Source organism: Eulemur rufifrons, chromosome 25 (genome assembly GCF_041146395.1).
Source record: "Eulemur rufifrons isolate Redbay chromosome 25, OSU_ERuf_1, whole genome shotgun sequence".
NCBI lineage: Eukaryota > Metazoa > Chordata > Mammalia > Primates > Lemuridae > Eulemur > Eulemur rufifrons.
This window is the reverse complement of record NC_091007.1, coordinates 17872628-17944716: the sequence shown is the minus strand read 5'-3', so window position 1 is coordinate 17944716 and position 72089 is coordinate 17872628. Positions and strand designations below refer to the sequence as shown.

General features: G+C 36.9%; 1 protein-coding gene across 1 annotated transcript; it reads right to left on the bottom strand.

Moving 5' to 3' along the window:
• Window positions 1-20154: 20154 nt before the first annotated feature.
• On the bottom strand, window positions 20155-57235 carry MYO3A (myosin IIIA). Its single transcript, XM_069458735.1, has 6 exons — window positions 57068-57235; window positions 53879-54013; window positions 32742-32846; window positions 32101-32200; window positions 23461-23537; window positions 20155-20310 (listed from the first exon to the last, which is right to left on the bottom strand). The coding sequence occupies exons 1-6, from the start codon at window positions 57233-57235 to the stop codon at window positions 20155-20157; spliced, it is 741 nt and encodes a 246-aa protein (XP_069314836.1).
• Between the last annotated feature and the right edge of the window lie 14854 nt (window positions 57236-72089).

Below are 72089 nucleotides of genomic sequence, written 5' to 3'. Positions count from 1 at the left end.
GGCTCGGCCCCACCCTTCTCTCTGCCCAGAGAGCCACAGGCTAAAGTACCTGCCTAGGTTGTAAGGTCTGAGTTGACCACCATTTTCAGCATTGTAATTCCACTTCCCTTCCCCTTCCCCTCCCCTGCCAACTCCCAGGACTCCCAATCCTCCTTATCTTGCTCTACTTTTCTTTAGCAAGCATCACCATCTAATACACTATATCACTTCCTAATTTATTTTATGTATTGTTTGAATCTTCCCATAGATATGTAAGCTCCATGAAAATAGATACTGTTTTTTTTCACTGACTGATATACCCCATACTCTTAGATCAGATTCTTACAAACAGTGGGTGCTCAAAATAAACTTGATGGGTAAAGGAGTGAATATTTTGCTTTTACTAAATACTCATCTACTGTTTGACCAAAGAAAATTTATTTTTACTCTGGTTATGAACAACTGAAATGTTCAAAGAAAAAGTGCATATGTTTCAGGATGAGTTTACTCTCTTAATATTTTCCTTTTGCCTTCATTTTATAGAATTGGTTTCCATTCTTGTTACTTTATTAAATGTTTACTTTCTGTAAGACTTGGAGAAATCAAAGTCAAAATCCTTCTATAAGATCCTTGTCCTTGTGAAAAGTACAGCTTGTTAATCAGATTATGTTTCTCATTTACTCTGTAATACTGGAGAGACATAGTTTTAGACTACAAATATTTTCTTTCTGTGTTGTCAAAGGTTACAAATACCCTTAGGGGTGGTTATGATAGCTTCACTTGTATTTCAGTTCTACACACTAAAGAAAAAAAAAAAACCAATGTTGCTGCCTGATGTTAAATTTTTATCCTTACTATTAATATTTAGTTGTACTGTTGTAATAGAACAGCTTTATTTGCTTTTACATTGGTTAAAAATACTCTTGTAAATATCATGCTCTATCACCTAAGGCGATTCAGGAGCCACCGGGGTAGAATAGCAATCCTTTGTTAAACAATGTAATCAATGGTTTTGTATTACTTTCTTTATCCACCTTTAATTCCAGTAACAAAGACAACTGGGAGTACCAAAGGGGGTACAGACTCTCACTGCCCTGGAAGATTAGTTTTTATTTATCTGCAGTTTGACCCCTATGGCCAAGTGTGTAGTTCTGAAATGACAGTGGGGAAGGAAGCACAGCCCAGCCTGCTGAGTCGTTGCACCAAATCAACAATGGCACGAACTGGAGTGACAGGTGTCATCGTCACCCGGCCCCCAAGAACTTTTAATTGCCCTCTTTATTCCTAGGCCTTTCCTCTCTCACACATGCTTCTTCATAAAGATGTGCTTTAATCTGCTTTGTACAGATAAATACATATTTATAAAACTTGTAGCAGTGCCGGAAGCAAGGATGAAGTTAGAAAAGCGATATATGGAAATAGACGAAGAATCTGTTAACTATGTCAGCTATGTGCCTATGTCACCAAAACATATGAAATAAACGAAATCTATGTGATTTTATATGTAATTTGCATGTTCCTATGTGATTCTCTGTCTGTAATGTTGTCATGGCCACATTTAAAATCAGTCCTTGGTTTTTCTTTTTTCTAATGCTTCTTGCCCATTTATTACCATAACCAAGATTCCATACTCTGGGGCACGTTTCCTGTAAAGGGCCAGATAAAAAATATTTTCAGGTTTGTAGCCCATACGACCTGTGTTACAACTACTCAACCCTGTTACTGTGGTATGGAAACAACCACAGATAATATGTAAATGAATAAGCATAGCTGTGTTCTAATAAAACTTCATTTATAAAAATAGGTGGCAAGCCAGATTTGGCTGGGAGCCAGTTCACTAACCCTGTGAGGGGCAAAACATCTGGAGAAACATCTGGAGAAGAGTCTGGAGGGGAGGGATGGCAAACATTATCAATGATCTGTGGTTCACAAGATACACGGCCCTTTTTTTAAAATACATGTATTAAAGATCAATGCATGCTTTATAACTGGGAGAATGAAACTATTTTTTAAAATTATACCATGAAATGTCTAGTATTACATTAAAAATTTACAAGCTAGTAGCAGACTAGGTTAGCATTTTTCTATATGGTCACCCACTTACATGCCTCATTTAATGCATTTGATGTGTTGGCAGAAGAGGTATCGGAATTGAGTTCTTTTCTCCACTTATACTTTTATACTTTTAGTTATCTCAGAAAAATATTGACCTTTAATATTCAGTGGTTTCCAACATTATAAGCTTCTCTGACCACCATCCTTGATGTTTTTGATATAGTTATAAAGAATATTAAATGATGTTTAAGGGCCTTGTTAAGTTTTTCATTAACACTCCAGTTATTTGCTTGTATATAAATAGATTCTCTCTAGAAATATATACAAGAAATTGGGTACACTGGCTGCCCCTGGGGAGAGACATTGGGGGGAAGATGACTTTTTCACTGAAACACTTTTGAACTATTTCAATATGCATGGATTTCCTACTCAAACAACAAAAGATATATCATACTCTGGTATAAATTTTAATTTACAACTAAGAAGCAACTTGCATGAAGAAGCAATACATGATTCTTTATTTATGACTTGGACAATAGGCACGATCTCACCTATTAAGAGGAATAACTTTATAAAGTCTATTAACAAATTTTAAGCAACATCTACCACACAGAAATCCCTTTTGGGTGGTTCTGGGCTAGGGAAAGTGCATCTATGTTCTCTTGAAAAGGAATCAGATGTCTGGAGGCTGAAGAAAAGAATTGTGCGCTGGGAAATTTTGTGTGCTTATGCTGTAAATATGACTTCTCTGTGCTGTATATCATTCTAGATAGAGTGACCTGTTTTTTAGATGTTGAAATAAATGCGACATCTGTGTTTGCAGGAATATTTGATGGTTATTCTCCATCTGCCAAGAATTCCTAACATCTTTCTTCTCTCCAATCTTAGCTTAAAGACAAGTAAAAGAGCAGAGAAGAGACATAGTTTCTGCAAGTAGAATTTTGTTGCAAAGAGGGAGCAGCAAGTTTCCTTCCATACGCAGAGCTGCGTTACCGGCACGGCTGCAAGCTTCTGCAGGACAAACGCCATTACAGAAAAATAGTCTGGTTAGTGGCTGGGGATTTTGTGTAGTGCACCTTTTCCAGGAATCATTATATGTCATCCTGGGTCCCTGGAGTATGTGCAATTGTTTGTATTACATTATTTTTTCCCGAGTATAAAAAGAATACACATTATTGGTAAAACAAAAAACTGAAAAATGCCAAGAGGTATAAGAAGAAAAAAAAATCACTTACAACTCCATCACCCAGAGCTAACCACTATTAACATTTTAATTTTTTCCTTTTATCCTTGTTTTCATGCCTGCATATTTTTTAAAATTTTTGATTCTTTAGAAATTTGGTGTCATATTGATGGCACAGCTTCGCAGATCGTGTTTTTACTTAACATGTCGAGTCCTAGCCATGTCATTAAGCATTCTTCAAAAATTTCATTTGAATGTCTACATGGTTTTCTCTTTAAAGGAGAGTCCATGACTCATGTAAGCATCTTTCTGTTGTTTGTTATACACTTCTCTTTATTTGCTATTATGAATAACTCCATAATAAATATATTTGTACAAAAATTTTTGTTCTCTTCCTTGAGACAAAGTTCTAGAAGGAGAAATGTCAGGTCAAAGAATATAAATTTTTATAATCTTTTCTCTGATTACAGAAGTATGCATGGTCATTGTGGAAAACCGAGAAAATACAGTAAAGAGACAGTCCTCCTACACTCCTCTGTAGGAATGTCACAGAACTCTCAGCTGATGACCATAACTTATACATCCTTGAGTAATTATAAACAAGTAGAAAGAATTTCATTTCTGCATCAACTTATTCTCTCTGCCTCCTTTCTGGTTCCAATGCAGAAACTGTCCCTGCCTTGAGCAAAGGCTAATGCTTCCATCTGTGCACGTGCTTCGTCCAAGATTCACTACGGTAATGACACCCTCTCACAGGCATCACCTCCACTTCCTTCCATCATTGTGCAGCGCTGCTCTCGTACCCCCGCCTTTGAACAGCTCTCTTCTGATCCTCGATCCTTCCCTGCTATCGCCCCATCTCTCATCCCCTTATAGCTGAGCTTCTTAAAAGAGTAGTTCATATTCCCTGTCTCTTCTTCCTCACCTCCCCTCTCTCTTCTATCTCAGCCCACTCAGCTGAGATCACTCTTGTCAAGGTCATTAAATAACTCTGTGTGGTCAAATTCTATTTTTCTTGAATTTTCAGCACTATTTGGCAGAATTCACTATTCTCTCCTTGAAATACTAGTTCACGTGGTTTGCAGTAGACCACATTCCCTGCTCTTCCTTCCTCCGGGGCTACATTCCCTCAATCTCCCATTCTGGCTCTTCTGATAGTTCGTAAATATTGCTCTCTCCCAGAGCTCTGCCCTGGGCCCCCTTCATTTCTCCTTCTCAACGCCCTGTTCAGTGACCTCACCCAATGCCATGACATTGAATACTTCTATAAGCAAAGGACTCAAAACACTACGTCCAACTTGGGCTTCTCCCCTGAGGTCCAGACTACAATATCCAATGACCTACTTGATAACCCTATTTTGGTATTTAAATTGGCATATCAAATTTAGCATTGTCCCCCATAGAATGCATGACCACCCTTAACCCTATTACCCTATTTGAAAAACTACAGGAGAACTACACTATCCTCCATGGACAGGGAACAACACCCAGATTTTAGTCTGGGCTGACCAGGTGAAGTCAGGCTTTTAATTAATATATATACACACATATAGAAACATGCATATATATCATACACATATATACATCTACCATATATATAATTTTTTGAAGGGAACTCAATCTATATAAGTTAACCATGAAATAATAATATTCAATTTCAATTTCTATTCCCAAGACTAGAATTGTCATGGTTAGATATTTACTTATTTCCCTGTTTTTCTCTCTCTGTCTCTCTCTCTTTTTTTTTAAAGATGGGGTCTTGCCCTGTAGCCCAGGCTAGAGTGCAGTCATGAGATCATAGCTCACTGCAGCTTTGAACTCCCGGGCTCAAGTGATCCTCCCACCTCAGCCTCCTGAGTAAGTAGGAGTACAGACATGTACCACCACCCCGGCTAATTTTTTTAAACTTTTTTTTATAGAGTTGGGGTCTCACTATACTGCCCAGGATGGTCTCTAACTCCTGGTCTCAAGCAATCCTTCTCCCTCAGCCTCCCAATGTGCTGGGATTACAGGCACACGCCATCGCTTCCAGCCTTTTTCTCTCTTTTTGATAAAACATTGGGAATTTTGACTTCAGATTTTTTACTTTACAAAAGCTCACCTGTATTTGCAGAAATGTATAACTAACTTCAAAGTGAATCAGAATCTTCCAAAACTAAAAATTCTGTTAAATACAGCACTTTTCTTTCCTTTTTTTTTTTTTTTTGCAGATACTGAAAAAATAAATGGGGAAGCAAACAAGATTAGGGCATCTGAGCAGCCAGAGATAAAGCTTTACGTGCCTGGCAGTAAGGAATGAGGCGGGCATGTCATTTTGAATTCTATTCAAAGACTGGAATATTCTGCTGTAAACTTTGACTACTATCCTTAAAAAATATTTCTCTCCCCTTCCCTTTCAAAAAAATGGCTAAAAGTTTTCTCTACTTTAAAGCACAGTTTTTTCCAGTAAATTACTATAAATAGATTTATGACTAAGGCCTTTGACATGATGACAAAAATCTATTTAGAGGATTAAAAATGTGAAAGGACTAGGGGAAAACATGCCATTCAACCCATGCATCTCGTTTTCACTGCAAAAAAGAAAAAAAAATTATCATCTATACTCAGTGTCCTGCCTCCTGTGGGGCACTACAGAATTCAATAGTAAATATAATTCTATGCAAATGTGTCTTTTCTTAGGGTAACAATAGCAAAAATGGATTCAGTCAAATCCTAGGCATTGCTAAATTGCAAGAAGAGAAACACAAAAGCAATGTTGCAATATTTATTGGCACTTTTATAAGGTAGGTTAAGGCTCCTAATAATCCCTTAGGTTGTTTACATGGGGTTCTTTTCTCTCTACAGCAATTTTTTTTAAAAGGGCAAAAGACGGATATCCAGAATTTTTTGGAATATTTTGTTCCTTTTAGTAAAATGTGTTTTATTTCTCTATTTAAGTACAGATATTTTTGGACTCATGTTATTTTTATTTCATGAAATCAAATGCAATAGTTTTCAGAAACCTCTTTAAATAGTTATATAACTACAAGAAAATGTACACATATTTTAAAAACAAGTAAAGAATTGAGTCAATTTAATGTAGCTAAAAATGGTAATGCCATCAGTAAAGTAATTAACAATTTCTAGAACATCATTGGAAACATTAACATTACAGGATTTGGGGAATCTGATCCAAACTTTCATAATTTGTAAAGTCATCTTTATAGCTGATAACATTTAAATTTCCCTCTTTGTATTTAGTGTATTTTAATACTAACTACTAATAAAAAACAATCTTCCATTGAATGATTCTGAAGATACCAAAGAAATAACTAATAAATTAGTGCACATGAACTTTAGAGAAGCATGACAGGATTTCACCCTTGTGTAGATTTGCTGAATGCACTTTATGTGAATTCAATCTAAGGTGAAGTACTTAGGAGGACAAAAGTTTTCAGGCCAAACTAGGACCCAGATCACAAACCATAAACCAGGAAGAGCATTTTACTCTATCCAGTTCTCTAGTTGTGCTGAAATCGCGTGTACATGGCAAATATCACAGATGGTAATCTATTCTGGGTTGTAAAGCTAAGGTATTCAGAATTTTCCCAGGCTCCTGATCCACACGTCCACATTGCACAACTCCAGGGGACAACCATTTACTGCTCTATTTATGTGCTCTGGGGTAAGGGCATTGACGTGGAATGTGATATGGGTGGCGCTTCCTGGAGTTGCACAACATGGGCCACCTGTGCTGAAAACACAAACTGATTTTCCTCTGCTGTCACACCACAATCAACACAGCATTTTTCCGAGACCAGACGTGTGGGGCTTTCGCCACACATCAAGCAAGCAGTCGATTCAGCAGTGGACACCAGTTAGGCGTCCTCCAACCTAGCTCAATTCTGACACTGCCTACCTGGAGATACTGTCAGATCCCACAGGTTAAAGGCTCAGTCCCACAAGACTGCTTCCCACTTCCGATGCCAATCGCAAGCCCCAGGTAATTTTACCTGTGCTTCTGACCAAGCAGCTATAAATGAGGGTTCCCACACCCTCCTCCTTGAGTCTGATTAATTTGCCAGAGCAGTTCGCAGAACTCAGAAAGACACTTGAGTTTGCTGTTTTATCAAAAAGGATATCACAAAGGATACGGATGAAGAGATGCATGGGGCAAGGCATGTGGGAAGGCGCATGGAGGCTTCATGACCTCTGGGGAGCATGGTTCACCTCCCTCTAAGCCTCCACGCATCCTCTTGGCCCTTTCATGGAGACGTCATTGGACAGGCATGACTGAAGCATGGACAACTGTGTAGAGATCTGATTAGACAAAAAAGGTCTAATCTAATACTAACAGACTGCTGAAAACCCAGCAAGGCCTGTCTGTCTGTTCAGATCCTTCTTGGCCTCTCTGTGCAGCATCCCCCTTCCTCCCGGGTGTGGGGCAGGTAGGTCAGAGAATTTTGTTTTGGCCAGCTCCAAGATAGAAAGGTGGGGGAAGATGATATTTTTAGTTTCTATGGCCTATCTTGGATAGAAAAAGGAGCAGGTGGAAAGTTTAGAGAGAGAGATGCTGTTTCCTGCTCCTGAGGCCTAGAGTATCCCAACATTACAGGGAAAGACTTTCACCTTTGTCACATTGAAGCTGTTCCAAAGCTGTTTCAGGAACCAAGGACAAAAGATCAACTACTTTAACAAAAGATATGCTTATTGTTCCAGTCACTTCGGAAATACAAGGGCTAAGGGAGTTATGAGCCAGGAACCATAGATGAAAAGTAATATATTTATCACACTATCACACCACCCCTATTACTATGGGTACTACTTCTGTCTCTCCGAGACATTTCCAACATGGTCTCTCCCTTAAATGGCAAAAATATCCACGAGAAAGTACAAAGTTTTAATAAAGAAAATACAAGCCAATAGAAAGAGATGAAACTAAGCTGGTTGAATTCAGAAAAGAAATGAATAAACATACGAAATAATAAAATCATGACAGAAAATCAACAAGACGTAGGATAAGCACAGCTAAATTTACAGACGGAGTAAGTACCTGCTTAAACACACAAAATGAAAGAGACGAGAACGAAGATTCAGCTGGTTTCTCATGGGTTGGTGGGAGCCACTCCCGCGCACCGCAGGGATAGCATTTTTAAAATCTCATATGTTAAGGAAAAGGATTAAATGTTCCAAAGGATGAATAATTCTCACCACGACATAGTCACAGCCATTAGAGCAAAATTATCTCACCTGGAAGTGGAAAGTAAAATGGAGTCATGCATTGTGTCACACGAAAGAGCCCTATTATTCCTTCCTATTGATTTTTCTGCTTCCTCTGTTTATCGTTCTGTTTTGTAAAATCAAAATCCTACTTGAGCGAATTTACATTGCATTAAGTCCCACACCTAATAAAGAACTGACAGCTTGAGCCAGGCACTTTTAACACTGAACGGCTGATCAATTTTTTAGTTTGCCTTTCATTTGTTAATCCATTGAGAGATGTCTCAAAGGTGCCTTAAATTCTGGCCTGAAACTCACTTTTATATGCTGGGACAATAGGACTGATTGCAACAGCGCCACAAATACAGCCTGCACTTTTGGTCTAAGAAACAACAGTGCTTGAATTACTCAGTCCTTTCTGCTCCTATGAGATTATATGCAAAATATAATAATTTATAAATATTAGAATTAATCACCACCAACATATTGAGGGTATCCAGTTAAATCTTAAAGTTATTTCTACCTAGACATACTTTCTTAGGAAAAAAAAGAAAAAAAAAGTTATTTCACTTTGCATATAAAATACAAAAGAAATTTAAAACAATAACATGTTAATAATATAACTACCACAAAAAGAGGTTTTCATTTGGAATAGATTATCATTTAAGCAGATGCTGGGCTAGATTTTTCGTTTATTTACAAGGAATGCAAATCATAGCGTTTAAGACAATATTTTTAGGCACATGTTCAAGATATATAAAAGGAAGAATTTTAGGAACCTGTTTAAATGTTCCATATAACAGGTAACCACCCATTGCTTCAGCAGCTCAAAAATACCCTTCCGATGTGGGGAGAAATTCCAAAACGGTTGGGAGTGGGACTCTGCCTCTCACGTAGATGCTGGAAGTGAGATGGGACCCAGGGTCTCTCATCACCCACTTTCACCCAGAGCACAGGCCTGTCATCTGTGCATGGGGGATCAGATGGTCCATCATGGAACTCAGAGGTTCAGGTGAGTGACACAAAGCTCAGAGTCAGTTTACAAATGGAGGTGGTTGTGGCATTCAAGAAACCAGCCTTGCTGCAGGAAATAGTCAGGCAGGTGAGTGAGTTTCAGTGGCAGCCTCATAGCAGGCAGTTCCTGAGAAAGGTGCTTGAAGCCCCTGCTTCCTTCATTCATGCCTAAGCTGGGCTGTCTGCCTTCCTCTCTTCTCCAGCCAGTATTGCTCACTAAACTGCTTTTCTTTTTGAGTTGATTTGCATTGTTTTGCTTCAAGAATGCTGACTAGCACATTTCAACAACAAATGACTTTTATCTATTCCCCTTAAATCAGATAGTTGGATATTTTAAAATACTGAAGCAACAGTAAAATTTTCTTTTAAAATATTTTATACTTCAAGTTTCTCCTGATCCAGTCTGTATTCTAACATTGAGCAGTGTATCACAAAAATGTAAACTAAAATGAAACCCTAAGCTGCCCCTCTCCCCCTCCCCACACTGAATGGAACTCCTCTTGGCCAAGGGGACCCCAGAGAAACCTTAAAACTGAGCTCCTGGCCATTACAGGATGGGCGGTCAGACACGCCTTGTTATACCCCCTCCCTTGCTGACAGCCAACAGGCTTTTACTCCCTAAGGGCTAAACAGAAACCAAACTCATGATCCCCCCTATCTGCGGGTTCAGACCAGCATTCTTTCCTGATAAGAGACCACCAACCACTGAGTGGTTGCAGCCAGCCTGCAGAGCACACACAGAGGCAGTTTTTCATGGCCTCTGCCTCACCTGTGACATTAGAGGGCAGCTGTTTTCTAAACATGGACCCCATAAAGGGGCATCAAGCTTGATTGCGCATGTGCATGTTTCTCCTTTCATACATATTCATGACTCCTCTTACAGCTTGTTAAATGTGTATATTTGGCCACCCCGCTCAGCATAAATTCCTGTTCCCATCCTCCCTCCCTCAAAGCACGTGTTTCTGGCTTCTGGCCAGAGGCTCTGCTTCCCAGCCTGTTGGAGTGGCCGCCGACAGGAGGCAACCCTTTACGAGAACTAAAGCTCTCCTTTCCAAACTTATGAAGCTCGTCATTTGCTTCAGTTAGCAGAAGCAGTGGTTGTATACACATAAAAGTCTTCATTCCTCAGAATAGTTGAATAAGTTATAAGAGTGATTGGTTATATTCAGGCCTTGACTTATAATAGAAAGTTCTTGTGTCCATTCCACAGTATCTCCCAACAACATCCTGCTCCCACAACCCTCAAATAAAGAATTTCAAAGTATTCAGTTTGCATTCAATTTATATTAGGACAGTTTTCTTTAAAGCTGAATATTTAATTTTTTTTTTTTTGTTGTTGAGACAGAGTCTCACTTTGTTGCCCAGGCTAGGGTGAGTGCCGTGGCGTCAGCTTAGCTCACAGCAACCTCAGACTCCTCGGCTTAAGCGATCCTACTGCCTCAGCCTCCCGAGTGGCTGGGACTACAGGCATGCGCCACTATGCCCGGCTAATTTTTTCTATATAGATTTTTAGTTGTTCATATAATGTCTTTCTATTTTTAGTAGAGACGGGGTCTCGCTCTTGCTCAGGCTGGTCTCGAACTCCTGACCTCGAGCGATCCACCCGCCTCGGCCTCCCAGAGTGCTAGGATTACAGGCGTGAGCCACCGCGCCCGCCCTAATTTTTTAAAAATTATCCTGCCAAGAACATACCTCAATTCAATTCCAAAGGATAATATCATGTACAAAAACTGACAGCTTCGAGTCAGCTATGTTGACATTTTGGATCAATTTTACCAATCTCAGGAACTGTGACAAACCAAACCATTTTTCATGATCTTCAAGAAGATTACTTTTGCCCAATGTGTTGCCAGTGGCACACCTAAGCCTCTTCTCTTTTGCCTAAATACGTCTCACACTTTGGAACTAGTATATGAATGTTGAAAGCAGGAAAATCTTTCATTCTTCTTTGACTGTTGACTAAGATCTGCGGTCAAAATGGTATTGTGCGGAATGATTCACATTCCATTCCCACACCCTCCACATATACACTGTAAAAAATAAAATACTTTTTTAAAGTGTTTAAATAAAATTTAAAAGACAAATACATTCTCTAAATCAGACGTAACGGATTAGATAAACTTCGGGTAAGAGGGCAGAAACGACAGGCTGACTCAAAGTCCAGCACCAGAAATAGGCAGAGGGGTCCTGGAGGGTAAAGGAGCCAAAACACCCAACTCACAGTGAAGGCCCTGACCTAGGCTTGAATGTGGGGGCGGGCCCCTTGTCTGGAAGAGAAAATTGAAAAAAATCTGAACCTTCTTCTTTTATATGGAGCCAGTTGCTCAAGATTGCAGGGCAAAACAGAGACAAGAGGTCTACTTCCTACTGGCTCAGTGACTAGATCCACAATACCCTTCAAATCATGATAGGCAAAAAGGCTTTGGACTGGGGAATCTGGAAGCCAGATTACAGCAGAGGCAAAGCCTCCAACATAGAAGAGAATGCAGAAAGAAAGGAAAGGCAAAACAAAAGACCTCCCACTCACAATGGAAGAGCAAACTAAAATTCGAAACCATAGATGGAAACCAAATATTAAACAAATGAACTCCATAATCAGGACAATTCACTCATGTTGAAAAGAAAAATGGAAAGTTACTATTAAAAAGTATATTTAAGGTCAAAGAGAAAAAAAAACAGAATTAAATGCACAAAAAAAAAAGAAAAAGAAATTATTCCGATATGAACAGCCAAATACGACTAGCCAGATATAAAAGGTCAGATATGAATAAACAATAAAATGGTTAAAAAACATTTTACAAAACAGTGAGAAATTCTAGAAATATAGATGTTGACATGGACATCGGCATAAAAAAAATCAATATATAGGATAACTTTTAGACTAGACCCAGTTGTAAGAGAGAATTAGTGAATTGAAAAACAATTCTGAAAAATTCATCCAGAATGTAGCAGAGATTGATAAATGTGTAACAAACATGAAAGAGAAATTATAAGACATGTAAGATAAATTAGGAAGTTCTGACATTTGTCTCTCAGGAATAAAAAATAAAAAGAAAGAATATTTAAAAGAATAATAACTGAAAAATTTCCATAATTGAGGCATGAATTCCTATATTGAAAGCATATTCTGAATTCTTAACAGAATAAACAAGAATACAGATTATGACCCAGAATCAGAAGTATTGCGCCTAGCACAGTGTCCAATATATAGTAGTTTTCAACAATTTTTTAAAACTGAAACTTAGAGTACCAGGTTAGAATGTAAATATTGTGTTGTTCCACCAATCTTATGATGTTTGAATGTTGGAAGACAATTCTCCATGGGTCTCCCACATTTCTGCATGTCTTTTATTAGCTTTTGTTCCAGACTATATTTTTAATGATGTTTGTATAGCAAATAGCCTTGTAAGTTAAAAATACTGTCCCCTCTAGGACAGACGGAAGTGTTATGTAGTGTCCAGGATGGTGAAGATAATTTCTCTTCCAAGGCAAAATTTAAGCACGTATGCTAGCAGCCTTTTTAAAAGATTGGTGTTTCCCAAGATCAGGGTTTCCCAGCTATGAGCAAGCACCCTGTGCATATAGTATCTACCTAGGCCAATCCACATCTTCCCTAGGACTCAGTGGGCAGAGACAGCCATTGGGAACATAAAACTCATGCTGCCAGCCCAGCTGTGCACAATAAAGTCTTTTGTCTCAGATCCAGGAGTCTTGTGTCTTCTGCCAGCATTCATGAAAACTGGGGTAGGCCAACTTGGTAGCTTACAAGTAGGGTAAAATCTCAGATCCTTCATAGTTCTTGTCATTGAACACCCTACACAATGTCGGTACTCCTCAATTCCTGTTTATTTTGTTGGGTTGGTTGGTTGGTGAAGGACGGGGTTGTGGCAGACTAGGGAGCTGCATTCACACGAAGATCAAAAGATGGGCACGGATTAACTCATGACCTCCTCCACGCTATAAACCGCACACCTGTGTCCTTCCTTTTGTCACTTAATTCCACTCACAACTTTAAGTTTTCCTCATTAAAGGTATATTAGTTCTGTCTCTGCAGCAAGGTTGCAAACTCACTTAGGCAAGGATTTTTATCTCCTGAGATCATCTACAATCATTAGGCCTCTTGCTCCTGTGAATAAAGCTTGGGCTTTGGGACCAGGATTTGAATCTCTGCTAAGTCGCTCATGACCTGTGCAGCCTTGTACAAGTTCATTAACCTCTGTAACCTTCAGTACTTCTCAGCTATGAAAATGCTGCAAAATGTTTTCCTCAGAGTTGTCGTAAAGTCACATGAGATTACGTAAAGTCCTAACACAGTGTGGCATTAAACAAACAGGAGTTATGTAAACTAGCAACAGGAGTTCAAATAAGTCATGTTCTATTTTCTATCCACTTCTCCCAACTCCCTAAATAGTAATATGCTCCTGAGATGAAACTAATAGGATTCTCAAGAATAAATTTAAATTACAAAAGACTACATTTGGACTTAGTACCATCTATAGGAATTCACCCTAAGGAAAGGATAAGAGATTTGTGTACAACTCTGTTCATTACAGTGTTACTTGTTAGAGTAAAAACAATTTGTAACTACTGAAATATCTAATAATAGAGAATTATTTAAATCAATGATTGAATAGCCAGACAGTCCAGCCATTAAAAAATTTATGGTAGAAGGATATTTAAAGACATGGATATTTACTATTTAGTGAAAGAAGACAGGCTTCAGAACACATATAAGTATTATTCCAATTTTGTTTTAAAAATGTATTAATATAATTATAGAAAGGTTATAAATTAAAATGTTATACTTGATTAATTTTATTTTGTGCACCTGTCTGTATCTTCTAAATTTCCTAAAATAAACATACATAATTAAAAACCCAAATAGGAAGCATGATGAGAGATATTAAAAATGATTTTAAAATATAATTTAACCAAGGAAAATGATACTAACAGTGATAGTGTCAAAAAGTCTTTCAAGTTTTATGTTTCTTTTGAAATCCAAAATCTAAGATATATTACTTTATAGAAGAGCAGAATATACAAGAAAATATATACCAATACTAAGGATCCAATACGAAGGATCTATTGAGGTTTATATTCTTTGTTCTGATGAAGTTGTTTAAAAAATGCCACCAATAATTTTACCAATATCAGATGCAACTCAACATGTGACACTCACTTTTCATGCGAGTACCCCCTTGCCTCCCAATCACAACCAGAGAAATTAAATGAGTTTGTTTTTCACCTTAACAACTATCACACTGTAAAACTGTTCAGAGTCTTTAGATAATGTTTGGACTTTTGAAGTCAAGATATCGTTTGATTACCTGGCCTTTTCTGTGCCTCCTGTGCACTGATGGATCTCAATGAATTCCATTAGTTGTTTTTGCAACATCACGTCTTTGCCCTCAATTTGAGTAATGAATTTATGCTGTAGAAGATCTGACACTGTTGGACGCTTTTCATAATCTTTAGTCAAGCACCTGCACTGGCAAAAAAGAACATGCAATTATTAGATAAGTGAGTTTTGAAAGTTTTATTCATATTCCTAAAGAATGACTCTCCTAAGAGAGCAATGCTCCACATAAATGTTCAGCCCAAGCACATCTCAAAAAATATTAAACTGCAATATGATGAGATGAATGTTTGCACAAGCGCACACATCTGTGAGTGATTATGCTGTAGTGATACCAACTTTCAACTGAATACCTCTTCCCTCGTCCCCCAGCAAGCACTATCACATCACGATAATTAAACAGTTTCCAGGGCAAGGTATCCTGTACCAGTCAGTAGCTAAAGATAAATGACAATGAAGTCATTACAGTTTTAATGCTTATTTAAAATTACAACAAACTTTTTGGGCTCCCTTATGGAATGCTGCCTCGCAACTGATCTATTTTTGTGATAAAACGGCTAACCCATTTGAGAAGGCTAATCCTCTGAGGATGTTTAAATTCCATGTTAGTAGGTATTTTCTGAAGACATATAGTAGATGTACTAATGCATATCATGCCTCTCAATAGATTCGACTGAACCATATTCATGAGAAAGGATAAGGCTGGTGCCAGCACCTGGAACAACATCACAGGGGTATTTGAACAAACGTAAGATGTTTAATCAGCTGTGACGGCTATCTTCAAATATTTGGAAGAGGAATTTGCCTAGTTTTCAGTGGTCACAAGGGGGAAAAAAAATCCTAGGATTGGTCGGTGGAATCAAGAGAGAAACAGATTTTAGGTGAGTGTAAAGAACTTGTCATAAGCGAGGCTTACCAAGGTAGAATGGGCCGCAGAATGGGAAGGATGGTTATTTTGGGTAGCGATGCTTATGCACCAATTGGACGGTGGCTCAGTGCACATGTTTGAGAAGGATTTAAGCTCTGGATGGAAGTTTGGGCTGTACAACTGTCCAAGACCCTTCCAACCCTCAGATTTAGAGGATCGATGATTGTGAGAAAACTGGGCTGTCATCTGGGGTTATTAAAACAAGAAAAAAAGCAGCAGCAGAAGAAATTCATGCCTTGGCTTGAGCGGTGCCATTTCTAATCAGTATTGCTGATCCTTGTGGGAGGATAATTTGGCAATTTATCTCATTGGCCTTACCCCTCAAAAAAAAAAAAACCTTCCCAGGGATGCTAAAATATACTAAAGAATAAAGATGACAATGTCTAAAAATAAGAACCAGTGCTCTTAGATTTCATTCGGTTTAATGGAATATATCAATTTCTGATATTTGTAGTACTTGTATCTATGTATTCAGAAGAGTCACACATGAAATTGTTTTATACAAGTAAAACTTTATCAGATAGCTAATGCATACCAGGCACCCTGCTAGACTGGAGTTACAGAGACAAGTGGGACGCATTCAGTTAGAGAGAAAGACATCAAAATCGGTGAGCTAAATAAAATTGGCGATGTTACTAGACGAAGAGGAGCAAAATACAGTACACACAGGACAGAATACTAACAGCTTGTGAAAACGAGGAAATGTTTCTCACAGGGGAAACTGTGACGAATATGTCAATGACACTAAGTTCCACTGATCTGCCAGCCCTGGGGTAGACACTGTGAATCACGAAGAGTCCCTTCAAAGTTACCCAGTGATTCTCCTAAGAGATTTGAGAAATGTGATTATAGTTTATTACATATGATGTACTACACTGCACAGGTTTAGTAATGCCTGGTCAAGTGAAAACGTTAAAAAAAATTTATCAATCTTTCTCAGATTTTCACACATTCTTCAATCTAAGCCTCTTATCTTTAGATAATAAGGAGATATTCTTGGTAGGGAAACCAGTGCTAGTGTGTATGATATGGCTGGTTACTCTACTTTCTTTGCCCTTTCTGCATTTTCTGAGTACAGTTTGGCACACCAAATCTGAATGAACCCTCCCTCCCATTTACAACCAGGGGTAATCCCTTATCTTATATTTGTTTAAGGTGAAGGCAAAATAAAAATTGTGATAAAGGATTTGTGGGACAGATTTGTAGAAACTGCTGACTCCTAGCTTCTAGTCAATTGTCTGGAAGCGCTACACTTCTGCTAAATATTTGCCAAAATAAAAATGATTACTGAATTTCAAAGGCATAAACATTTTATAGCTATAATTATCTGAGTCACTGACTGCAATGAAGATTCTCTGATTGTAATGAGAGTCAGTGATGCAGATAAATGAAGGGATCAACAACTAGCTCAGTAAACCCTGGGTGAGCAGGTGGGAGATGTTGAAGATGGCTGCAAAATCAGGTGAATAGGAGAAATTGTCCATGCATGACAAAGTGTCCGCAAAAGCATAACTGTCAATAAGTGAATAAACATGAGTCTAAGATCATCATTTGAGTAACGATGAATTCACTGAACATTTAAAAGACATTACAGATGCTACTTTTGAATAAAATAACAGAAAAGAAGAAATAGGAGGAGATTCAATTATATCGGGATAGTATCTCTTTGGTTTTTCTTAAAGACTCTATAGTTATTCAATCAAATATTAATCCAGGTGTTGCTTTGAAGGTATTTTATAGATATGGTTAACCTCTACCACCAGTTTATTTTAAGCAGAGGAGATTACTCTCAATAAATTGAATGGCCTTTGGGAAAAAAAAAAAAAGACTCTATTGTTACTCACTTGCTAATGAAGTCATTGAATTCTGCTGACCACAGCTCAGGCTGCCTTAGTTTGGGGGGTGGATTCCTAGAAAAATAAGAGTCAGTGTTGGATTGTGTCGGTACAAAACGAGAGGCAGCGCCAGATGGACTAACACACTCCTGCAATCACAGGGTCTGCCAGTCATCATCAAGGATTGCCATCACTTTCCAATTTCAAGCCAGATAATTAGTTATCAATCATTCTTGATATAAAATGACAGGTTCCTTGTTTCTCTGAAAGCATCTAACATACGACCCCATTTTTCCAACTGTTAACTTTTTTCTTTTAAAGAATCTTCTTGTTTTTACTTGAAAGCCCTAAGAGAAAGCATTGATAGTTAGCAGAATAGAATCAATGAATACTGGGGGATAGATTTCTTCCTATGAGTCCCGCAGGAGTCTCTGAGGAATATCCATGGAGGACAGAGGTGACCTATTTGGAATAGGGGGGATACAGCCAAGAGAGGGTCACAGGAGAACGCCTGCATGAGTTGTTCTTTTGTTACTGGATACGTGGCAGGAAACAAGTATTATGAAGTGTAACAAAAGTAAGGAACTGAAAAATATTATTAGCCATAAAGCTCTGAACGCCACTTAAAATTTTGTTATTAATTCCTTTCATTTTAAGCTGAACAAATCTTTTCTCTTTTGGCACATTCGTTGAATACAAAGGAACATCACTTGAAAATGAGGCTGATCTAACTCTGTAATCAAGCAACATTGATCAACCATGATAGTCGAATTTGCTGAAGTGCTGCTTTATGTTAATTCTAACAGCTCTTTGTTTTCATTAGCGGAATGGAAATACTTTGTCTTCAGTTCTGCATTACTCCTTAAATAGCTTATAATGAAATTAATGTACAGTTTGTACAGGCTCATTAAAGGAAAGTGCAGCTACTCATCTACCCCAGATCACGCCTAAGCATATTTCACAGTCCTGAGGACTACTTGAAGACTGCTGATTTGCACATTTCATGAAGTAATTCTTGTCTCCAAAAATCTCGTTTTGTTTCTTGTCCTCCTGACAATGCCCTTTTATGAGATTTACTGGCGTGCTTTGAGTATAATAAAGTTTTGATGATTTCAGGACAGTCAGAACTGGGTAGCTTTATAGATCTCCTTTTTGTACCTATTTCTATGGTCAGTATTCTCAGAATTCCATTTTTAGAGATATACTGGTGGTAGAAATAATTAGAAATAACTAAGATGACACAGTTTCCAGATTAACTTTGCACGCTGCATGTTACCCAGTTACAATACATATCTAAGGTATCATCCTTCCTTCATGTGGCATCATCACCAAGAGTAGTAACATCAGGCTAATAAATATGGTGGTTTAAACCACAATTAAAATGGTTCAGAAAGTGTAGCACTTCATCTTACATACTGAATGGCAATAACAGTTTAAAAATACAGATCGTTTCTGTTTTCCTTAAATTCAATGAAATGTCTTGGGGTTGGTATAGAGGAGATTTTCCTTTCTTTTCTGTAACCCTATTTCCCCACTTATCAAATAAGCAGTATGTAAAGGACGGTATATATGTAACGTATTACAATTTGGAACATATAGATAGGATAGGACATTCAAAGGTAAAATTAAAAGCAAATTCAAATGCTTTGGTCTTATGATAATTTAATTAGATGCCAAATATTCCAAATGAATCCATCTGGAAATGAATAGACCACGTTGGCATTATGTTTTTAGGACTAGCACATTCTCTCCAGGGCTTTGTATGATTCTGTACTTTATAAGTATTGGAACCACAAAATTTGTCTAATGGACAGTATGGTAACAAACTGTAACATACCACCCTACCACTATGCCCTGAATCCCTGTCACCCCAGGGTCTGTGTGTGGATTCCATTAGAATTCAGGTACCAGGCAAAATCCTTAAGAATGTCTTCAAAAATAACACCATTAATAGAGATAGGCAGTCTTTTCTGAAATATCTAGAAACTAATAAACACATATATAAAATAGTATTTAAAGAAATTAATAATAGGATAGGCAGAGGGAAATCTGTTGATATACACACAGAAAGGTTGGTATCTACATAGATAGCAAAGTGCTTTCATGGCATCAGAGAGGTTATTCTTCTAAATTTATTATTTTATATTGACATATTCAAAATATTAACTTGTTTAAAATTATTGCTTTATCAGTAAATTTTATTTATAATTTTCCTAGCAATAGTATCATTTTAAAGTTCCAAACAAAAGGAAGTCTTAGCAAGCAGGAAAAAAGTTCCTAGATTGGTGGGTGAAGCAAAGCAAAGCACTGTTGCATTGACCGGGACCAGGGCGCCTCACTGACTCACCATGGAAAGGATAAAGAGTGGGAGGAACTGTTACTTTCTGAGTTCAAATCCTAGCAAAAGAGGGAAAAACACACTGATTCTCTTTTACTGAGAGCAGGGAAATGCAACTACTGAACAAAGACAGCGTCTTGGAAGAAGCAATGTAATATTCCAGGCCACTTTGCTCCCAACTTGCTGGAATATATCTGAATATTTCCTCGATGAGCACCATGAACACTCAGTGGCTGCAGGAAGAGCAATGGGCTGCAGAGAGTGGTCCTAGTCTGACCTTGGAATTTTGAAGAGCGCCCTCATGGGATGCAGCTCAGCTAGCGGAGGGTCTCCATCACCCAGCTCAATGGCCGTGATACCCAGGGACCAAGTGTCACATCTGGCATCGTAAGTGGTATCCAATTGCTGTTCACATGCAATCACCTAGTAGAAAACGACAACAACAAAGACGCAACGTTTTTGACTTTAACAAGCATGTAGCAAAATATTTAGAACAAAGTGTTTAAAGTGGTGAAGTTTGATAGCTACACGTAAAGATAAAGGCAGTAATGTTGGAGGAGAATAAAGATGAAATCATTAGTACTAGTACTATTTTTATTCTGAGAACAGAGAATATCTTAGCAGGTTTACAAATATAAGGAAAGAAGCCTGTGAAAAGGAATATTTTTTAAAATTTACAACAAAAAGAGGAAAGGAAAAATGTCCCAAGTGGACAGGGACAGGATCAAATGCATAGCTAAAGATTGCACAGCGCTAGTCACACAGTAAACATTTGATGACAGAACGGACACGTTCACCTGGGCAAAGATAATTCTTTGAAGAATTTTAAAGTGGAGGAAGTAAAGAAAAATAAACTTGAGGGCAGTCTAGTTAGATGGCCTTGATCGTTACTGGCAACTAGAAGAGAAGGGTACCCAAGGGAGGAATGAGACAAGTTTGGAGGAATGCAAAAGTTTTAGCCATTAATGAAAGAAAAGTCAATTGAATAAAAATAAACATTGATGAAGATTTACCAACAGCTTATCAGGGGCCGCCCTAAATTACAACCAAGTTTCAAAACATGTCACTAATCAAAGGATGTAATTGAGAAACAAGAAAAAAGGGAGGATTTGTTTTTTCGACGTTATAACATAGTATTGTATAGAAAAATTATTGCATAATTACTCCACAATTTATTTGTAAGTGTGTAAGTACAAATACAGATGGGCTGTGAATGATAGTTGTTAACATCAGTAAACACAAAAAGGAAATTCAACTCCATATCTTAAGAAAACGTTTTTTTTACATTTAAAAAAATTTTACATTTTGTGAATGCTAACCCATGTAAAAAAAAAACATGATTTTTGGATGATGGTAGATTATAGTTCTATCATTTAACTATAGTACTGTAAAATGATACATAAAGTGAAAGAAATCTAAGGCCTGTCTGGAGCAATATTTTTTCTTCCTGACTGCACTTAAAATCAAGCTTAACACATCTTAAAAATCCCTGTGTTGGCAAATTGGAGTTTAGTTGACAACATTTACACACTTCATGCAGAAAGGGTGACTCCTTAATAAATAAATCTTTATTCCAGCCTGACACTAATGGAAATGACAGGAAATGGTTTAAATGTAAGCATATCAGTATGATTAAAAAAATAAAAATGAGAGCAATGATAAACACAGCATGGAGGACAACACTCTAGTGAGGAGGCAAGGAGGTGGACAGAGGAACAGACAGAGGCAAAGATACGCTATTGTCATGTTCCAGTTCTAGCTTGGGTGGCAAGTTCATGGGCAAATAAGCAAAAGGCCATGAACCAATGTATTTCTAGGCACCTGAAGGCTAATAATAAATATATACATAAATTACATATGTGTATATACATACATGTATATAGATAGAGTGAGGGAAACAGAGAACACAGTTGGGCAATGGGCACACTTATAACTCTGACTCAAGCATAACAAAATCGAAACGTGACCAAAAACATTTTTATCTCCATAATATTTAGAAATAAAAAAAATTTTTTACTTTTCAACTGATAATTGATTTGAACAATCTCCCCACTGGGGCTTAAAAACACTGAAATACTTCTATGCCATTATTATATTTATATTTGTTTACCTTATTGCTTTCTAATTCTTAGAAATTTGTCATTAATAACATAGAGTGGCATATATGGGATATCTTGATTAGCCAGAAAACAGGTTAATCAAAATATGTTCTTCTTCAAATTTGGAAAGTATTTATTACAGAGAGATGAATATAATATGCACAAAATCTCAAACATATATGTATATGACAGCTTGAAAAAACTGCCGTGAACCTTTTTTCTTTTCTATAATATTCATTAGTTTGCTAAGCAGGAAAGAACTTTCAAGACTTATGTGTGGTACCAGAGGTCTATTAATAATAATGACATGAGAAAAATGACTGCCTGGCAATTGCATAGTAAGGAGTGTTTTTATTAAATGACAAACAAATGTACGATAATGGTTTTGTTACTATAAATTATACAAAAACCATAAAGCTAGCGTATTATTTATATAATAATATAATTATTATATGTAATATTACTTATAATATTTATTACTAATATATGCAAACAAAATGAAATATTTGGTATTAGAACTACATTTATATTAACTTCTTTGTAAATTTTGTGCAAGTTTTAAAAACACTGATAAAACATTAGAACAAATTAAAAACACTGTTATTTATGATTCTCTTATTCAATTTAGTTTTTGCTTATATGACTTTCTACTTTTATTCTAAGATGTAGTCCCTGTTAAAAAGTTTTTTAATCCATTAAATTTTTTTAGAGTTTCTGAAAATAATTTATCCTCTCTCCATATTTTATATGAAGTTTACATTTTAACTTTTTTTTTTTGCAAGTAATAATTGGATTAGTATTCAAATAAAAACAGTATACCAGGATTTAATCCTCAAACAAATTTAATTATAAGATTTTGCAATACTAATACAGCATTTGAATTACTTCTCCTCCCTTCACTCCCTAGAAAATTATAGATAAATAGCAGAGCTTTTCCCAACAGTTGCTGAGAATCTTCAAAAATAAATGTTCATTATAAGTGATAAACATAATTAAAAAGACTAAAAGGCATTAATAGTGACTGTGGGGAGAAGATACGACTCTTGAAAACTTTTTCCCTCAACTATTTCAGCAGCTCCCCTGGGCGGAGAACATGGGAACCCGCCATGTAGGTTAATGGACCTGAATCCCATCTAACAAAGGCTGGGGGGTCTCATAATAGTTCTGCTATAATTTAAAAACAGAATGTAAATATCATTAATATAGATCCATGCTAAACAACTAAATTTAATGAAAAATCAAACTCTCTACCTCGTCTGATTCACACATTCAGTCTTTCATTCATTCATGTGTTCAATACCAAGCACCTTCCATGTTCCTCCTCACACATGCGAAAATCTCATGTTTCAGTAACACAGTTGACATTTTCTTCTTCTGGTATATTTCAAAACACTTATGGAGATAGAGTGCACATGAAAAGGAAAGTCCGAAAGGATCAAATATTACATTTATCTCCCTTGAAACTCTATCTGACCTCAGGAGCCATCCAAAACGGTGTTCCTACAGACGTGTTCCGCCGGTGCCGGGTGCTGGTGAGCTGTGCAGACACACCTGCAACGAAGAGACAAGACATGCTCCTTGCATTAATTATTCATGTAAAGAGCTTCCAATTGCTATACGTTTTCTTAAACTAATGGTAAAATTTTGTTCCCTCAAAGCAGCCAGTGGACTTAACGTCACATTAAAGGATCCGAAATCAGATTTTCTGCATAGCCAAAATACAGAAGAGCCTTTGTATTTTCTATTTCTCATATCCAAATCCTGCTCATCCCTAAGCCCCACTTCCTGTCTTAGTTCCCCTATGCTGATGTGTAATCTGCTCCTGATCATACCAATTTCTATTTCTTTTGATCTTCTACATTTTAAACTATTTTTCTGTAGTACATTTTTGGGCATGTAAATGTTATTTGAATGGTGTGTTTCCTTTCTTCCCTCTTCCTCACCTGCCCACTAACAAACTCTGGTGATTTGATAATTGTCTATATGGTGTTGTCACATAGTAGGTGACCTGTGAATATGCATAAAATTATTTTCCATCTATCAACCCTGGACAAATCACACCTGATCTGCTTGGAAGTTTCAAATTAAGTGCATCCGTTTAAACCAACGCCATTAATAGAACCAGTTCTTTTCCTTTAGAGAGATTACAGACTGAAGGGCTACAATGAAGAGGTGTAACCAAGTATTTCAGTCGTGTTATCCCATTAATTCCACCTGGTTAAACATTATCATAACAGATTCTCAAGAGAATCAGGGGTAAGGTCTCTCTTCTTGATTTTCACACTCCTGCTCCTCCCGCCAGGGGTCCTGATCACCTCTGACTGTGCTGCGCTCCTACCTTTGACCCGCTCTAGACTTGATGAGTTATACCCAAATCATGGGCTTTCACTCCATGATTTCCCTGCTTTGAAAAGTACCTCCCAGGTGTATATTAGTTTTAGGATCTGGTTGCTTATCTTAGAAGCCAAGTAGAGGAAATATACCAATTGAGATTGAAAATGGGGATATATTTGATTTCTCCAAGATGACAACTGACTTTTACCATGAAATTCAAAGGCCATATTCAACCAAATGGGTGTTTCAGTGGTGGAAATATACCTGGGCAGAGGGGTGAAGAGTGCGTTTTGGTTGCACGTTAATTACATCCCTACTGACTTAATGACCTGCTCCATCTATCCACAAATCCTGTCCTAAACAGAATTTTAATTTGTGGCCTTCAAATTTTGCCTTTAAAAAAGTTAATTATTTGATATCCTCACTAAATCGTTTTTCAAATTCAAAGAAGATTATCTAAGCTATGCTTGAAATTTCTCCTTTAAATATTTTCTAACAGAGTATCTGAAGAAAGGGAACGAGCACCTAAGGCACTTTTCTCCAAAATGCATCCTCTACCTCTACTCCAGACATTTTGCATTTCAGAAAAATTAGATTTAAATCTAAAAATGTTATCTTGTCTTTTTCTATGAGTTAAAGGCATAGTGATTAAACTTGGATTTTATGGTAGCATGAAAATATAGTAATTTATTTATATAATTGGGAAAAGCAAACGGGTTTTAAAAGCAAATTTAATTTAAAATTACTTCTAAATTTTCTAAAATTTATTTTCCAATTATTTAAGAAAATATTTTAAATTATATTTGACCCTTGGGGATTATTCTGTTTCAATTTTATAGAGAGAGTTTAAGAATTCAAAAGTCATTTAACTGAAATGTAAAAGTGAAGGAAAAAAAACACAACCACGTAAAAATCAAGTTTTGCTCCCAGCAAGAAAGTGACATTTTAGACTAATCACTCATCATTTTTTTCTCTTTCTGGAGATGAAGAAAGGATTATGTCACTGGAATTGGCATTTTCCAGCAAGTAGTCATGTTCTAGAGTCGGAATTTATAGACATGGATGGCTGGAAAAGAACTTCTCTCCTCACTTCATAGGAAATATACAAGGACTGATGCAGATAAAAAAATTTTTAGGGGTGTGGCATCTGACCCAGGTGAACCATCACACTCTTCCTCTTGGAAATGTGACTCTTGAGAGGAGACATCAGGAAGGGGAGGTAACTAGAGCTGCGCCAATCAATGGCTGGGCTGTCAGGGTTAATCCAAGTGACTTCACTCCTGAGGTCTACGGCTGAGATAGCTCTGTTCATAGGAGGCCAAATCGCCCAGCTTCTCCTTTAATTTTGTGACCCAGCCAGTGATGTTTTCAGCATCCTTGCCTAAACTGAGGAACCCTCACTGATGCAAAACCCCACTGATTTTACATCTAAAATAGCAAATGAACAAGCACAATCATCAATAATGAGTATAAAAAGCCTAAGAGTCATTAGACTCTATATCAATATGAGATTGTATTACATATATATTTAAATTAATATAAGATTAAGAATTTTCTAAGGCAAACATTTGGCCTCCAAGATTTTTGATCAAACATCCCAAACAAAAAAAGTTTTGAGCAAGCACAGATATAGATAGTGCCAGGCTTTTCTATGTATTTACTAGTATAATAATATATGCATTATGAAACATATAAACGAAAATAATTTGAAAGGGTAAGATTAAAATAATAACTGTACTAGAAGTACCGACCATTTCTTCCTGAACTTCAGTGATGTTTTGCCCACACCTGGGTACTGATGAACCCTTCAAAGACCACTGGTCTAAGCAGTGCAGGGCTCATGAATTACAACACTGTTGGAGTCTCATTTATCTTTTGGTGTCTGTTGGGATGTGCAGAAAGAATGCTTCCCACACGGTTCCCATAAGAGTAAACTATATGGTAACAAGACAAGTTCAGCCCAGAAGGTGAAGGAGAATAAAATCTCAAATTAAGTGAAAAGCTCAATTAGGTACAGTAAGAAATCCTCGAGTATGAGAATACTGGATGATTACAACATGAAAAACAGGATACAGGCCCAACTATGAATGAGTGAGGCATTTATTAAATTTCATGATTTTCTGAAGGCTCTGCATGTAAACCTCAACATCATTTTACCAACACACTCAAATAGCTTCAGAGCTAGAAGACAACTTAATGGTCATAAATTCTAACTTGCTTATTTTCAGGTTAGTAATCTTAAGCTGGAGAGAAAAGTCACTCTTCTGAGGACAAATGGCATTTTTACTTAGTATAAATTCCCACAAGAAAAATAGCTAAGAAGATAGAAAAATGCAAAAATCTATTAAAATGATTGACACAAATTACTTTAAAAGGCAATAGGGACTCACAGTATGAGTCCAGGAGCCGCAGGATGTAAAGAAGATTAAGAAAATCATCTTGTCCGGAGAGTAACGAATGGAATAAATCACCAAGTAAATAGTTACATAATCACCTCGAGAGAGAAGATGCTGGTGGGTGGAAAATTCCAGGCAAAAGTTGGGATGGTGAGAGGATATGGAAAGGAACAGGAGGCCAAAAAGGATCAGGAATGAACAGAAAACAGGCTGAAAGAGATGGCAATAATCCATTCAAAGTCAAAACCATAGGAACATTCTAGAGGTTTATATTAATGATTCTTCAGCTTTTTGCTTTGCCAGAGAATCTTCAGGCTATTTTAGGCTCATCCCAAAACACTTCCTGGGCTGTCTGGTGGCTGCATAGCAACCCCATTCCCTACTAAAGTCTTGTTTCTAGGGAGAGAAACATACAGGCATTATCCTTGCAGTCAAGAGGTCTCTTAGGGTAGTAGGGAAACAGCAGAAACATCCAATATGCAGTTTCTAATGTGGTTCAAATAGACTAGACAACTTCAGAGAACTTGATTGGCTATAACCACACAGCAAACCCTCGACATCACAATAGAGCACAGGGAGAAGGGCTGCTGGTGGTGGCAGTGGTGGTGGTTGTTGTTAAAAACAAAATACTACAGAAATGAATGAGAACTGAAACTATAAAAATATAGAATGTTATCAACAAAAAATAAGGAGGATCAAACATCTTCTGATGCTCCTGCAATGAACATACCAAATGATATTCAAGGTTCTCTCCAGCTTTAATATTCAGCGAGTCTGTAAGATGGCTCCAGGTAGCTGGCTTACTCCAACCACCTCTCCTCTCAATACTCATGTGGTGATCTCCCTTGAAAATCCATCCTCTCTCCAATCTTCCTGGCTCTAGATAATTCCCTTTCTTTACGGCTTAGCTCATATCTTATAATGGAGAAGCTATGGTGCCTTTTCTAAAGACATCAAGGTCACACTGCTCACTGCACTCTCCTTGACTTTGGACAAAGAACGCACCTAGAGCTGCCTGTACCATTCAGTTCTACACTGTGTACATGTGTGTATACATACAGTGCTGGACCTCAGCTAGAGAGAGTAAAATTTGTGTCATACTTGCCATTCATGGTACACTGTCATCACTGATATCCTGTCTTATTTTTCATTCTCCTTTTGCTCCATTCACCTCTCCCATTGTTCTCTCTCCCACCCCACTATAAAAAATTTCTCTTTACTTGTAACTCTTCAGAGATTAAAATTTTAGAGTTGCAGACTAAGATCACTTAGTTTTAGTCCAAAACACTTATTTTCACTGAGAAAAACTGAGGAGCAAAGAAGTGACTCTCAAAAATATACAGAAAGTCCTCTCTGGTTCCACCAAATTTATCGCATCATGGAAAAGCACTCTTGGTAGCTCTCACGCAAATTTCTACAGCCGGGTTGCAGTAATTTGTTTGTGTTATGAAAATCCCTAAAGTTTTCTTTTATCTGTTGCTAAATAAAAAACAACTTTTCAAAATGTCTGAAATCCAATTTAACTTCATGTACATTATAGAATTTTTTGGTATAATCAAATTAGATAATTCAATTTCAAAAATTAAAAACTGAAATTTTAAACGTGTTGTCTCAGAGTCCAGGGCAATGCACATCAAGAAGAAAAAAATATTCTTTAGAATATTTAGAAAACATCTTTGTCTCTCCTCTCACGTAACCCTATCGTAAAAAATAATCTTTCTTCATCCAGTCACTTGCAGAATGGGAGGGCCCAGGCAGCCTTGCCTGAACCCTCCCACTTTTTGAGCTAGTTTGGGTTTCTGGACCTTAAAACTAAAAGACCCTTGACTAAAACATACAATAGCATCTGTAATGTTAAACAGCTTAATTCAACTTTGAAAAATGTTCAGTCTGGAACACTTGAGCCCACAGGTTCAGCCAGATTCATAAAGCTCTAAAAGAAGGAGTCCACGTATTCGTGGTTCAGCCTTATGTAATGAAAGAATTATAAATGCCTTTCCTTTCAAATAAGGTAAAAGTCACCTCCCCACAATACAAAAATATATTCTAGCTGAGTAAAATATTAATTTTTTTGTATGGGTATGAAAATTCTAAAGCTCTGCCAACTTTTAAAAATGGTTTTCTCTGTTTTTTTCTTTTCAATATACTATTTCACTCTATAAAGCACTAGCTCTCAAATTTTCAAGGTTCATTACAGTCAACTGATGTGTGTGTGTATTTATATATACATATATATATATTTTAATTTCCATGCCAAGCAGTTAGAACTCTGCTTCATCATTTTATATTATTTTTATTTTGACATAATTTCAAGCTTAAAGAAAAGTTGGCAAGAAAAGTACAAAGCAGGCTGGGCGCAGTGGCTCACGCCAGTAATCTTAGCACTCTGGGAGGCCGAGGTGGGAGGATTGCTTGAGCTCAGGAGTTCGAGACCAGCCTGAGCAAGAGTGAGACCCCATCTCTACTAAAAATAGAAAGAAATCAGACAAACAACTAAAAATAGAAAAAATTAGCTGGGCATGGTGGCACATGCCTGTAGTCCCAGCTACCCAGGAGGCTGAGGCAGGAGGATCGCTTGAGCCCAGGAGTTTGAGGTTGCTGTGAGCTAGGCTGACGCCACGGCACTCTAGCCCGGGCAACAGAGTGAGACTCTGTCTCAAAAAAAAAAAAAAAAAAGAGAAGTACAAAGTACTTTTTTTTCCCCTGAACCACGTGAGAATAAGTGATCTACATGATGCCACTTCCGCGCCTGAATACGTCAGTGTTTAATGAATTGCTACAAACAAGGAGATTCTCCCTACACAGCCATCAAAATCAGGAAGTTCAACACTGGTACATTTCTATCATCTAATCCACAGAGTCCATTCAAATTTTATCAATTGTCCCAAATATGTCCTTTACAATAAAAGGATCCAATCCAGGATTATGTGTTACTTTTAGTTGTCAGGTCTCATTAATCTCCCTGAATCTGAAACAGCTCCTCAATCTTTCCTTAAATTTCATGATGCTGACATTTTTTAAGATTTTAGTTCAGTTGTTTTATGGAATGTTCCCGAATGTGAATTTGTTCGATATTCCCCTGTGATTTTATTTTTTGGCAGGAGAATCCCAGAAGTGATGCTGAGGTCTTCTCCTTGCATCCTACCAAGTGCTGTGTGATTTTCATTCATCTAGTTACAGTCATTCTGATCGCTTACAATGGTTGTGTCCACCAGGCTTCACGCCTGAAAAGTTTCCCTTTTTCTTTTGTCATTAATTAGAATTTTGTGGATAAGTTTGTGAGACTACAAAACTATTCTATTTCTAATCAAAACTAGTGGGTTAAACATTCATTGAAGTTTGTGGATTAATGATTTTTAAAATTTCCTTATTCCTTCTATCTTTATTAGTTGGCATTCTTCTGTAAGGAAAAGCTTTTGCCTGTCTCCACTCATTTAGTAATGTGTGTACGTATGCCAGTATGCATTAATGGATTTTTATTTTATTCAATGGATCACCATCATTACTATCAATATTGTTATTCTAGTGCTCAAACTGTCCCACATCTGGTCAGTGGGAATTGCTTCAAGTTGGCTTCTGTGTCCCTTTTACATGTCTCTATAATTCTTGGAGTATTTCCTTACTTTTTGGACACACTAAGTTCCAGGCTCATCTCGTATACCCCTGAAATCAGCCTTTCTCCAAGAATTCCTGCTTCCGTTTAGTTGAGAATTGTATTTAGAGACCAAAAGCTAAGTGCTCTCTTAGGCCATCAACATGCCCAAGCCCTTTTAGTGGAAATAGCTGCCAGGTAACATGTACATACATACGCACACCTACTACATACACATGACATATTTATTTTTATATCTGTGTGTATATAGTAAAGCCATGAGTTCATATTGTAATTCCAATCCAACACCATTTCCCCCTTGTCATATTTGTAATTTTTTTCTCTAACAGCAAGAAACCTGGCTGCCATTGTCCTGAGTATATTTACCGATGGTATTGAGCCATCTTTAGGTAATCAATCTCACCTCCACCCTGACCCCTATGCAGACGCCCTCCTCATCTTGCTATGGCTCTGACTACCCACCTGGAGTCACCCCCATCGCCCTACATGGAAGCCTTCCTCATCCCAGTTGGTTACCCGTCACCCCACGCCAGCCTGGGTGCCTTCCTCACTGCTCTCAGGCTGTCCCTACACCCTTGCTTGCTTGTCCCAATTAATGGCTTTTGCTTTGAATTACTCATGAAGAAAGGAAGCCTTGGAGGGTACCTTACAGTTTTTAGGTTCAGGTATACTGCCTCACTCAGTGCTAAAAATGGGTTATTAATAAATAAATCACAACTTCTCTTTGACCTACATTATGCATTGGGGATTTGGTCTAAAACTGGGCATGTGGGTAATAAGAGATTTAAAGCCATAAAATATTCTGTCATAAGAATGATGTCTAAATAAATCACGAAAGGTACATTCTGTACTTTTGTATTGAAATGTTAACTATCCTATTAGAAACGAAGTTCCCCAGAGAGAAATCCACAGAAATGAGAACTGAGGACTGCCCTTTAAATTTAGTCTCCCTTTCACCTTCTATTCTACATACCAACTGCTTTTGCAGACATTCGTTGACTTGCCTAAAGGAGTTTATCTCCTGGGAGGTCATATTACGTATTGATTGATCATATACCACTGACTGCTAATGCATCTCATTAATAATGTTTACAAGCTCACTTGTCTTTTTGCTCTCAGAGGTGGCTGACAGTTTTTTGTAAAAAAGCGTATCCTACTTAACAAAAGAAACCAAAAGGTTTCTTAAAGGATGTAATCATAACTAGTATTGGCAAATTGCATCTTACTTTTAGTGTAATTAAGTAGCTTGATGTTTAAAGTAATACTGAATTTACTCTAGCAAAGGGCTATTGATTTTTTTTTTTTTTTTTTTTTTTTTTTGCAAATATAAAGAGACACCAATGTTGGGAATTCAGATTTTCATTATTTAGCAACTATTTATTTATTAAGCACCTACTATGTGTGCAGCACTGAGCTACAGGCAAGGTAGGAATATTATCTCATGATAATGGTAATAGCTCAGATTTTCTGAATTATAATGCATCCATAATTATACTAAAAAGTTTACCGCTAGCATCCAACTTACTCTTCACAGCAACTAACCTTATGAAGTGGGGGACATTTTTCACACTGGCAGCATGAGCTGACTGATGTCCATGGAGATTTTAAGTGACTTTCTCATGGTCACACAATGATATGGAAAATCCTCCCTCATTCATTCATTGGACAGTATTTATCACGTACTTTCAAAGTGCCACTACCACAAGTGATCCGGTCATGTCCTACTAGTCCATTATGCAACTCCAACTCAAGCCTTTTAAGAAAAACTTACCAAAATCTACTAGTTTAACTCCACCTTCTGTGGTCAACAGAATGTTATTTCCTTTTACATCTCGGTGGATTGTTTTATTCTTATGCAAATGCTGAAGTCCCTAGAAGGTAGGAAATATATAATGATTCTTAGCAAAAGCATCAAACAAAAAAATTTTTTTCAGATGATATATTTGTGCAAAATCAATAGGAAACATTAAAATTAATATTCAAAAACTCTTAAATGTTTCACATTGAGTTAGTCAAATCAAAGTACATCATTTCAACTTTGGATTATATAAAAATTCACAAAACCAGAGCATTCCCCTTAGCTTTTACCAAATATTTTATTAAAAACATGTTGATCTCAATAGAAGAAAATACCCCATATACTTATTTAAGATAACGGCAAATAAAAACCTAACTATTAGTTTTCTACCCTCATGACTATCACAGTCTCAGAATTCAGGATCTTGTTGATACAAGGAGAGTAGATTTCTAAGGTAAAAAAGGAATTAGCTATGCTAAATGCTCCAGATTTTGCATATACTCTTGCATCAATAAATACTAATGCAGTGATATTTTTCTAAAAATAGGATCCACGTTTTTTATTTAACTAGAACTGCCTCCTAATTAATGCATCAACAATTTAAATTGCCTTACCATTAGTGCTTCATGTAAAATGTAGGCAATTAGAGGCTCACTCATTCTCTCACCCCTCTTCAGAAATCCTTTCACAAGATCAGTCACTGATCCTCCATTGCACAGCTGAAAAAGAACATTTCAATATGGATCTTAAAGTGGGTATGACATTTTAAGTTCTTGCTGTAGAAGGTTTTCCTAAAACAGCTAAAAAAATTGTTCCAACTTTCTGTTTCAAATGATTACTCCCATCACTTTTATGATTTCATAAATGAAATGAACATATACACTTATACCTGTATACAATTAATCATTGGAATACGGTTTTCATATGAATAAATTTTAGATATAACTTGGAGAAGCATTAGGCTTGAATTTTATTTTATTTTATTTTATTTTATTTTTTTTTCTTTTTGAGACAGAGTCTCACTCTGTTGCCCAGGCTAGAGTGAGTGCCGTGGCGTCAGCCTAGCTCACAGCAACCTCAAACTCCTGGGCTCAAAGGATCCTCCTGTCTCAGCCTCCCGAGTAGCTGGGACTACAGACATGCGCCACCATGCCCGGCTAATTTTTTCTATATATATATATTTTTTTAGCTGTCCATATAATTTCTTTCTATTTTTAGTAGAGATGGGGTCTCGCTCTTGCTCAGGCTGGTCTCGAACTCCTGAGCTCAAACGATCCGCCCACCTCGGCCTCCCAGAGTGCTAGGATTACAGGCGTGAGCCACCACGCCCGGCCTAGGCTTGAATTTTAAATTCAAGGATAAGAATTATGATTCTACAAATTATTTGCAAATTTTAGGATCTAGGGCTTAAAAGCATTGATTTCTGATAGTTTAATTAATAGTGCAATAGATTCTACAATCCCAATGCACAGCTATATACTATTTTATATGTGCACTAATTTCAAAATATGCCTCCGTTTTTGCAAAATTTCAGAGTGTGTTGAAGCAAGGATTACAAGCAGTATTTTAGAAAATCATTTAAAATATCATATTTTCTATGCTCTTTAGCTTCCTCCCACTCCACCCCCCTAAAGCAGGGAGAATCTAATTAGAAAAACAAGAGGAAGGGACATTTCAACATCTGAGTTCTCCAAAGTTAGGTAGCAGTAAATGCCAAAGAAAACTTCCAAAGGAGCTGCTTGTTTGCAGAACAGGGAAACACTGATACTAGCAGTGAATTCAAGAGGGAAGATAACTGGGTAAATGGCCTGGACCAAGAGAAGGTTCCAACAAAGCTTTGACTCCGTAAAACCCTGATCTCCTAATCCTTTGGCCTCTACCTTCAGCCTTGCTCCTCCTCCCAGGCCTCCTTCCTGTCTGTGATCTCCCTGCCCCTCACCTTGACCTACTGGGTCTCTTTTCCTACCTGCATTTGGTACCCACCAGTGCCTGGGAACTAAAAGAGCCATCATTTCTCTGACTGTCTTCTAACTCAAGTTCAGGCAGAGAAAGGAGGTGAGAGCAAGTATATTCCTATCATCCTAGTTTGAAGTACTGAATAAATTTTCCCATGAACTTTTTCTGATATGGTAATTAGATTTTACCAGATGCCTGAACACTTCTGGCACATTATGGATTAGATAATAAAGGCTAAGATGCATTGAGCACTTACATTGTGCCAGGCACATTTCTAATCAATTTACATGATTATCTCTAAACCTCACTGCTCACTGAAGTAGGTATTATCATTTTCATATTAACAATGAAGAAACCAGCTGGGTGCCGTGGCTCACACCTGTAATCCTAGCACTTTGGGAGGCTGAGGTAGGAGGATTGCTTGAGGCAAGAAGTTTGAGACCAGCCTGAGCAACACAGCAAGACCCCATCTCTTAAAAAAGTAAATTAGCCAGGTGTGGTGGTGCATGCTTATAGTCCCAGCTACTTGGGAGGCTGAAGCAGGAGGACTGCTTGAGTCCAGGAGTGCGAGGTGGCAGTGAGCTATGATGACACCAGCTGCACTCTAACCTGGGCTAAACAGCGAGACACTGTCTCAAAAACATGTAAAAATGATGACGAAACAGAGGAACATTTATAATTGGTGTCTTCATTCAAAGAAAACTTCTTTCAGCTTTTATACAGGAGTATGTGCAGCCTAGCATTCCAAGACTTGCATTTTTCTTCTGTATCAGGAAATAAGATACCTTTTTAGCTGGACAAATAAAAAAGTGTTAGTGCCCTAGAAACAGAATACAGGGTCAGGCTGCCTCCACTGCGGCCCAGTGTGACCGGCTCACAAAATTACTCAACTGACTGAAAAGAAATTGTGTCCTTTAAATTGCAAGCCACTTATTTTTTTAAAAAAACCTAAGTTTTAGGACTAGTTTTAAAATTCCTAAAAATCACTGCAGGGAGACTAAATTTCTTTTCCCATTTCTCTAAAGTGTAGCAATTATGTTAATACTCTTGTATTACTCCAGCTGTGTTTTGTAAGAATATTAACATAATATTGTGAGGTGTTTTTTGTTTTGTTTTGTTTTTTAAGACATGGTTTCACTCTATCATTCAGGCTGGAGTGCAGTGACATGATCATAGCTCCCTGCAGCCTCAAACTCCTGGGCTCAAGTGATCCTTCTGCCTCAGCCTCCATAGTAGCTGGGACTACAGGCCTGAGCCACCACACCTGGCCTCAGGTGCTTTTTTTAAAGCCATTCTAAATGGTTGGGGTATTTCATTGTGATTTTAATATAGATTTTCCTAATGACTAATGATGTTGACCATCATTTCATGTACTTATTGCCATCCACATATTTTCTCCAGTGAAACACCCAAATTTTCGTTCCATTTTTACTGGTTGTTCATTTTCTTATCATTGAATTTTGAAAGTATTCCGAATATGAGTCCCTTATCAGGTAAGTGCTGTGCTAATATTTTCTCCTCTATGGGTTGCCCTTTTAAATGTCTTTTGAAGAGCAGAAGTTCTAAACTTATCATTCTAAAAAAATTTTATGGAATGTGTTTTTGTGTCTTATCTAAAAAGTCTTTGCCTAATCCAAGGCCACAACATTTTTCTCCTGTTAATGTAATTTCTTCAGGAAGTTTTATAGTTTTCAGTTTTACATAGAGGTAGATCTGTGATCTACTTTCACTTAATTTTTATATATGGTGTGATGTATGGTTTGTATATGGATGTCCAATTATTATAGCACACTTTTCTATTAGTCAAAAGTGTCTGAGAAATAGAAGCTGTAGCTCTGAATTAAGTTTAAAATCTAGTTGCCAACACTGAGACTGGGGGAACCTTAAATGCATCTTGCTAAGTGAAAGGAGGCAATCTGCAAAGGTTACATACTATGATTCCAATGATATAAAATTGTGGAAAGAACAAAACTGGAGATAATAAAAAGATTAGTAATTGCCAGGGATTCAGGGGGCGGGAGGGAGGGATGCATAGGCAGAGCCCCAGTGAAACTAGTGTGTATGATGCTGTAATGGTTGTTACAGGTCAGTATACATTTGTCAAAATCCACAAAATGTACAATACAAAGAGTGAACCCTAATGTAAACAATGGACTTTAATTAATAATAATGTATAACTATTGGCTCATCACCTGTAACAAATGTACCACAGTAGTGCAAGACGTTAATAACAGGGAAAGCAGGGAGGGGAAGTAGTGATGGAGTTTAGTGGGGTTCTCTGTACTTTCTGCTCAATTTTTCTGCAAACCTAAAACTGCTCAAAAAATAAAGTCTATTAGTTTTTTTAAAAACCTAGCCAACACCAAGATTATGCGAAAAGGACTTGAAATAGTAATAAAGCATACAAAATTACACCAACTTCAAAATAAATAAAATCCCCCTAGATTGTCTTTTCAGAAACTATACCATGCATGGTTCAACCATTCAACATGCATGGTTGAATTTTATATGCAATACATTTTTACATAAGTGAGATACTGACACAGAAAATATTCTTAATGTGATATATATTTTTATTGCAATGAAGTACTTTTGGTTAAGATAATCGACTTTTAGAAGAATCATAATTTATTCCCTTATAGTAAACAAATATTTATTGAATTGTTACTGTATGCAAAGCACTGAGTAGGTCTTAAAGCAGATCAAAGATGACTAGGACAGTTTCTGCTCTCAAGAGACTTAAAATACAGCCAGGACAGTGGTTTTCAACCAGGGGACATGATGTCTCAGGGGACGCTCCACATTGTTTGAAGATATTTTTTAATGTCAGTGCTGGGAGCCGTTACTGGCATCTAGAGGCCAGAATGCTGCTGAACATCCAACAATGCACAGGACAGCCCCCACAACAAAGAATTATCCAGGCCAAATGTCAACAGTGCATCGAAGTTGAAAAACCTCTAATTAGAGGGATAAAAAAACAATTACCTAGACTGTATGTTGGGTTTTGAATTATAGTTGCATGGATAAAAGAATAATGTGCAAAGCACTACATGATTTCACAGACAGATAACATTGAGTTAAAAGGCAAAAGGTTTTAAAGAGAGGATAGAATCTGCTATCGTATGTGATGACAATAGTTTACTCCAGGTTGTCTTGGTATATTTACTTTGCTTATGATGTCTTCTGGAATAAATAAATAAACTTTGGAGAAGGATGAATATTAAAATTTATCAATTTTTTGCTGAGATCAATATTTTTTTCTTATGCTTACTGTTTTTTTTTCTTCTTTTTTTGGTAATAAAGATTTTTCTCCAAACTAAGATAATATTTTGTGACCATCACAAGGTAGTAATTAAGTCATTTTCTTACTATGACTTTACTTAACCTCACTAGATTTTTAAAAACAAGTATGTTTTTAAAACCAAAGCAGGACATTTTTTAATGGTTAAAAAAGAAAAAGTATCATTCACTCTAATAAGTGCAAACATTGTACTATAATTATATAGAAGCCATTGAGCTGGCTTGTAGTACAAGAGACATAACTTCACAAAAATGCAGTCTTCAGCAATGCTGAAATATGAGCTGCTCTCACATTCAAAGAAAGATGGAAAGAAAGATCAATTAAAGTTACACTAGAATGTGAGATGAAAGACAAGAATATCAATTCTCTAAGAACTCTATGAAAAGTCAGATGATAGAAAACAAAAAAAAATAATGATTTCACCTCTATTTTACAGATCCAAGAAAACTATATGGAAAAAAATTACAATCAAACATTTCCAGATAATGAAGTAGTACACAAGAGGCCATAATAATAGTGTGCACACATCAAAAATATGAACCACTAGCAGACCAAAGTTACAATTTGCAGAACGAAAAAAAAATATGAACCACTAGCAACAATAGCGTCTTATCAAAGGGATAAACACACAAACCTATCTGAACTATACCTATGAGCATCTAAAGCATAAACAACCTCTCCCCATCAAATTCACATTTTGTTGCTTGAATTTCACCTGATAAATTCCCTAAAAAAAGCTATTAGTTATCTGAAAAATGTAACTAAGGTAGTAATTTCTGTGATATAATTAGCTAATATTCCAATTTATATGAGCTAAGTTTTTCCTACAGATAATAAGTACAATATTAGGAACTTTATGATTTCATTCCTACTCCAAATAAACATAGCCACTTACTTTTTCAAGATAAAAGGCAGTTTAAAAAAAAACAAACCTCAAAATCATTATGAGTTTAGCATATGAAAGAAATAGAATAAGTTATGAGAGTCAGATATCCAAATTTTACTTACAGATAACATTATGTATTTGAAAATATCTGAAGCCTTACTTCCTTTATGCCTTCTACTGTACTGGCTATAATATATGTTATAAAAAATAATTCACATTTAGAAACCAGAGGTTTGGAAGTTAACAACAAACAAACAAAAAAACCATATAAAATTGCAAAGAGATAACACTGAAATCAGAGACAGAAACTCCCCACTCCTGTACCCCCTAAATATAGAGACTTTCCTGTGTGTTATTTTTGACAGGCGACCTCATTATCTAGCTGGAAGTGGCAGTGAGATGGGGAACAAAGAGAAAGGGGAAATGCCATTCTCTTTTGTTCATCTCTTTTGTAAAGATGTATCTAAGGATTTTTAACTTCTAGCATTTATGGCTCCATAAGTTAGAGTCAGTGTAAACCTAGACTTTTGTCCTTCAAAATCACAGAATTCTCATCTTATAAGACTTGAGCACAGGTTTTATTCATTCCTTCATTTATTCATTTTATTTGTTGTTATACTGTGAAAAAAATACTCTCTCAATTATTTTAAGTATTATTAAGAGATTAGTGACAGAGAAAATCACAAATGACAAAATTTTTTAAATCAAATATTTTAATTTTTTTTTCTTTTGAATGTGTATTAGTTTACCTGCTTGACGGTGGTTGTGTTTGCTGTTAGGGGAACCATTGTCTGAGGCTTTATGTGGACCTGACTGGGAGGAACTGAAGCTCTTAATAATCCCTTCCTCCTGGACTCTGCCCACCCTCTCCTGCACCTTTTGCATGGAGGGACTTTATTTCTCTGTTGTCTAAGAAGGATGGGTGGTTTAATTTTCAGAATAACAAAGAGTTTTCTGAATGAGACTTCAAGAAGAGTCAGATTAAAATGAAAAAGAAATGAGAGGGGAGACGAATATAACACATGTGGAAATTATAAAACCGTTGGTACTAAACATGAATACAACACAAATTATTCTGTAGCTGAAAAATATTCCTAAAATAAAAATCGTCCTCCAAATACAATTGTACCATGACTCTCTAATTCCTTATTTAGAATCAGTGAAATTTTAAGTATGGTCTTGGATGAAATTTATTTTTGCTCAACTAGCATAGAATGCCTTTCCTACATAAAGTAACAAAATAATATTAAAACTGAAATATGAGCTTGTTTTTATTGAATAAGGATTAAATACATAAAATGAAAGCAAATATTCTTGAATTAGGCAACAGATTACACAAAATAAAAATGGCCTTGTGTTTCCCGTTAAAAATAATTGCATCCAGGTGAACAAATCATGTCATATCTAGCCAATGCAATTTTTAAATTACCAAGATAGACCAAAAAGAGAATTTATAATGGGGGACTAAAAAACCCTTAAGTATATCTTTGCAACACAATGCTAAAATAGGCCCTTAATGTTCTGTAATGAAACAAAATTGAAGTATGATTTTTCTAAACCAGAGCTATCCTAATTAAATAACAGAACAGCACAGAAAATGAATTTTCCAACCTGGCTGTAGTCAAACCTTTAAAAAAACAACCTAAATCAAGAGGGATTATGTTCTATAAACAAATCATTGGCACTAACTTCCAAAGACAGTCTTTATAAGTTCTTTGAATGTATGCTGTCTTTACAATGTTAGGAGCGGATATGAGATTTTTACCCAAATTTCTGGAAAATGTTTGCTAATTTCTGCAGTTAGCATTTCTGACTTTTGCTGTTTTTTCAATTTTTTTTGTTTATTTCAAGAATGTTTTAAGACCATTAGGTTAGTCTAACCATATTCTCCATGAGGCCACAATAGCAGATACTCTTATTTTCTAATACTCACTCCAGTTTTTACTTTATTTTGTAAAAGTGCTATCAATACTCATGTTTGAATGTTTTTGTAGATACTAATATTTAGCAAATACCTACCTACATGTGAAACTTCTGGATAATATGGTAGGTATAAGTGTAAGGTTATAAGACATACTATATATTTCCAAAGTAATCACACCCATTTATACTGCCATAAGCAATGTGTAACAGTTCAAGTTGCTTCACAACCTCATCAAAACCTTTTATTGGCCAGGTGCGGTGGCTCACGCCTGTAATCCTAGCACTCTGGGAGGCGGAGGTGGGCGGATCGTTTGAGCTCAGGAGTTCGAGACCAGCCTGAGCAAGAGCGAGACCCCATCTCTACTAAAAATAGAAAGAAATTATATGGACAGCTAAAAATATATATATATAAAAAAAAAGTAGCCGGGCATGGTGATGCATGCCTGTAGTCCCAGCTACTCGGGAGGCTGAGACAGGAGGATCGCTTGAGCTCAGGAGTTTGAGGTTGCTGTGAGCTAGGCTGACGCCACGGCACTCACTCTAGCCTGGGCAACAGAGGGAGACTCTGTCTCAAAAAAAAAAAAAAACAAACAAAAAAACCTCTGGTATTATTGGTCTTTTAAATTTTAACCATTTTAGTGGGTGGCTAATAGTATTTCATTGTGGTTTTAATTTATTTTTTTTCTTTTTTATTTTCCCAAAAACTAAAGATGTTGAACATATTTTATATATATATGTTTTTGAACAGTGTACAAAATTTTTATTCACTTATTTTTAAATCAGGTGGGTGCACTTTATTAAGTAAAATTCCTATTATTCCTAGTAAGCTGTTTTTCATGATTTCTTTTCACTTTGATTCTGTTAATGCAATTATGGTGCAATGAATTTTTAATGTTTTAACAAACTTGCATTCCTGGAATAAATCCCATTCAGTCATGATGTATGAATATTTTTATACATTGCTGGATTTAATTTGTTAACATTCTGTGAAGGATATTTGCATATATGCTCACGTGGAATGTGAGACAAGTTTTCTTGTAATGTTTTTGTCTTGTTTTGTCAGTGTAATGCTGGCCTCATAAAATGAGTCAACAAGACTGATTATGTCTTTCTTAAATATTTCACAGGACTCTTGTTTCCAGAATGATAGTGTGGATAACTCTAGTTCTCTAGTAAAAAACCATAACTGGCAACAATTAGAAAAATAAACAACCATTTAAAGTTGTTTGGAAATTGTCATAAGGGCATATAGCAAAGGAAGAAACATTCAAGATCGTAACACAAAATCAGTAAGAACAGCAAAAGTCTATGACTCTTGAGCCACCCTCTCCTCCACATCGCCAACCAGCTCAGTGTGACAAAAGCTCCATGCTGGGTGCATGTTGCTAAGAAGATGGGGTTCCCTCTCCCCACAGTTCCCACTGAAGGCCCACAGTATTCTCCTGGGAGGGGCAGACCACAAGCATTTCTCACACACTCCCCAACTCTATGTTACAGAGGGTAGATTCAAGGTGAGTGCAGGGACAGCCCCCATTCATACGGTGGTGGTTCCAACTCAGGTGCGGTAGACTGAGAATAATAGGGTCCCAGTCATTCTCACCCCAGCTTGCTCGCAGGGCATAGGATCCATGCCAGAAGAGGCAAGTTCAGCAGACCAGAGGCTACCTCTCTGGTCCACAGTTCTGCTCGTGAAGGAGGATGTGTGAGGAGGATGGTCTGTGGCTAGCGTGGGCTCCGGTGCAGGCTTTGGAAATTGGAAGAAAAGGCGAGTGGCAGTGGGCAGGTGAGACACGCTCTTTATTATCGGTGGTGGGGGGGGGATACAGCAGCAGCAAAAAGCATGGCTGAGAACATGGTGAGCACTTATATATCGCTCTGAACAATAGTGGCAACATGCCATGGGAAAGCATAACATGGGTTCACATAGGAGATAACACCTTGGTTACATGATTATGCTCACTCCTGCCTCCCCAGAAGGCCAGCTAGCTGGAGGGGCTGGACCGGAAAAAGCACCGAGGCAGTCATCTTAGTTTGGCCTAAGAAACCTGTTGCCTACACAAATGCATTTTCCCTTACAGGGTATCACTCCAAGAGATGTGAGCTCCTGTCTCTGCTACTAGCTGCAGAACAGTGGCTCAGACATCTTGCCAAGGGGGAGAGGAAGGTCCTAAGAATAGAGAACTTCAAAAAGCTCCCCAATGGTGCCAACTTAATTTAGGAGAGAGTGTGGGGAAGTTTAAGCCTAAGAATACTCTTGAAAACAATGGCAATGTTGGTAATTACAAGCAGGCTGAAAACCCCATGAGCACAACAAGCTAACCATAAACCAGCTAGCTTAGCAAATAGAATCAAAGAAACAGCTAAGAACTCTTCTGGAATCAGAACAAACCTCAGAGACTAGCCACAAAATGTACTCCTGTGAGGAGGCCTGGATTTAATTGAAGCAAACTGAGAAGCAATCCATGCCCCAGGAGCCTGCTGAAATCAGTAGAGGAGTCGGCTGACAATTACGGGAGCCTAATAGCTGGGTGTGATACCAACGGAGGCAGACAGCTTAATAGAAAGAGCAGGGAAGCAGACAGAGCCTTGTTAAAACCACTGTCATTGCAGGGAGACTGTGCGTGTGCCCTAGGCTGTACCTCTGAGGAGCAGCATCAGAGCCCCATGCTGTGGAGGAAATAGTCTTCACCAACATAGTGCAGCCAAGTCATTAAACAAGCAAACAAGTCCCCCACCCAGAGGAATAAGTATCAAGAATTCCCACAAATTTTAAATATATTTTCTAAAATGTCCAGTTTCAATTAAAAAAAATATATATACATATATATACACATAAAAAAGACGTGACAACTCAAGTGACTGAGGCAAAAATCTCAATCAATGGAGTTTTATTTAGCCAAAGTTGAGGACATGCCCAGGAAAAACACAAACCACAGACAGATCTGTTGCTGTTTTTCCAAAGGAGAATTTGGAAGTTTCAGTATTTGAGGGGAATAGGAGATAAGAAAGGGATTGGGGGTTGGGGGGAAGCAGGATGGATGGAGAGTGAGGAAAAAAAATGGTTACATTCTTGCGAGAGCCAAGAAAATCTACATTTTACATAAGATAAAGAGAATATCAGAAGAGAAAAAATGAGTGAAAGAAGCATCAATTATATAGATTTCCCTGTGTAGGTGGAAGAATGTTTGATCCAGCCTTGTCTCTGTTCTGCTGCCTGTGAAGATGAACTTGTAATTCATCATCAGTGTGGGACTGAACAGATTTAGTTTTAGGAGCTACACATAGCCTGTGGACCTAATGTTACAATTTGCATGTCCTCTTTGGGAGGCCAGCAAGGAATTTCCTTAATGAATGATCTGTGGGGTCCTTCACAGGTGCCTGGGGACTTTACCTCCTTTTGCATAAGGAGTTGGGAGGGGTGGTCCTGAGATTTTTATTTTCTTTTACAGACATGCAAAGAAACAGGAAAATGTCACACCTACACATTAAAAAACAACAACAACAAAAGTAGGGCCTGTGCTTGGCTCCAGACATTGGACTTAGCAGAAATTATAAACGTGTTCAAAAAACAAAAGGAAATCCTGCTTTAAGAAGTAAAGAAAGTTTTGATGGTAATGACTCATGAAACCCAAGATATCAGTAAAAAGACAGAACTCACAGAAAAGCACCAAGTGAAAATTATGGAGTTGAAAAGTACATAATGAAATAAAAAAATTCACTACAGGAACTCAACAGTAGATTTGAACTGGCAGAAGAAAGAAGCAGCAAACGTGAAAAGAGATTAACGAAGATTGTGAAATATGAAGAAATAAAGATGAATGAATAGTCTCAAAGAAATGTAAGAATATCAGCAAACATGTAATGTCCGGACCAGAAGAAAGGAGAGAGAATAAGCAGTAGAAAAAAAATCCTTGAAGAAATAATAGCTGAAACTTCCCAATTTGATGAAAAACATCAATTTATAGCTCCCTGAACTCAAGTAGGATAGACATAAAGAAATCCATAGTCAGTCATCAAACAGTAAAAATGCTGAAAGCCTAAGACAAAAGCAGGAGAAAAGTGAATTGTTATCCACAAGAGAACCTTACTAAGATTAACAGCTGACTTCTCATTGGAAACAATGTAGGCTAGAAGGCAGAGGGAAGACACTTCAAGGTGCTAAAGAAAAAACTGTCCACTAGTTTCTCATATACAGAACAATTATCTTTCAACAATGAAGGGGAAATAAAGACATTCCTAGGTACACAAAACTGAGAAAACTCATTGCTAGCAAACCCACCTTATCAGAAATACTAAAGGAAAAATTTTTGAATGAAAGTAAGTGATCACAGATAATGATTTGAATCCACACAAGAAAATAAAGAGCACTAGTACAAGTAACTTATTTGATCATAAAAGAGTGAAGATATATTGTTAAATGTATATTTAATCCTTTTTTTCTTAAATGATTTAATTTCATATAGTTTTGTTCTGATCTTAATTGTTTCTTTGTTTATCATACTTGGGGGATTTTGGAGATTCTGCAGATTCATAGTGGTCATCAAAGTTAGAAGGTCACAGAAGTTTTTAACCCAGTTAAGTTTTTATAACTATACTTCAGCTTGAACAGCTTCAATTTTCCTGTCTTCAAGTTCACTGAACTTTTTCCCCATATGTGTTCAACAAAGTTTCCCCATTTTGGTTGGTTATAAGTCAAGCATCTCTCAATCCTGCACAAACTCTAATATTTGTGCAGATTACAGGCCTATAGTAATTCTTTCTCTGGTTATTGTTCTTTTACCAACTGCCTGAAGTCTCATTTCTATATGTACCCAGCCTGGTTTTCAAAGACCTTTATATCTTTTTTTTGAATTATGTAGATAACCCTTTATGTAGAATTCCAGAGCTTTTTTTTTTTTTTTTTTTTTTTTTTGGTATAACTCCCTCTTCTCTGTAAATCCCATCCCCCTCAGCCTTTCCAATCTTTTCAGATCAGCAAGATTGCTTTGATCTCCTTGGGAATGCCATCCTGGTGCCTGTGGTCTAGAATTGCCTCTAAGAATAAAGATGAGGTCATTGCAGTGTTCACTTCATTTGTTTCCTTTTCTCAATGGCACAGCCCTAAGCTTTCTCTTTTCCAATGTTTCAAAGGTGCTGGGTTTTTAAAAATACATTTTGTCCAGTTGTGGTTTTTATGGTACAAAAAAAAAAGTCCATACCTGTACTGTCCTGGCCAGAAGCTGAAGCCACAGTGTATTTTTATGGACACTGTAATTTGAGAACTTCTGACAATGTTTTCCAAACTTTCCTTTGAAAACAATCACCTTAGTGTTTATTAGAAAAAATAGTTTCCAAGACTCCATTCTTAGAATTTTTGCTTCAGGAGGTTCAAGATGGTGGGATTCTTATCATTAGAGTGGTTTGCAGAATATTTCAAAGAATAAAAGTACTAAAACTTCCTTTTTTTGTATACAAGTAGCAGATTAAAATGCTACCTCCTCAGATAGGCCTTCTTTGACTACTATTTTCATAAAAAGTCTTCTCTTTCATTTTCTATTAATGTGCCCATTTATATTCTTCATAGCACTAACAAAAATATATAATTAATTAATGTTTTCTTTAGTTTTCAAATATCTTTCCCCACCACTAGACTGTAAGCTCCATGATGACTGAGTTCGTCTTGTTTTCTGTTGACTACCAAGAACCTACCAAAATGGCTGGTTCAAAGTAAGAGATTACTATTTATGGAATAAATAAATGACTGGACAAATAAACTTAAGTTCCATAAACTTATGCATGCATACACACACACACATACACACAGTGACAGAAGACTATCTGCTCACATGGTATGGAAGGCACCTCTAAACTGTGACATGTTTGACTTAATTTCAATAAAGCACACTAATGAAACCAAATTCTGGATTCCAATAAAATACTGATAAAATATTAATGAAAACTGGGACCATCAACTAATACATGTTTCTAAGGTATACTTTTGTAATGTGTAAAATTTTCACATTACTTTTCTAATGTGTAAACTAGAAGCAGTATTTTAAAGGTGTTGTTGGCGTACAATGTAATTGACTCAGGTATGCAATTTGAAGTATTTTGGTAATTGTATACAATCATCTAACCACTAAATCAAAATACAGAACAGTTCCCTCACCCTGAAATGCTTTAAAATTCTTGGGAAAACACCATCACACCTTGATAATGTTATCAACAAGAAATCTATAACAAAGAGAATATAACTTATCAGAAGAAATATTTTAATGTGTACCATAAAAATCTATTAGTTTATCAAATAGCAAGACATCTCTTGTCACTTCCTATATATTTTTTTTAACCTCTGAAGTAATACTAAAACTTGCACTCTTATTCAGAGAAGCAGATGCTTTTGCAAGTGCTGTAGTATGTTTAGGGAAGAAAGACTTAAATATATTATTTATATTTTTCTTAGGTTAGAAGAGTATAAAGAAGTATACTTAGATGGTTTTTTCATCTCACCCTTTAAACAATAACATAAAAATGAAACCATTCTAGGTAACTGGCTGTCTGCTCTGTTGTAGGTTCACCAAATAACAGCTTTTGCACACATGCATTCTAACTCATCCTTTTTCTATCATCCTATATTTCCTTTCCTCAGGAAAGGCCTTATATTACTTACTAGATATAAGTACAAAAACAGAATAACCAATAATGCGTGACACATGAAAGTAGTATTTATGCCTATGAAAACCACTTTAATGACCTAAAATGTGCATTTGAGAGGCTTTATGACTATTTACTGAATTTTCATGCTTTCAAATACTACCTGTAATTGCCAATCTTTGATCTCCTGAAAGGGCTATAATTTCAAGGAGAAAAATTGCCATAATTGGAACGTAATGAGAAAAAATAATGTCACTATTAAGAATGAACAAATCAGAACCAATTCAGATGAATAATAGAATACAGTCACTTGCACCACCATGGAAGGAGCAATCATGGCAAAGATTGGATTATGAGGGAAAGGGTCTTTTAACAGCAAGACACCCTAACTCTGGATTTTGGCTGCATTGTGGCTGAAGGCACCCTAGGCAAATAGCTCCTGAGAGAGGAGTCTAGATTTCCTTACATACTTAAAATCGGGTTGTTCATCCAACCAAGAAGGGGAAATTATAGTTCGATCTCAATTCGCCCCTTTGTGTTCATCAGTAGCAAATATCCGAGACTGATTTAACCGAAGTTTTACTCTGTGTTGTGGTTTGTGGGTTGGGGAGGTGAGCAGATGCACAAACCCAATCCAAACCTCACCTTCCTAGGTCCCCCTCATCCTTCACATTGACCCTCGGTAGTAAACACGGGGGGGGGGGGGGGGGGAATAAGGAAGTGCAAAGTTCAAAAAGGTACCTGCAGGTCAGTCAAAAGATGTGGTAGCAACAGGCACAAGGGAATACACATAAGTTATTTCACAATGAGACACAAGTAAAAACAAACAAAAACCCTTGTTCTCCCTTTACACCTACATCACTAGGACAAACTAAAATACTAAATGACAATAAAAATCCCCAAAGATGTTCTGTAAAAAAAACCAAAACAGTTTCCACAGCATAAAACTTCACTCAAATTATGGAATTGGAATTTCAGAAGGCCAGACGCTGGTGCTCTCTTACTAAACCTGGGCAACATTTAGAGTCTAACGGTGAACATACTGAGAAAGATGGAAATTATTCCCAAATAAAGTCTTCAAAATTTATATAATAACAAAATGAACAAAAATATGGGAAAGAGAAAAATTGTATCAGAAAGGAGTGAAATAGTTAAAAAATCACAACGAAAGAAAACAGACTGACCAACAAGGTCGGGTAAAATATTATTCTTAGGATTTCAATTCTGGATGGAAATATAAGTGAAATGATTCTTCCATGTGACAAGTCATCTCGCAGGGCTTTGTCTAGGCTGGTATGGTCATCCCCACGTGCCAGGTTTAGAATGAAGACTGTCACTCATTGCGCAGAGACACCCCCTCCAGGACACACCTTCTTTATGTAGAGTCACAGTAAAAGCCTAATAACGTTGTTAAGATGACCTTCTGGGTGACATCGCTGCCACTGCTCCTCTTTTGGTAGCCTCATGCAAAATAACTCATTTGGGCTTATTACAATAAGAGGCATAATTAGCAGTCATTTTGTAGTACAAAGTATTGATGCCACAAGCCAATTTTCTGAAAGTGCCTCTAAAGCAGCACCTGCACCATTAATGTTTATAAATCAGGTAATTGTACGTCTAGCCACTTATGTATATGTAATTAGTCTAATTTACATATGTAAATCAATTATCTTATGTACAGTTTGCCAACTTCTTGCTTTCTTTATGCTCCCCCCCCCCACTTTGCAAGTTCAAATAGATCAGATTTCTGAAATACCATTTTATCAAGCTGCATTTATTCTTTTCTCTAGCCATTTAGGGATATTTCCAATATCTCCATCTGATAATAAAATATAAGGACAAAGTTTCAAGAAACTGGTTCATTATACCAGGATGCTGCTTTACTTGCACTGGATGTTCCAAAACCATTTTAATCAATCTTTTCTGCTCTCTCAAAAAAGCATTTCACTATGATCAGGTATCTCCAACTCTCACCTAATTCCAAGTGATAATACTGAGAAATTCCAAGATATTAGAATAGGGGTTTGATAGGCATGAAAGATAATGATTGATCTCAGTCAATATTTTTAAGTTCTAGGCAAAGATTTATACCCTATTTCCTTGCCCATGTAGGCCTATATTGGACAGAATACCTGAACCTCCATTTTAAATGCTAATCTGCCAATGATTCTACATGGAAGAAAAACTAAAAATGCATTATTGAAAATGTTTTGAACGATATAAAAAATTTTATTCAAGAATATATCAAGGATTTACACAGCATTACACATCAAATATAAAAACACAAATGAAGTAAACTCTAAAGTTCTCCACTGATGTAAGGCAAAATGGTTTAAGTTCATAATTTGTATTCTATTACTTGGGTAGCTAAGTTTAGATGACTAAAAGTTTAGCTTTGTTTTCATATATGATTTATCTCAAAATATAAAGCTATCTTAAACTAGAGAACTATAAAATACAGTTGACCCTTGAATAACATGAGTTTGAACTACAGGGGTCCACTTAAACATGGATTTTCTTCCACCTCTGCCACTCCTGAGACAGCAAGACCAACCCCTCCTGTTCCTCCTCCTCCTCCTCAGCCTACTCAATGTGAAGACGATGAGGATGAAGACCTTTATGATGATCCACTTCCACTTAATGAATATAAATATATTTTCCCTTCCTTATGATTTTCTTAATAACATTTTCTTTTCTCTAGCTTACTTTTTATTGTAAGAATGCAGTATATAATACATATAACACACAAAATATGTTAATCAACTATTTATGCTATCAGTAAGGCTTCCAGTCAACAGTAGGCTATTTGAAGCTAAGTTTTTGGGGCATCAAAAGCTATATGTGGATTTTCAACCATGCAGGGGTCAGCACCCCTAACCCCCATGTTGTTCAAGGATCAACTATAATTCTGAAATTATAAATAGTCTATTTTTTAAAGGGCACAAATGATTATTGAAAAATCTTAAAACTTTGTAAAATAATATACAGCATCAGATAATGCAAGGGTTCTTGACAATAGTATCTTACATTTTGAAAAGCTCTATAGTACAATTCAAGGTGGCAGGTGAAACATAAAAATGTATTTCTTCTCACTCATGAATCGCCATTAAAATGCTAGTAAAGGAATACAAAAGTATAAACCACAAAGTATAAATAGAGGACAGAAAAAACGGAGCCCCTGTGTAAGAGATTTCAACAAAATTTTGCAGTACGGAAAGAGGATAAGCAAGTGGCAACTGATTTAGCAATGCAGGGGAAGCTGCAGGCTGATACAGGTGGTGAGGCTATTTTGAGGTCACCTGAGCAGATGAACCCTAGCAGTGCTAGGGAATAGCAGAGATGGACATGCAGTTGAGAGGGGAGGGGCAGAAAACAAGGGATCATTTGGAAGTTTCTAATTAAAAGACTTGACACCTCTCATCCCACAGACAAAATATCCACATCCAGAAGCCTGCCTGAGCATTTCCCCCTCTCTCTCTCTCTCTCTCTCTCACACACACACACACACACCCCTCCAGGGTCAGAGACTGGAGGTTTTGTTCCACATAGAAACTGAACTGAAGAGACTCAAGATTGGGTGACATCAGCAACATGAGTAATGGAGTGAGGCACATCCTACTGCACGATGTGCAAAATGGAGAAGTAAACTTGGAAAGAGGAGACCAAGGAGTCCAGGAACCAGTGGGTTCCACCCAGGTGAGCAGCAGAGAGATACGAAGAGGTCAGACACATGACAGACCTCCAGAGTGGGACAGGAGGATGTAGGGTTCCAAACTGCAATGGACAATCTAGGCAAAATTAAGAACCTGGATTACTAAAGGAGACAGCAGAGAAGCTCGGCTATACTTTTCCAGGTGCAACAATCACAGCACATCAAAAGTATGAACGTGCTCACGAAAAGGTGGCACCACTAAACTAGATCTACATTTTTACTGCTTTATCTTAGCAGCCCTTTGGTAATACCTGGGGTTTATTAAACAAGTAAATGTATTTAATTTGAAAAAGATAACCATGATTAAGTCTATCTGAAACTATACTAGGTGAAAAAATAGAATAATTTCATGAGTAATATTGTCAACCATTGTAAACATACAAAAAAAGACGTAAATATTTTAAATGCTAAGTTTCAAGTATTTTCTACAATAGAAAATTTTTATAGTTTCAAGTATTTTCTACAATGACCATTCATTATTTGTAGAAATATTTTTAAACCATAATTAATAGAAAAATATGAACATAAAGCATGAAAGTAATATAATTTATACATGATTATTGTACCTGCTATGCTTAGAATGTGTCCCCTCCAAAATTCAGATGTTGAAACTTAATGGCCAATGTGACAGCATTAAGAGGTAGACGGGACTTAAAGAGGTAATTTGGAGGCTGTGGTGGGAGGATCACTTGAGGTCAAGAGTTTGAGACCAGCCTGGGCAAGAGCGAGACCCCATCTCTACAAAATATAGAAAAATTAGCCCGGCATGGTGGCGCATGCCTGTAGTCCCAGATACTCAGGAGGCTGAGGCAGGAGGATCACTTGAGCCCAGGAGCCTGAGGTTGCAGTGAGTTATGATGACACCCCTGCACTATAGCCAGGGCAACAGAATGAGACCCTATTTCAAAAAAAAAAAAAAAAAAAGGTAATTAAGCCATGGAGGCTCCTCCATGGTGAAGGGACTAAGACTCTTACAAAAGGGGCTTCCAACAGTATTTGACTTGCCCTTCTGCCTTCCACCACGTGAGGACACAGCGTTCCTCCCTCTGGAGGATGCAGCAATAGGGTGCCATCTTGGAAGTGGACAACAGGCCTCAACAGACAACGGGACCTACTGGTACCTTGATCTTAGATCTCCCAGCTTTCAGAATTGTGAGAAATAAATTTCTGTTCTTTACAAATTACCCAGTCTGTGGTGTTTTTTATTTTTTTGTTATAGAAGCACAGACTAAGACAGTGCCATGTCAGGAAAACCAATGGAACATTCAAAAAGAAACAGTCAAATGCTGATAAAATAATGAACACAATAAATATGTGTTGTTACCTGTAGTCAAATAAAGGTATTTATGGTCCCTGGATTTGATAAAGCAACTTTTAAAAATTCTGATAAATTTTATTAGAATTAATGGTTACCCTATTTGAATAATAATGTTCAATGAAAATCAGAAAATTGAATTCTTCTAGGACTGGCAGTCACCTTAGTGAAGAACCTTCTGGTATTCCTGCCTTAGAGAGCATATTGTTCAAGCACAGGACTTGAAAAGGCAGACTCTATGGCTTCCCTTTAGCAATTTCATATCAACATCATTTTTAGTAAGCTTTCTTCCCCATAAATGTAAATATTTAGGTCATTAAATATGAAATGTCCAATTTTGAATCAGAAGTGTAGTTTGTTATCTCTCAAACAAGCAGCAGTTCAATTAGTCAATGTATGTGCCTCAACTATCAACACAGTTTTGCCAATATTAAGGGTAGCTTGTTTATGCCATGAGCAAAGAAGACTGGAGAGCCAGTGGCAATGAAATTGCAAAAGGTGTTTTCCACAGCTTGCTGAGAATTGAATATTTTTCCTTGCAAGAAGTGGTCCAAAGCCTGGAAGAAGTGGTAGTCAGTTGGTGCAAGGTCTGGTGAATACGGTGGATGACAGAGGTTTCCAAGTCCAGCTGCTGGAGTTTGAACAGCATTTTTTGCAAGAGGATTGGCCTGTCTCTGTTGACCAATCTCAGCTGCTTAATCACAAGTATCCTCATCATTTCATCCAATAGGTTGCAGTAGAGATCCACTGTAATTGAGTGACCAGGTTTCATGAATCTGTAGTGGATAATACCAGTACTGGAACACCAAACAGACACCATTAGCTTTTTTTGATAAATATTTGGTTTTGGACTGTGTTTCGGCACTTCATCTTTATCCAGCCACTGTGGTGAATGCTTGTGATTCTCAAAAAGAATCTATTTTTCATGACACATAAGAATATGGTGTAGAGATGGTTCACCTTTATAACATGACAGCAAAGAAAGGTAAGCTTTGAGATGATTTCTCTGCTGACGCTCATTTAATTCATGCGGAATCCATTTATCCAGCTTCTTTACCTTGCCCATTTGTTTCAAATGGTCCGATATTATTGGAATAGTAACATCAAAACTTGCTGCTAATTCATATATAGATTGAGATGGATTAGCTTCCACTACAGCTTTCAGCTCATCATTATCCACCTTGGTCTCAGGTCACCCATGTAGCTCATTTTCAAGATTAAAATCCCCAGAACAGAACTTCTCAAATCATTGACATGCTGTGCATTTATTAGTCACATCCTTCCCAAACACTTTGTTGATATTTTGAGCTGTCTGCACAGCACTGGTTCCACGACAGAACTTATATTCGAAAATAACACAAATTTTTGACTTATTCATGATTTCACAAGAATTGCTCTAAGAAAAAGTTTGATAGCTAATCACAAGACAAAACATGTATTTGAAAGAATGAGGATGTACCTTCACCACAAAAATAAAACAGAAAGTGTTAAAGTGAAATGTCAGAGATATCAGCTGTCAAACTTAGTACTTAAGGAAATTGGACATTTCATACTTAATTATTTAGTTCTGTAGTTTAAGTCATTGGCATTCAATAAAGACAGAAAAAGAAAATCACAGCTCACTATTTTTGTCTAATGAAGCCTCATTTAACTCTAATTGTCTCTTATAGCACCTGGCACAGAGCCTTAGTCACATGTTAACTGAACAAAATATAGATGAATAAATATTATAATGAAATCCCTTTTTAACTTGTTTTTCTGCAGGAAAAATAATCTGGTTTTTTAGTCTTTTATTGTGGAGTCATTTATTTCCTTTTAATCTTTAATAGTCTTTGTGGCTTCCCTTTAATTTCCTGATGTATAGTTGAAGATGACAAGGCCAGAACTAAGCACAACTTTCTACTGAGGACATGACCAGTCAGGCACATACTAGAATTGTTTTATGGTGTTAATGTTACCTAAATATTGTCATTCCAGAATCACACCACAAACTTCCACCCATACAAATAGTGGTGAAATACTTACCTCTAGAACCAACCAGAGCTTATCTCCATTGACTTTATCCTTCTTAAAGTAAATTCCATAGAATTTGACCACATTAGGGTGGTCAGAAAGTGTTTTTAAGATGTTATACTCTGCTTCAATCTCTTCGTCAATATCCTAGTTTCAAAAAGTCATAAGAAGAGAACTGTGAGAAAAACATGAATAATGACAAAGAAACAGAGACAACCAAATATAGAATTTAATTTTGTCAAAGTCATAATAGTTGTTTACCCTGCTTAGTATTTAATACTATGTATTGAAATTTCTCATTATCTTGTTTAAGGAGAGAGGTTGTGATTTTCATGCTAATCAAGTGCATCTCAAGTTATATTAATTTCATTGAATTTAAAAGGGATAAATAAAAGGCTATTTTTGTATGCAATTAGAAAGAAACATATGGAGAATTATTTCAGATGATTTTGCTTTTTTTCTGTATTATTAACTTTATTACAATGGCAAAGCTATTGATTTGAAACGAAAACTTTTAGTACTAAAAAGCTGGTTCATTTTGTTTCTTTGGAAAACAGGGTAATTGAAAACTATCAAAAAACCAGTCATACAAACACTAAATTCCTACTTTTCTATAAAAGTAAAATAGTTAAATTATAAAAGATAGCACACAATCTTTAGTGAACTAAAAGCCCATTCACCAGAAGTAGAATAGGTTGCTGTCTTATCAATAAAAATGCAAGATAGTCACTTAGTTATATTTCTGGAAAAGCACATATACATGAAACAACTCACAGAGAAATACACAAGAAAAATCCTTACTAATATTGTTCTTACAATGACATATCATGTCTTTGTTGTTTTCCTATAGAATACTGGAATCACAGAGATAGAAAGAAATTTAGATCTGTGCTCTAATTTTATTTTTTTAACAGATAAAGTTTCTATTTCTAAAATAGCATGCTCTTGTTACAATTTTTTTTACCAATATTAGATTTAATAATGGAAATATAAATATGTGTCTTATGTTGTAAAATGTTTCATATTCAATTTTTTATTTTGTCGTGTTGGACCATTACTTGGTCTGTTGACGTTGCCATTGCCATTATATTTCCTTTTTAACAATGGACTTGCTGTTATAAACTAATCTTTCATATTAAAAATCCATTTAATGTAACAGTGCACCCTAAATGTATAGAAAATTTTTTGGTTTGTTTTTTGTTTTTGTTTTTTGAGGTCGCCAATGTATACTTTATTGGCAACATTTTTCTTTTTTGTGTTTTAAAAATTTTTTCTTTTTTTCAAAATATTAATGAAAAGGGTACAAGTGTTTTTGTTACATGGCTATCGTGTATAATGCTTAAGTCAGGGCTCATGGTGTGCCTCTCACCATCATCGTGTTCGTTGTACTGATCTCTAATTTTAAAGGAAGAAAGTCAAGCTCAGAGAAGTTGTAGCCAGAGTTGGTTCGTGTAAAATTCAGGTTTAGACTCCAAGCCTACCACCTTCTAATCCTGCTCATTTAATCCTTCTCCTGGAGAGAAAATTACTAATTAAAAACACATATTAGTAAGATTCCTTTAATTTTAAAAAAGCCAATTTTTGTAAAATAATTGGATGCATTTAAATTTAAGATTATAATCTCTTGGATATAAATCTTTTTTTATTTGACTTGTGAAGAAATGAATGAAGAGTAAATAAATAATTCTTAGGAAAAGATGTATGAACAATGACAAGAATAAAAGCAAAAGAACAAATTAAGTACTATAGTTAACAAAATCAATATGTTTCATTAAATCAATAGAACCAAACATGATTTATAAGGTTTGTAAATATACCATACATGAGTAAATTAGGCAAGAATAATGGTTACATATATTCTAAGTAGTTGTTCTTCTCCATCAAGAAGGAAGGGAATGGGAGAGACACTAACTATGGGACCAGACAATGGGATCAGGTTGAAGTCTTTTCTCTTGCTGCCACACACCCCAACCCCTAATAGCAAAGGCTAGAAGAAACAGGAATAATCACTTTGGTATAACTTGTGCCTTTCTTCCCTCATTTTACACAGTTAGAAATTCCCACCAGAGGAACGTGAAAACATTCAGCATCAGTTACACCTGGGCATCGTGCTTCTCATTTTTTTCTCCAGTGTATGTAATTTATTACATTAAAATAAACCCCTTCTCCTCTTCTCCTCTGCTCAACATAACATGGAACAGTGTAGTTATAATGGGTTTATCAGAAATAAAGTATAAAAAAAAAAAAAAGAGCGACCCTAAGATGAACAAACAGAGGCCCAGAGACCTTTTGCAGTGTCCTACAGTTTGCCAGTGGATGAGCTGTGACAAGGTCCCAGGACTCTGCTGTCCTCTCCGGACACATTTCATCATTTCCATCATGCCATGCTCCCATCACGTGTGCAAGAGTGGGGTCAGTTTGGGGAGCATGTGATTACTGAACTCATTCTGGCTCACGCATGTGCTATGGGAGAGCTGGGTACCTCCCAGTAGCCCGAAGGTATCCCAGAACCGTTAGCTCTCATTGCCAAGAAACAGAATCTCATGCTCTTCACAACAGAGACCAGCCTTGGTAGTTTCCCTGTCACAACTCCTGCCCCACCGAAAGGAACAGGGGGACCCCCACTGGGGCCTCACTAGAGCAGAGACCAGCAGAACTGAACATGAAATTCAGTTCTTCACAATGTGGAAACTCGCCCTGATTTCTGCTTTGGGAACATTTAAGCAAACCTGAAAATCAATTTCCCTTCTCTGAAAAAAATTTAATTTTTAAAAAATCCTCTTCAGTGTGGCTTAAGAGAAATTCTGCCTGAAGCCTAAATAAATGCAGGTGGAAAGGGTCTGGTTAAGATAACATATTAGGGTTACTTCTGAACCCATGAATTTGTATTTGTACAATTTTTTGAAATCTAAAATAATACTGAATCAACTTTAATAATATTGAGTCTCTTGAGAGCTGCATTTATTTATGTGCTTGTGCATGTATTCATTCACTTGTCAAGTATTCATTGTGCCTTATTATATACATGAAACACAAAAACTAGGAAAATCAAACAAGCAGACTTTTACATATTTTTAAAATTATAACTTGTTTTTAGAATGACATTGTGATGAATAAATCAAGATAAGATATGGAAAGACTTTTTAACTATTTAATATAACTAAAAACAAAGTTGATTCAGGTGAAAAAAATATGACTTACGTGAATTGGATCCAGAATTTTGACTGCTGCTTTTTGGCCATTTTTCTTATTCAATACTTTAAAAACTTTCCCATAAGTTCCTTTGCCAATCGTTTCAGTGATTTCCCATGTATCAGAAGGGTCAGGAAAGTTATCAAAGATGATTGTTTTTCCAATTAATGGAAACATGTCAAAGGTTTAAATCCCTGGAGAGAAAAAGTACAGTTTCATCTACATTTGACTGGGGATATTAAACAACACACATAAACTCATGGGAAATTATCTAATATTTTCACTGATATGATAGAAAATATACAACAGTAACCAAATATACCTTACAGTCATAGAAAATTTTAATTTCAATTCTTCTCATTTGCAAACAGATTAATATGAGTTTAATAATGCTTTGTAAGCAGGGCTTCCTTTCTATGTTTAATATAGTTCCATATTAATTGCTAATCTTTTTAGATTAAAATAAGAAAAATATATTTATATCACTTTGATTTACTTCTTTATGAATCAAAGACTTTTAAAACGAACCTTAGAGATGATAAAATTCAACTTTCTCATTTAAGCAAATCCCACACTTTATAATGAAAAGTACAATTTCATCTACATTTGACCAGGGATATTAAATGGCATTAAAAGTGAGTACGTTTTATTCCACTTTTCTATGTAAAACTCAATAATGGGTCTTTCCATTGCTTTTAGGATGAAATGTCCTTAACATAACCTGCCAAGCCCTTTAAAATATGGCCCTTGCTTAACTTCCTGGCCCCCTCTCTATGCTTTTGCTCTTATACACTACAGTCCAGCTGCTCTGGACCCCTCACGCCACTTCTTTCTTGCTTGAGGGTCCATTAAGATTATCTCTTCCCAATTCCACCTGTGGCTTCTTCGCTAAATTCTAACACCTACTTATGTTTCAGGTTTCAGCTTAGATGTCACTTCCTCCGAATGTGACCACTCTGCACCCATGTGGGTTGCACGCTCTACCTTGGTCCTCCAACAGCACTCTGCACTCCTGTTACCTGACATCATTACTGCACACCCAGCACCTGACAAAGTGCTGAAATGAGTAATAAATTAATTAAAAGAATATGGTCAATGAAATCATTTATTGATATCATTATCAATCATATCAACCTCTGATATCATTACTGATTTCATTATTGTATTTGTAATGATATCAGCTATCATTTTTGTATCTGATATCATTCCTGTACACCCAACACCTGGCATAGTGTTGAATTCATTTATCAATTAATTAAGAGAATAGGTCAATGAGGTCAAGAGACTTTATAAAGGAGATTTTACATAAAACCTGGGATACAATTACAGAAAAAAAAAGGGTGGGAGATTAAAAAAGTAAAGTGCTCTTAGCATTTCTAGTAGCCCTCACATTTTTTCAATTATCTCTACGAAACCACACTCTTTTCAATATTAAAAATTTGATTGCAGTTGTGTTTGTATGTGTATGTGCCTATATTGAAACATATCTGTTAACAGATATGTATTAATGATCCATAATATTAGCCCATGAAATCCACTTGTCTGACCACACTAACAACTTTCAGCCTCATTCACACCATCGGTCCATCAGTTCCCCACTTTCTTTAGGTCCATCCACTGTCTTCAGACTGCATTCCCTACTCATTTCTCCTGCCTCAACACTGGGCTGTGTGACTTGTGTTACTGTGACTTCCTTGCAAACCCCCTCAACACTCTTGTTCCGCTCTTTCTCCATCACATTCCCTGGGAGAAAAAACAACTCTGGTTAAACTCTACATCTCCTTCACACCTGTGCCTCTAGCTGGAGAAACTCACACAACCATGCTGACTAATTTCCCTTGAAATTCAGGATAATGAAACTACAAGTAGACCCTCAACACTGCCCAGCAAGCCTAGTGCACTTCCATGGTCCCTTCTCTCTGGAGTTACTATTTCACAGTGATATCCTCGAATTTTTCTTTCCTTAAATTATTCCTTCTTTGCTGTCCACCCCCTCCCACAAAACTTCACAACTAATGCCCTTCATAATTAATTGAAAAAAATGGAAGCAATAATAAAATTCTTTAATATTCTCACCTCAAATGCTACAAACCAATATACATGATAGTGAATTCATTCCCATCTTTGGTAATTGTTGTTTGGACTCAAATAGTCTTTTCTTTGGTTCCTTCTCATCCTTCAGTTCTCAGCTCAAATGTCACTTCCTTAGAAAGGCCTTTTCTGACCAATCTTCATAAAGTTAGCCTTTCACACTTATTCTGTTATTCTTCCATTAGAATGGAAGCTACATGAGGGTATGGACTTTGTTACTTTTACTACCTTATCCACAATTCCCAGAGCAATGCCTACCACATGGTAGGCAATAAGTAAGTGTTGGCTAAATGAGCAAATGTTTATTTGTTTAACTGTTTAACTGTTCTGACAGCAGAGACCTTATTTATCTCTTTCACTTCCAAATCTAATGTGCCCAGAACATACAGTAGATGCTATTCATAAATATACAGCTGTTAAATAAATGAATAAATATGGTTTTCAAAAACACGGGTTTTTGTTTTGTTTGAGACAAGGTCTCACTCTGTTGCCCTGGCTGGAGTGCAATGGTGTCAACATAGTTCACTGCAACCTCAAACTCCTGAGTTCAAGAGATCCTCTTGCCTCAGCCTCATGTAGCTGGGACTACAGGCACGTGCCACCACATCTGGCTAATTTTTTCTTTTTTTCATAGAAACAAAGTCCCAGTATGTTGCTCAGGCTGGGCTCGAACTTCTGGCCTCAGGCAATACTCCTGCTTCAGCCTCCCAAAGTGCTAGGATTACAGGCATGAGCCACTGCGCTGGGCCCCAAAAAGTTTTTAAAGTAGGGGAGATAAGTAAGGATTAGGGAAACCTGAAAAGTATAAAAATTCAAAAGAAGATTAGGATCAAATTCTGATTCATTATACTTAAGGGCACATCATCTAGTAAATGGTTATGAAAGCCTGCTAAAAATTATATCACTATGTAAAAACATACTTCTGAATAGTTCTTAGAACACTTAGTCCTTATGAAATTCACGCCTTTGATCCAAAATGCAAAGAGGTAATCAGTAATAATCATCCTCTTTAACGATTTCATAATCAGTGACAAGATAACTACATCTTACATCTACCTACTTGAGTCATGCAAATCAGCATTTATGCCATCCATATAATATGAATGTTAGACCAAAAGACCAAATTAAATCTAGTTAAATGTCTGAAATAGGAGTTCTCAACCAGGAGAAACATTCATTACATGGAATAGGGCCTTTCAAGCAGTAGTGTTATTGAACACAATCTTCATTTCTGATAGATTAACAATCACGAATTAACTGTTGGTTTTCAGTATACAGGCATAAAAATTCAATGAAAAAATGACTGAACACCAAGTATTTTGATGAGTTTTGGGAATACAAAGATAGGCAACTCATGGATAGAGTAATAAATATGTAACTATAACATATCATAAAAAGTGATAAATAAAAATACGCATAAAGTGCTATAAAGCTCAGGTGAAGTTAATTGTGAAGTGGTCAGGAAAAGATTCGAAGGATAAACAATATTTGAGCTGAACACTACAAATGAGCAGGAGCTTATCTAAAATGCAATTTTCTCATTAACAGTTCTCAATCAGACAAATATGTAAAGCAGTGTATCAATATATTATAAAACAATATCAAACAATAATCACAGAATAACAGAAACACAGGCATTTTGGAAACAGAATATCCCTAGTCAAATTCCATATAAAGCAAATAAACAAAACTCCCAACACATAAGTAAAATGAAGCCATTTAAAATGACTTCAAAATCAGACATTAAAGAATTTCAAGAATTAGGCTAGAAGCAAGTTGTCTGTTTCCTAAACTATACTTTTTCCACCACAAAGTTGTTTATACTTTAAAAATAAAATAAACATCACAATTAGTAGACAACTATTTAATAACTATAGTAAATTGCATTCTATATAACAATGAATGTTCATAAATTTTTTCTAGTCTTTTAGCATTCACAGAATAAAAAATAATTCTCTAGCCCATATAATTAAAAACATATAATTAAGTTCTTAATTATATGATCATGTTAGCCAAATAATGATTTTCAACATGTATTTAATATATTTGGATGTGTATATTTACCATAATTCTGAAAAGGTGCTTATAAAACTACAAATTTATTTATTTATTTATTTTAGAGACAGAGTCTGTCTCTATTGTCCAGGCTGGAGTGCAGTGGCACGATCATGGCCCACTGCAGCCTTGAACTCCTGGTCTCAAGTGGTCCTCCTTAGCCTTAGGAGTAGCTAGGACTACAGGCTTGTGCAACCATGCCCAGCTAATTTTCAGGTTTTTTTTTAGAGACAAGGTCTTGCTATGTTGCCCAGGATAGTCTCAACTCTTGGACTCAAGCGATCTTCCTGCTTCAGCCTCCCAAAGTGCGAGGATTACAGGCATGAGCCACTGCGTGGGTCCACAAAGCTACATTTTTACTGTGAAGACTCATTGTTTTGAATTGACCTCAATTATATATTGAGCTTTGGGTTTTCTTTTCTCAAGATACAAAAAGATCATAATACAATGAAAAAAATATCTTACTTCAGGATCTTAACATTCATCTCAACAATTATTGTTTGTTTTTGTGAACCTGTACTTAATTCTTCTCTAATAAAACAACCAAACTGGCTTTATGCTCATTCTGAAACACAGCAGGGCTCAATCTCCACTGGGTTATCTGTTCCCTCTGCCTGGAATGCTCTTTCTCCAGATACTCATGTCACTCACTCCCTCACATACTCAAGTCTTACATCAGCCATCGCCTTCCCAATAAGTCCTACCCTGGTCATCTTATTTAAAATCTCAACCTGTTCTCCTCCACCCCATGCTGCCTCCCAACTCCCATTCCCCCTTACCCTGCTCCATTTTGATAGCACTTATTACTCCTAACACACTATGTAATTTCCTGTTGATTGTGTTTTATTTATCATTTTTCTTCGCCACTAGAGTGTAATCCCAATGAAGCCTGAAATTTTTGTCCAGTTTGTTCACTGATGTATCCCAAAGACTTTAAAACCATGCCTGGCACAGAGAAGATGCTCCATAAATATTTGCTGAATAGTGAATAAAAATGAAAAGAGAAGAATAAATAGGAAAATTTCAAATGGTTTCAACAATGAATTCTATCAAATATTTCAGAAAGAAATAATGCCACCTTATGCAATTTCTTTGAGAAAATATAGACAGAGGGAACATTTCAAAGTATCCATAATTGGATAGATTGTATAAAATCAGAAAAATGTATTTAAAAGAACCAAATAGGAACTCTGGATATAAAAAATAAAATAAGTCAACCAAAAATTTTACTAAAGGGATTCAATAGCAGACTTGAACAGGCAGAAGAATCTGAACTTGAAGAGAAGTCATTTGAAATTATCATCTGAGGAGCAAAAAGAAAAAAGAATGAAGAAACGTAAACAAAGCCTAGGCTACTTATGGACCAATATATGCATTATGAGAGTTCAAGAAGGAGAAGAGGAGAAAGGGCAAGAAAGCTTATTTGAAGAAATAATGGCCCAAAACTTCACAAATTTAAGGAAAGACATGGATCTACAGATCCAAGAGGCTTAATGAACTGCAAAGCAAATCCAAGGAAACACACAAAACACATTATAACCAAGCTATCAAAAGAAAAAGACAAAGAAAGGAATCTTGAAAGCACCAAGAGAAAAACGGCTCATTATGTACAAAGGACTCACAAGATTATCAATAGATTTCTCGGCAGAAATCCTGCAAGCCAGAAGGCACTGGGATATTATATTAAAGTGCTGGGGGAGAAAAAAAGCCTAGCAACTGAGAATTCTACATCTGGAAATTAAGATATTCCCAGATAAACAAAAGTGGAAGAAGTTCATGACCACTACATATACCCTACAAGAAATGCTAAATTGACCCTTCAGGTTGAAATGAAGGGATGATAGTAACTTGAAGCCATATTAAAATGTAAACTTCACCAGTAAATACAAATACATGGACAAATATAAAAACCAGTATTATTGTAATTTTAGTTTGTAACTTCACATATCTTCTACAGGATTTAAAACACAAATGCATAAAAATAGTTATAAATCTGTTAGTAGGTACACAATATGCAAAGATGTAATTTGTGACATCAATAACATAAAGTATAGGGACAGAGCTGTAAAGGAATAGAGTTTTATAGGTAATTGAGTTAAGTTGGTACCAGTTAAAATAAATTGCTATAATTTTAGGATGTCATATGTAATCCCCAAGGTAAACACAGGAAAATATCTCTAAAATATACACAGAAGGAGGGCAATGGAATCAAAACATGTCATTACAAAATATCCATTAAACACAAACAAAGTATCAGAGGAAACGAGTGACAAAAAGTTACATACAGAAAACAAAAAAGTGGCAATGGTAAGTCCTTCCCTATCAATGTTTTAAACATAAATGGATTAAACTCTCCAATCAAAGGCAAAGATTGGCAGAATAAAGTTAAAAAATTTTTAAAAAGCCAGAGCACACAAGACTGCAATGCAATTAAGTTAGAAATCAACAACTAAAACATAAATTTTTTAAAACCCACAGAATTGGATACTTTAAAAAGTCACAACTAAACAATTTAAGAGTCAAAGTGGAAACATAATAAACATTTTAAAATAGACTGATAACTAAATAATAATGAAAATACTATTCATCAAAATTTATGGTATGCGGCTGTAGCAGTACACAGAGGAAAATATGTAGCCTCAAATTTATATTAGAAAGAAAGGCTAAAAATATAAGTACAGAATAAAACCACCAAAAAAAGTAGAAAAAAGAAGAGTAGAAATCAAAGAAAGACATTATATGGAAAGAATAAGACATATTAGAGGATTGATAAATTAACAGTTCTTCAAAGAGGATTTTTTAAAAATAGAAGGATCTCTCTCAAGATTGATCAAGAAAAAAACAAACAAGACAAGGTCTAGATGAGCAATATTAAGAATGAAAAGACTAACAAATTAGAGCAGAGGCTAAAAAGATAATTTCCTATCAATAAACTTAAAAGCATATTGAATGGACAATTTCCTAGAAATATTATAGAAGAAAAAAATAGAAAATTAAAGCTATTTTTCTTGAAACGTTTGCATTAATGGGCCATCATACTTGAACTCCAAACACTTAATTCTTAACTCATACAACTTCTAAGGAGAATGTACAAGTTAATAACAAAAAATCACTCCTGCCAAATATTGTAGCTCATACTACTTTAGATGTAATGACCAAATGTATCAGTGGAAGAGGCTAGAAACCCAATTTAGGAATAACTGCTTCATAAATGAATATGGGAGCATTTTCCCTTCTAATATAATGTAAATATCAATAAACTTAATCATTAGCTTTCCAAAATACATGCAGAGAACACCATTTCTCAATGCAAATGCAAGTTGCTCCATGATCTGGAACATGTTAAGAAAGTAGCAGAGGTCTTAACCAATAATGAAGCAATATTTGAATGTCACGATTCTCATTTTTATAAACATTCATCCTATATTTTCTGTAGAATATTGTTCAAAGATCCTTCTCTTTATGCACCCACTCCTGTCAAGCTGCTTAAACTGTATCACATGGGGTTTATGCCAAAAGAAGTTCCTGCTTATGAAGGAAGAGACACACTGGAATGTCAGCAGGTCAGCTGTAGAACTTGTCTCTCTCCACAGAGCAGCCAGAATGATCTCAACAAAGAAATAAAATCATCTTATTTTCCTGCTAAAAGTCCTTCAAGATCCACATTCTTACCATGACCTCCAGACCCTGAATGATCTGGCCATTTCTGATCTCCCTAAACTCATCTCATGTTCTTTGCCACTCACAGTGACTTTAGCTTCAATTGTTCGCATAGGTCTTAAAACACTTAAACCCTTTGCTGCTTCAGGACCTGCTGTTGTTTTTGCCTAGGTGATTTCCCCAAACCTCTGCAAGACTGGCTTGAACTTCTCTTGTACAGTCACATATCATCCGGACCATACCCAATTACTACACCTATAAACTCAGTATCCCTGATTTTGATTTATTGTATAGATTATTCTCCTGGGATGACTATGAAAGTAATAAAATAAAGCATTCCTGGTTAAAAGAAGCCTAAAAAATTTGAGTTTCCATATAAAACAACAGGCTGAAATACCAGCAATTTTAGGTATCTCCTTTCTCATAGAACTTTAAAACATAGCACTCACAGAAACCTGGCCTAGCTTAACTACAGACTAGATGAACTGGACACAGCTTCCAGCTTTCCAATAACACAGACAATAAAGTACAGTTCAAAACAGACCTTGTCCAGTTAGATGCATGGTCTGTTTTGAATGAGCCATAACCAATGTTTTGTTCCCTTCAATTTGCTTAAAAACATTTTGCAAAGAGGGACAGAAAAAGTCTACTTATGTACTTTTATGTATGTATTCAGCTCTTCACCACGCATTTTCTCCCTTTGTAATTACGGGGCTAAAAGTGCTTGCTTAAAATAAATGCTACAACCAAAAGAAAAGCTATCATTTCCTAGAAAACTTCTAATTCCAGCCTCTTGGGAGGCTCAGGCAGGATTGCTTGAGCCCAGGAGTTTGAGGTTGCGGTGAGCTATGATGACGCCACTGCACTCTACCCAGGACACCAGGGCAAGACTCTTGTCTCAAAAAAAAAAAAAAAAAAAAAAAAAAAGAATATTTCTCCATCTTTAAAAAGTAGAATTAGAAAGAACCCAAAAACTTTGTCACTAGACCACTACTTTAAGCTTTAGTAAAAATCTATAAGTCAATGTCCACAGCTGTAAAATGGGATAATAAGGCATGCCTGAATGAATTCTCAGAGTTGATGTAAGTATCACCTGAGCTTTATGAGGAAATGTTTTGTCAATTTTAATACAGGATTATTCTCCTCCTATGTTAAAGATGAAAATTGGGTAAATTAACTGTTCAAGTTAGTAAGGGATATTTCCACCATCAGAAATCACAAACCCAAATGTTTGCAGGAACAAGGGAGGTAACATACATGAATGAAGCAGGTCTTGATGAAATAAATGCAGAGAGTGGCAGTGATGTGGCAAAGTGGACAGTGTATGCCCGTTCAAAGTGGGCAACTCCATCCTGGCTTCAGCCAACAGCAGTTGCAAGCCCTGTCTTACCTGGTCCTCTAGTTTTTCTGGAGAAGCTAGGATGCTAGGATCTTATGCAAAATTTACTAATTTGAAAATGTTGGTAAATAAGTCAATTATTTTAAAGTACTGAGCTGACTCAAACAAACATATCTGCAGGTCAAATTCAGCCTTTCAAGTATCAGCCTATGACTTCTACATGAGGTTTTGTGTTCTTATCAAGAAATGGCCAATAAACACAAACCTATCCACATGGTCTAATCACCTTCAGATATCAGAAAAAAAAAAGGGTCATCCAAGGGCTAGCATTTTTCTGCTGCTTACTATATTCCAGGTACCTACTTGTGGTTATAGTTTTACATGCATTATGTCATTTAATACTCATAAGAAACCTTTTAGAAGGCACTATCATAACCCCTATTTTCAGAAAAGAAGACTAAAGATTAGAAAGTTTTTAAGGTCACAATGTAAATGGTAGAGTCAAGAAACAAACCAGGTGGTAGAAATTAGGTGTTCAATGATAGATAATTTCAGTTCAAAAGAGCAATGTGTCTCAAACTGAGGTTCCTGACTCCTTAAGTATCCCCAAAGTGGTAAGCCAACTTTAGTGAATTTATTTGAAAGCCTAATGGAAATCTTCTATTTGCCCTTTAATGGTACAGTTGGAGGCCTGTTAGGAACCGGCCGCACAGCAGGAGATGAGCAGCCGGCAAACAAGAAAAGCTTCATCAGTATTTACAGCTGCTCCCCATTGCTCACATCAGGGTCTGAGCTCCGCCTCCTGTCCGCTCAGGGGGGCATTAGATTTCCATAGGACCGAGAATCCTACTGTACACTGCACATGCAAGGGATCTGGGTTGCCACACTCCTTATGAGAATCTAATGCCTGATGCTCTGAGGTGGAGCTGAGGTGGTGATACTATCCCTGGGGAGTGGCTGCAAATACAGGTTATCATTAGTAGAGAGGTTTGACTGCACAATAAATGTGATGCACTTGAATCATCCCCAAACCATCCTCCACCTCTGGTCAGTGGAAAAATTGTCTTCCATGAAACTGGTCCTTGGTGCCAAAAAGGTTGGGACCACTGCTCTAATGGATAACTGAGTTTCTTTCCTATTACTAGGGAATGGGGGTTTGTCAGATACAATCTTTCAAATTATCGATTCATAGACAAAACTAATGAAGGGATCCTTGTTTGTAAAAAACAAGTTAGAAATGACATTGCAGAAATTATTAAAATAATACAAAAGTTACAGCAAAACTTTATATTTTACATAAAAGAACTATAAATTCTAAAGTATATTTGAGCTTTGAAATATTTGTTTATCAAGAGTATTTGTAGCAAATAACGGACTTTCAAATATTTTGGCTTTGACAGATAAAAGTTATTTTTTAAAGAATATAAGCACAAAATCATCAGGCTACAAAGATACAGTTGAAAAAGGAAGGGCAAGATGATGTTATCTCATTATAAGATGTGATCAAAATCTTTGTTAATAAATATATATATACTAAGCTGGTATTAAAGTTCACCAAATTGAATCTTTTACTTTGTATTATTTTTGTCCCCAACAATAATAATAAAAAAAGACTAAGACAAATGAGGGTAATTTTTCACATACCAGACATCACATCAATGCATTCATAAAGAACAAGTTATCTTTGAAAGCTCATGCATCTCTAAATTTTCCCATTTTAAAACAATTATCTTTTATAATGTAATAAAAATCAATATGGCATGAATAACATGTACCCTCATTTATCTGTCAAAACTTGGCACTTAGAATATGGCAAATCCAGGAAAATTGTCAACTTTATCACCTACCTTTAGCAAAGCTTGAAAGTAATGCATAATAATGTTCAGATACCAAGACGTAGACTACTGCGTCCACACTACAGCTGGGGCCCTAGGCCTGCAACCCACAACAACAAAAAATCATGGTATTAGAGATCTGGGGAAAGGAATCAGAAGTTGAACTTAGGAACTTTTAGGGAGAACAGCAGGACTATAATTTAGTCCTTAGTAATTCAGTTTTAGCACTTTCACACAACTAACACTAAGCATTGCATTTCCTGTGCTGGCATAAAACAATTTTATCTAAAGCAACTGGGTCAATGTGAATTATAACAATTTTTAAGAGGCTTTAAGAGCACCTGTACAATCAGTTAATTCACCTAGAAAACTGCAGAAATGACAGGAAACCCCATGAAGATTCTTTGGGTTTTCAAAACAAAAAAAAAAAAAAAAATTTTTTTTTTTTTTAACATTTCAGTGGCATTCCAACAACTATTTCAAGGCTTATTCTTGAAGGGGAAAATTCGCAAGGTGCGAATTAACTACTACCTGGAGAACAACGGAGCAGGGCGGCTGATGAGCAAGCCGAAGTGACATCCATTTCTGGTAGGAGTTCTCTATTTCTGAGGAATGATTACACCTTTGTTGTGTGCACTTTCTCTCCTTAAAAGGAAAACCCCTTTACAGAGCGTTTGGGTTTGCAGGGGCCCCAGCTCCACCGACGCGGTTCTAGAGAAATCACCTGCACGCAATTTCCCTCAAGTGGGACCCCGGGTGACTTGTGGGCGGCGCCCCAGAGCCCGCGAGCGCCACAGGTCTCCCGGCGCGCTCAGACCCGGCGCCTTCCCCCTCGGCGTCCCCTCAGATCTCCCCTCACGTTCCCCGGTCAAGTTCACGCCTCAAGTTCACCCTTCACGGTCTCGCCTCACGGTTACCCTTCAGCTTCCCTCTTCCTGGTCCCCTCGAGTTACCCCCGCAAGTTGCCCCTCACCTTCACCCTCACCGTTCCCTCCTCAGGTTCATCCCTCACGTTCCCTCAAGTTCGCCCCTGGCGTTCACCCTCCACCTTCCCTCCTCTGTCCCCCCAGCCCCGCTCCCCTCGCCCGCGTCCCCTCCCCCCACCCCCACACGCCGTCCCCGGGCTGACCCCGGCGGCCTCGTGCTCCCGGGGCCCCCAGCGCCGCGCGGCCCCTCCCCGCCGCCGTCCCTGCGCGACCCCTACCTGGGCAGGAAGCGGGGCGCCTCCTTACTCCCCTCCGGGGGCGCCGGCGACGGGCCCTCCCGGGAGTGGCGGGGCGGCCCGAGGGGCGGCGGCCGAGCCGCGGGAGGAACCCGGCCGGTGCCGGGGGCGGGACGAAGATCGGCGGGAGGAGCTGACCGGGCCACCCGGGCCGAGGGCGCTCCGGGGGTCCCCGTCCCGCCGGCGGCTCGGGGTACGTGCCTCCTCCCGCCGCGCGCGCCACCGCCCCAGGTGACAGCCGGGAGAGGAGGCCGCGCCGAGGGGCTTCCCGGGACTCCAGCCGCGCTTCTGGCCCGGCGCCCCGAGAGAGGGGAGCGGGGTCCGGCCCTGGAACCCCCCCGGTTCCCGGGAGCCCCCTCAGACAGGCCCGGGGTGGAGCAGATTCCCTTCGCTGCACTGCGCGGTGTCTTCCCCCCAGGAACTGCCCCAAACTACGTGGGGCTCGGGCCACCAGGATGTCATTTTGTGGCCGGCACGTTCCTAAGCGTCAGTTTCAGGCTGGAGGAGGAAAGTGGCTAATGAGAGCGCCCCCAGGGACCAACTCCCTGTGGCAGCCTGATAACAAGTTAGGGCTCCCGCTGAAGTCAAAGGCGGGAACTCCTGCCTTCAGGAGGGAGCCTGTTAATCACCCGCTCTCAACCTGGTCCGCTGCGGTCCGGTCCTGACTCTGGTCTCACCGGTGGGTCCCAGCTGGCCACATTCCCTGAATAGCCTCAGGGACATTTTGGGTATGGTGTGCTTTCTTCTGTGCAAAAGGTGAGAACCACAACCGAAGTGTCCTTTGTTTCTGTTAATAATCTAAGTGAATCTGGCATTCATCGTGGTATCTAAATGAGAATTATAGACGAGAAAAAAGAGAGGTCATCTAATCTTAATGAATGCATGTTTTAAGAGAACAGATGATTATTTGAATAGATTTCAAAAGGTCATTCAACATATTCAAGACCCTTCCTCATAAAATATCTTTAAGATCTAGAAATTGAATAGTGGATTTTTAAGATGGAGAATATGGAATCAATAGCGTAACATTATATAAACAGCTTCAAAATTTCAAGTTATTTAAAAAAAAAATCACAACAATTATTTAACATACTTATGGTCATTTTGGATGTACCTGGGAAAGTTTAAGAATTAATAAGAGAGTAGCCAGCGCCCACATACAAAATAAAGCCAAAATTTTTATACAGACAAATAATACCCAATTAAAATATAGTAGAAAAAATAGATCCCTTTCACAAGAAATGACTAGGATTGATTAAAAGTGAGAAATGTAGGAGAAAAGTAAGAAAGATGAGAAAATACAAGACTATTAAGAAACTGTTTATAAAATATTTTATTAGTTGGAGAGACACAGGATTCCTAAGTGAGAAAAGATTTTAAATGTATAGTTAGTACCTCCCAAATTAAGAGACGAATGTATTCTAGAATTCATCTGAAAAGCTGCACAAGTTAGAAGAGCTAAGACCAGTGCTTCTCAGAGTGCGGTCTGGGAGTAACTGGGGGTCCCAGAAACCTTTCAGGGAGTTTCATAGGGTCAAAATTACTTTCATAATAATAGTAAGATTTTTTTCACTTCCTTTTTCACTCTCATTTTTTCATGAGTATACAGTGAAGTTTTCTAGTGGCTACATATATGTGCTATCACAACACTGAATGCAGAAGCAAATATATCATCCATTATGCCAGACATTTACAAAAATGTGCAAGAATGTAAAACAATGACACTCCTCCCACTAAATTTTTTTGATTTTGGAAAATATAGGTATTTTTCATTTAAAAAATATGTTATTTATGTTAACATGTAATGGGTTTACTAGTGTTTTAAAATTAATTTTAAAATAAATATAGTCTTTAAATTTCTGTTTTAGCTCCTAATATGGTAAATATTAAATATCAATAGCTAAATCACATAAATAAAAGTTCCTTGGAGTCCTCAATAATTTATAAGAGTGTAAAAGAGGATCCTAAGACCAAAAAATTTGAGAACGTTTTGATAAAATAATGAAAAAAGAAAAATAAAATTAAACTGTAATAATTAAACACAGAATAGAACAGTGTTTCCAATCCAACCACCCTAAGACCATCAAGGACAAAATCTGTAGTCCCATGAAGTCAGGTTCATTGACTTATTGCAACAATGGAGACTGTGCAACCATGACAGAAGAACCATGAAGCCTAGTTTTTTTTGATAGGCTCAAAGCAAAGCTGAGCTGGGAGTAAAGGGGCCAAGGGGTCAAGCTTGGAGGATAGAAGGTGTGACAACTCCCTGTTTTATGGAGTAGTTCATCTGGGGTTAATTCACTTGCCTGAGGTCACATATCAAGTTAGCAGCACAGCCAAGGAGAGAGCCCTGCTCTTCTTTGTTTTGTGCCCATGTTCTTGCCAGGACATTCCACTCATTGATTAATTTTAAGGTGGGTTTGGGGCTACTGGGAACTCAGGTGGGAAGGTACCCATGGTGGTTGTACAAATAGATACAGATCTTTATAGTCTTTATTGTTAAACTTAGACTCATTGATCCCAACTCAATTTCTTATGGGAAAGGAAGACAGTTAGATATCTTCTTGCCATGGGTATGGAATCCTGCTTGTAAAGAATCAACACATAGAAAGAGAATTAAGAAAATAAGTTATTTCCTATTTTACTCAAAAATATGGATCCAGAGCTTGTATGCCAAATGTTGCAGGGGATTCTACAAACCCAAGAAATTGTCCAAAATCCCTGCCCTTAGGAATTGTGTTCTAGGTGTGGAGATGAAATAAATAAGTAAATAATAAGTCAAATATATTTCAGATGGTGGTAAACATAAAAAATAAATAGAGCAGGGAA

Bases quoted from the DNA above. Each gene is read 5' to 3' on its own strand.
- MYO3A (XM_069458735.1), bottom strand. From the start codon at position 57,235: ATGTTTCCATTAATTGGAAAAACAATCATCTTTGATAACTTTCCTGAC. The intron at 54,014-57,067 runs GTAAGTCATATT...TTTTGAAACTAG, and splicing joins AAATTCTGGATCCAATTCAC to GATATTGACGAAGAGATTGA. The intron at 32,201-32,741 runs GTAAGGCAATTT...CCTACCTTCTAG, and splicing joins TTTTACATGAAGCACTAATG to GGACTTCAGCATTTGCATAA.